The 72,089-nt window shown below is 44.6% G+C and overlaps 1 protein-coding gene and 1 long non-coding RNA gene across 2 annotated transcripts; one reads left to right on the top strand and one right to left on the bottom strand.

The window, feature by feature from the left end:
- Positions 1 to 38,303: 38,303 nt before the first annotated feature.
- LOC311224394 lies at positions 38,304 to 40,246 on the bottom strand. Its single transcript, XR_014619440.1, has 2 exons — positions 40,118 to 40,246; positions 38,304 to 39,585 (listed from the first exon to the last, which is right to left on the bottom strand). It is a non-coding gene; the product is annotated as an uncharacterized lncRNA (long non-coding RNA).
- Positions 40,247 to 65,530: 25,284 nt separating this feature from the next.
- LOC311224256 (tubulin beta-1 chain-like) lies at positions 65,531 to 71,957 on the top strand (the record flags this gene model as incomplete). Its single annotated transcript, XM_084309169.1, has 4 exons — positions 65,531 to 65,587; positions 67,640 to 67,748; positions 67,858 to 67,968; positions 70,894 to 71,957. 4 exons carry the CDS (start codon positions 65,531 to 65,533, stop codon positions 71,955 to 71,957), a joined length of 1,341 nt encoding a protein of 446 aa, XP_084165295.1.
- Positions 71,958 to 72,089: the final 132 nt, after the last annotated feature.

The raw sequence follows: 72,089 nt of genomic DNA, 5'->3' as shown, positions 1-72,089 counted from the left end.
AAACCCATAGCCTTCAGTTTAGATAAAAGTATGTTGTGGTTAACAGTGTCGAAGGCTTTTTGTAAGTCTATTAAAACCATCCCACAGAATTGACCTTTGTCCACTCTGTTCTAATTTGGTCTGTCAGATATAATAAACACGTGTCTGTGGAATATGATGTTCTAAATCCAGACTGGAGCTCGTACAACAGGTTGTTTGTAGAGAGGTATTTGTTTATTTGATCATTAATGATCCTTTCTATGACTTTGGATATTGCACTAAGAATCGACACAGGCCTATAGTTCCCTGGGTCTAATTTATTGCCTTTTTTGTAAAGCGGAATGACTCTGGCTTGTTTGAGATCATAGGGAAACTGTCCTTGACCGATAGATAGATTTACAATGTGTGTTAAGCCGGAGGTGATGGACTCTGCTGCATCCCTAAGAAATCTAGCAGGTATCTTGTCCTGTCCTGTTGCCTTGTTAGGATTGAGCGCCCACAGTTTTTTCAAAACTGTGTCCTCAGTCACACTCGCAAAGGAGAAGTTATCTGTCTGGATACCTTTCTGTTTGTAGTACTCCCCTACCTGTTTTTCCCCATACATGTCAGTTGTACTTGGCAGTCTCTTAACTAGGGTATTCGCTATGGTGTTAAAAAACGTATTTAGACAATTAGCTATGTTCTTATTGCCTGTAATCACTGTGCCTCCTATGTCTAGAATCATGTTTTTAGCTTTTGTCCTGAGCTTGTTTCCATACTCTGTTTGCTTTAAGCACTTCCATAATTTTTGTGGATTTGATTTATTCTCGATAATTTTGTCATTAAAATATTCAGCCTTGGCTTTCTTGATCATTCCCGTGACCTCATTTCTTTTCTTCTTGAACTCCTCATAATCCTGTTCAACCCTGTTTTTACTGAATTTCGAAAATGTGTCATGTCTGGACTTTATAGCTGCCAGGATCTCTGGGTTCATCCAGGGCTCTTGTCTGATTTTCGTTCTCATTGTTTTTTCTGGTGCACTTTCATTAATTGCCGTCAGAAACAAAGATTTAAAATGACCCCAGGCTTTATCTACGTTCATACTATGATATACTGGTGTCCAATCCATGGAATTGAGTCTGCTTTTTAGAGCTTCGCTGTTGTAATTTTTCATTGACCTTATCTTGACAGTGTTGTGGTGGCCAATAGCTGCCTTCACCATCTTTCGTGTACAGAATGTAATTGAGTGATCACTGATTCCACAATGTATTACCCCACTGTTGGCTATCTTAGGTTTGTCAGTCACTAATATCAGGTCAATGGTGGAACTGGAAGAGTTTGTTATTCGTGTGGGTCTATCAATTAGTTGTTTAAAATTGTGGTTGGAGCAAAGGTCCTGAAAAGCTTTGTTCAAGGGGTGGCCACGCCTTGATACATCAATAATATATATTGATGTATAATATCCTGCCCCTTGCGCCAATACACAACTCGGTTGTCTCACAGGACAACAAGCAGTATTATTAACACCAGTGTTAATGCCTGATGGCACAGATCCTATCTGAGTGCGAGTTAGCTCGATAGCTACACATCGCACGTCATCCCTCGAAGTGCTGCCAAGACGAGGAAACACCAGGATAGACCCGAAGCGGAGATGCATCGAAATGCATCCATCTGCAGGAACCCATATGAACGCCGTTGGAACATGCCGAAGATTCCAGGGGCTGGCAAATCTCCGGCATTGTTCAATTTCTCTTTACACTTCATACTCGCTATCACTAGTTACACAGGGTGCAAAGCAGCCGCCATGATGGAAAACGAAAAAGAGGAAGGGGGAGTGGTGACCACGCCTGGTGTCTTATACGTAAGTTTTTCTTTGTACACAGTTTACCAAAATCACTCCTAATCACTCATTTCTGAACGGATCTTTATGACATTTGGATATATACTACATAAGGCTTCAGGCTATGGCTTGTAAGCCATACCACCTTCTGGGGAAATACTACCTCTGGACTACTAACTACTACAGAAAAACTTGAGTAACAAGTTTTTTTACAACTCAAGTTCAGACCTATGTTACTCGAGTCTATTACATTAGCACTAAGGTGAATTTTCCTTCTGGAATCAGAAACTTCAGAATGTCATCTTTCAAAAGAGACCAGGCTCATGCATGTGATATAAGTATAAAGTATGTTGTTTTGGTTTGCAAAAAAAGTATGCAGTCCTCAAAAACGAAAACGAAAATGCCCAGGAGACTCATTGCAGGTTAAATACCTAATATTTTGAATCACCTAAAAGCTGGAAGACTATTCAATTTAAAAAATGAGCCCCTAAAATCGAGTAATGTAAAATGTTGCAATAGACTTCAGAGTTGTGCATACAAATTACCGCTACGTTTCCCAGGCATAATTAAGTAATGTCATTTGTTGCTGTTAAAGGTCACCAATGGAGTTTATATTCCATTTTCTGTTGTTGTTGTTGTTCTATAGTCTACAAGATGACATGTCATCACCTACCTCATATGATAGCACAGAGATAGCAGGAGATGGCATGATGGTGGCTGCGCCTGCACTTGTTAGCTTGTTAACACCAATGCTACTACTAGTTCCCAAATCTACACAACTGCTGTTAGCAGTAGCTGTGGCAGGTGCACCTGCTGGGACCATCCTCATTATTTGTTACGGTTTGGTAAGTGTGTTTGACCCAGGTGCAGTGCAGAACGGATAGACGAGAGGCAGGTGTTGATTCTCAAACAAAGGTTACTACTTTATTGTAGATCAGATAAGGTGTACACGGCGACAACGGCGTACAAACAAAAGGGAAGAATACTTATCTCCAAAAAAAGAGGGAAAGCAAAGGGGAGAAAGCAAGTCTCCAAAAACACGATACAGCTAATATATGTCGACGACGATTCGACATATACACACAGTGATATAATACATTACATAACGGATTGGCACGACAATCAAAGCAACATTATAACAAGAACAGAAGCGAACATACGTATCCTCCTATGGCAAGGAGCGATAAGACTTACTCAAGGTGTACTCACGGATAGTCTGGCGATCGACTCACAGTGTCAGTAGTGACACGGAAGAGCATATAAAGCCACCCTAACTAGACACACCAGGTGCCAATGAATGCAATCAGGGCAGACAGCCAGGTCAATTACCACCAGGTGACGCTAGGGCTTTGCTCCCTGAGGAGAGCAGAACATACGGTTATCTATATAACCATAGTTATGTGAGTAATAGCGACGCTCTGCGTCTACTGGAATATATCCCTATATCAGCCTATATACTGAATAAATTCTCCACATGCACCTATACACACCCATCCGCCTGGCCACACCCCCATCCGCTCCTCTACATAAGCATACTAACAGCTCCTTCCCAAGTCTTTCACCACCAAGGCGAAGACCAAGGGGTCCTCAGTGAGTCCGGCGCAGAGCGTCGCTATTACTCACATAACTATGGTTATATAGATAACCGTATGTTATGTTATTGTCATAGCTTCCGCTTTGCGCCTACTGGAATACAGGAGCTGAGCAGAGCGGACCGCTGAGGCCCCCCACAACCATCAGAACCGTGGAGGACCCGAGCCCCCGGACCCCCCTAGTGGAGGACGGGAGGGAATCGGATCTGACTGTGCGAAGAGGGGTTTAGCAACTTAAACGCACAGGGTGAGCAGACCGTGGGACTTACCTTCCCACAGAAGAACCCACGACTACACAAACGCGCAACCCACATGCCACTAGGGAACGAACGGGAAGAAATAAAAACCCTGTTACAATCTCTAATATCATGGGGTCAAGGGCAAAAACCCAACCCCGTGGCAAGGCCGTAGCAGCGGAGCGCGAAGGAGGACCCAGCCCCAGGAAGGGACAGGACCCCCCGGAAAAGGGGGCCTGGTGAGGCCAACGACGCAGCATCGAGACCCCACCAGGCGGTCACTAGTGACACCACCCCCCACATCGCCAGCGTATTCGGACAGGGTCCATCCAAGAGCAGGCCCTTCCCCCCTACAGCACGCCGCCCTGAAGCACTCAAGAGGCTACACCCACAGCGGGACCAGGCAGCGCACCGGGGAGACAACCCCCAAAAGAGGTCGATCCCTCAATCCAGGCAACAGGTCACTCGACCTGAGCCTGGAGCACTGCGGACTAGACAGGCACCAAAGGGGTCTGCTGAAAACAGCACCCCGGCAGAAGGGGCGTACGGTATGCTGTGCACCATGTCGCAGCCTCCACAAAAAACCCTGTCCCTCTAGAGGGGCCGAGGCAGAGAAGGCAGACACGATTGGCAGACGTCATGAAAGGTGCAGGGGCACAATCGCAGGCAGACGGGGTCAAGGCCGGCCTAACCCGAGAGTGGACTCCGCTACCAACACACCTGGAAACCAACCACCACCTTGGTTCTAACAGGAGGCGGTTGTTCCTATAACCCCCCCAAGAAAAAAACTCCAAAACACAACTGCGGGTATACACTGGCTATACAGCAGTACGAGTGTTTCAGTTCTCAAGAAGAGGTTAACCCAGGCCAACAGGTCGACGAGAACGAGTCCGGACCTGGGCCCGGCGGACCGGGACGTACACAGGGATGCCAGAGGGGTACAAGAACCACCTCGACAGCCCCCTCCCAGCCCCGCCAAGCAGGAGAAGAGAGGGGCGAAAAAAGAATGGAGAAGGACCAGGCTCCTTCAGCACAGCGCAAGGTACAACAATATGGACCAAGCAACAGTGAAGGATAACACGCAGTGACATAATCACGAACACCTCCATAACATCAAACCCTGCAACGCCCAGGCCGATCCGGCATTTCCCCCCCGAAAAAGCACAAGTCCCTCAGGGTACCAGAACAGCAGATCTGCGCCCGGGCGGACAACGGGTTAACTGACCTGGTCCGGCGCGACAAGAACCAGTCTTGTGTCCTAATCACGCCGCCATCCCCAGTCCCAGGAGGGGGGTAGGTACGCGTGTCGATCTAAAACATCACAGAGGGCGCCACCAAGACGGTCAGAACACAAAGCACCGCGCCCGGTGGCCCACCCCAAGGGCGTGAGACCCCTCTGCCAATGCTTTGATCTATTCCGGTATCATCACCCAGAGATGAACGAGAATTCGTCGAGACAAGCCTAGTACACTGACGCTCGGAAGAGACAAACGCCATCCCAGTTGCCCCATAAAAATGCAGTTTCAATGATGAGCAACCAAGGCGCGCAAGCCCATGCGTGGTTCCACACAGAAGCACCCAGGGCCAGCACTATGTACACGTCGAGACCCAAAACATATCAATGGTAATCCTAACAAGAACCCAGATAACGTTCCCTCCAAGCCGCCTGGGAGAACGGCAGGAAGCTGGCCAAGACACAGATATGGGTCCCATATGACACGCCCGAGGGAAAACACCCCTGTCAACCCTGCCCTATAAAAGAGAGGAGACAGGGAACCCCCAGAGAGAGACTTCCCACGTGAGTAATAATAGAAAAGATATATGCAACATTGAGCTACGTGTCCAAAAAGATTCATGTAACAATTGGACTAAGACTCTCTGAGCAGGAGGCTCTGAAACTCTTGAGGAGGCTCCCTCACTGAGAGGGAGGTTCTCAAACTTACCGAGGAGGCTCTGAAACTCCCTGAGGAGGAGGCTCTGACCCAATATACACTACTAGTAGGGAGCAGAGCAGAAGAACAAATTGTCTCTACTGCATTGCATCACCTACCAAGCTCAAGACACAGAACAGAGCAGAACTTATTTTTAAGTTCTCACGCACCGCATAACTCATCTTGACAATAACAGAGGTCCACAACATGGAGCCTGAAAAAGAACTCACGGAAGTCTCACAACCAATAGAAACACGCCCAGTGACGTACTCTATGGCGGGGGGAATTCCGTGACCCACCGCCGAAACATGGCGTGGGACCAGGAAACTCCCCCCCCCCCCCTCCCTACCCTGCGACGCGCTGACCCAGCAACGTGACAGGAAGCCCGGAGTACAGGAGGTCCAACCCTCTGACCAATCAGAAAAAGGGGAGGGTGGTTTAACAGTTCACCCCCTCATGACCCCTCACCCCTGATACGATGCAATGACAAAGCAGAGCCATGACACCAGTCATAGCGTGCTACATGAAGCGCATGTATACCTGTCAAGGTAACAGCTTCACATAGGCTCATGTGCGAACCTGCCACCTGAATTTTACCTTCTCCTAAAGGAAGAAAAAACACAGACCAAGAGAGGGCCAAGGGCCCTGGTACAAGAGCTTACACATGTAACTTCTGTAGGCCAACACCGAACCCAGTTGTGGATCTCAAACGACACACACAACCCTCCATCACAACAAAAAAGGGGCGAAAGTACACTCTCACTACCGTAAGAGGAACGCCGTTTTTCATGACGAGAGAAGACACAAGTCCTCGATTAAGTACTGGTCACAGGCCTTGCTAAGTCCACATGACAGCGACCAAACAATTTTCAGAAAAATTGCCCCTCTAAGCAAGAGCACAACCCCAGCAGAAGCTAAGGGGTTACACCGTATCCCCAAAAACATAGTGAAACAACACACATATTGTAAACAAAATCATGTTTGAGGGGAGGGGGGGGGGGGGGCCCGGGGAAAACCGGGTGAAAAACCACCCCTCACCACCTTACCCCTGATACGACGCCAATTTTGTTTGAACAGCTACCTGTTCATTTGTGAAAAAACTTGCCACCTGTTATTGTCATTACAAGCTGAGAGAGGGACTCATCCCTCGATCATATGTCATTATGCATAGTATTGTAGGGTAATCCAGCCAGTTGTGGGCTCAGCTACGTTGTCTAACGTTACATGAACACACACAACTTCTCATCATACAACAAAAAACCCAGTAAATTTTACTCACGTAAAAAACAACACTGTTTCTAGGTAGAGAGAAAAGCACAAGCTTTGGCCAGCGGTACCCAAGCTATACAAACGACCAAGACAATTCACACACAGCACATGTTGTATCTCTAAATGTAGTGAAGCAACATACGTTTTTGGAAAAACATCGTTATTAACAAAACATTCGGGAGGGGAAGGAAGGAAGAGTGGGGTAATGTCCAATGGACCTTACCTTACCTGCACCAAGGAACGCAGGATGAAAGGCTGCAACAGGCTGGTCTCCACGTTGACGAAAAGCCTCTCGCTGGCGGGGCAAAAGAAGCTATGGCCGGAGCCTAGCTCCCGAGACGCCCCCTCCTGCAGGCCCGACTACATCTTCTGTCAAAGATGACGTCGTAGTCAGAGTGCTAGGGCCTGCTATTCTCACGGCTAATGTTCAACGGTTGTAGCACAAGCTAACAGCTAACTCTAGGCTAACTGATAGCATCAGGCTAACGTTCCCAGCCGAGCTAACGTACGGAGCTAACGTAGTAGCTAAACAGCTAACTGGCTAACAGGTAGCTCAACCCGGCTAGGAAGCAAGCTAAGCAGCTACCACTGAAACTGTACAACGTGAGAAAACAATATAGGCCAACACTTCAGACAGCCGCTGTCTGTCCCTCTCCTCATCCGAAGAGAGAAGAGAAAAAGAAGGCAACACAGTCTTCAGAACGGTGTTTACCAGACACAGCGGTGTCTGCAACAAGTCCCTTGCGGGCTGCAGCCGACTTGAGCATGGGGATATTCTCATAATGAAACACCAAGCTCACCTCCCTCGCGCCGGGTGATTTTCATCTTGAAAAGCGGGGCCAGTACGGTGACAGAGGGGATCCGTTTGTCCAGAGACCCGGGGAATTGAACCGCAGATTCGGAGCACGGTCCCAGTAAACAAAGCTCTCGATGAGAAGCTCATGTTAACGTGGGCATCAAACCAGAACCCTCTCCACGCCGCTAGAGCAGCGAAAAAAGGACACCAGCCTGGGGTAGGATCTTCGTAAACTGTGTAGTTGTTCCCCTCACAACCAACACACCTGGTGCCCGCGCTGCAAACACATCACCCGCCCCCGAAAGGCCGTCAGCCCTTACACAGCCGACCGCCTCTCAAGCAACGTGTCCAACTGCAGAGCCGGAGGTAATGCAGGCGGGGATTTGCTCAGCGACGCGAGCCCCTACTACGAAGCTCCAATGGTGGTCAGAATGATCATCATCTTCTAGACACTCCGGTGGCGAAGACATTATCGCTGTATTTCCTCGAAAAATTGTGAGAGAGAAAACAAAGATATAATGTCAACGCAGCTCCTTCTCTTCAACGTAGCTCCTTTCCAACTATTTTGGCACTAAACTCAAGTGGTGTATACAGACACTTGACGGTGGTGAAAATAAGGAAGGAGCTGTTAGTATGGCCACACCCCTGCTTATATAGAGGAGCGGATGGGGGTGTGGCCCGGACGAGCCCCCAAAGGGGGGTTGATAGTTTTTTAGTTAATTGATTTAGTAATATTTGATGTCTTTATCTTATGTATCTGTGCACCCATTGTCTCCCCACGCTGTAGGACCGTGGCTCTGTGTCTCCCTCCACACACACACACACACACACACACACACACACACACACACACACACACACACACACACACACACACACACACACACACACACACACACACACACACACACACACACACACACACTCACAGACAAGCACACACACACACACACATACACACGCGCACACATCTCCCCCACTCAGCTGTCGGGGCCCGTGATTTGTTGGGGTGTTGTTCGAGACTAGGGGTCTCTCCCTGCCTACATCTGGAACCCATTAGCCCCCCTTCTGACACACACACACACACACACACACACACACACACACACACACACACACACACACACACGCACCCCTCCCCTTATCTCCTCTGTGCAAGAGGGTATAAAATGTCATGTGATCTGGGTATTCTTTCTACTGGTGCGAGAGGATGAGCCCGTGCGGGCTGCAGGAGGGTGACTGTTCTCTTCTCTGTGAAATAAAGACTCCGTTTGGAAACAATTTGGTCGTTCTGTGAATCTTTGGTCGGCTGGTCCATAACTATATCAATTCAAGAACTTACGAGGGACAGGTTATCCCTTTCAAGTGGAGGTTCCAGTGAGAATTGATGTGGGCCAGCTGCAACCAAGGACGGAAGGAGGATGAATGAAGACACAGAGAAGAAGACGGTACAGGAGATCCAGACATTCACACCAGCTGTCTGCACCGCGTCTGAACCTGGGGTGAGATACCAGCAGCAGCCCTTCAGACGTTCCGTGACGAGACCACCAGACGACCAGGTGACAGGCAGGAGGAGACGAAGGACAGGCCAGGATGAAGAGAGGCAGACTGGAAGAGATGGCAGCTGAGCAGCAGAGGCCGGAGATGAACACCGCAGCCAGGCATCGCAAATCATCGACAGCAGCCAGGCACCGCAGATCATAGACGACAGGCAGATCATCTACGACACGCAGATCATCTGCGACAGGAGGAGGAACAGCGGTAGGAGAGACACTGAGGCTGGAGAGACGGTGGGCCAGCTGAGGAGAGGTGGAGGGGACAGTCCAGAGACACTGAGGAGGCAGCAGACCAGAGGAGACACTTTTGTCTAGGGGACCGCACCCTGGAACGGGGACCAGCTCAGGAAGAGGCCCTTGCCCTCTAGAAGACGGAGCCGACCTAGGATGGGCGGTGCACTGTAACAGAGGGAAGGTAGCGCCCTAATGGACGTTGCGTGTGCCTGAGTAAGGGGGGTCCAGGGGGTTAAGTGTATCGTCTGAAAAAGTTGCAAAATCTGTGTTTCTCTCTTTCTTCTCTCTCTCTCTCCCGCTCCCCCCCCCTCCCTCTATCTCTCTCTCTCCTCTCTTGGGGTTTTTCATCTCGTCTGGTTTAGATGTGATGCGTGTAATGGTTGACAATCGACGGGTACAGATCCATCAATGAACTGTTGTGTTGACGTATTGATTTAACGTCAAAAGGGGGGTTGATAGTTTTTTTGTTCATTGATTTAGTAATATTTTATGTCTTTATCTTATGTATCTGTGCACCCATTGTCTCCCCACGCTGTAGGACCGTGGCTCTGTGTCTCCCTCCACACACACACACACACACACACACACACACACACACACACACACACACACACACACACACACACACACACACACACACACACACACACACAACACACACACACACACACACACACACACACACACACACACAGACAAGCACACAGACAAGCACACACACACACACACATACACACGCGCACACATCTCCCCCACTCAGCTGTCGGGGCCCGTGATTTGTTGGGGTGTTGTTCGAGACTAGGGGTCTCTCCCTGCCTACATCTGGAACCCATTAGCCCCCCTTCTGACACACACACACACACACACACACACACACACACACACACACACACACACACACACATGCACACACGCACCCCTCCCCTTCTCTCCTCTGTGCAAGAGGGTATAAAATGTCATGTGATGTGGGTATTCTTTCTACTGGTGCGAGAGGATGAGCCCGTGCGGGCTGCAGGAGGGTGACTGTTCTTCTTCTCTGTGAAATAAAGACTCCGTTTGGAAACAACTTGGTCGTTCTGTGAATCTTTGGTCGGCTGGTCCATAACTATATCAATTCAAGGACTTACGAGGGACAGGTTATCCCTTTCAATGTGGAGAATTTATTCAGTATATAGACTGATATAGGGATATATTCCTGTAGGCGCAGAGCGGAAGCTATGACGATAACATAATCCCAAACGTCACAATTATTAGGTGAGCTGTTCTTCTTGTTTAACCAGTTTCTTATGTACACAGAGAAATATCATTGCTAATGACTTAAATCAAGCCAGACACTGGCTGAAGTGAACCATCAAAGGGACTTATAAACTCTCGAGATGTGGATGACACTCACGTTGTTACACTCAAAACAAGCCTAATGGATCGCCAGCAGAGCGTGTACTCAGACCAGGCTGCAGAAACAAATTAGTGGGGGGGCATAACATTTTCTCGGGGGGGCACAATGGTTTTTCAACACAGGTTCCCTTTTATACGTTTCAGCTGCCCACAGTGCTAACTAAACAGCAGAGAGGCAATTGAAAAATCTAATTTCTAATCTTAAGAACATTCACTTATACAAAAACAGACTGAACGGATATATACAACAGACCTGCTGGGGCAGCGGACTGAGAGCAGGGGACACAAACAGGCTGGATAAGATGGTCAGGAAGGCCAGTAGCGTGGTTGGGGTGGAGCTGGACTCTAGCGAGGGTAGCGGAGAGGAGGAACCTTGCTAAACTCCAGGCCATCAGGGAAAACCCCTCCCACCCACTATACACAGACTTGGCTGACAGGAGGAGCATGTTATAGGCTCACTCTACCTAAATGCAGCACTGAACGGCACAGGAAGTCCTTCATTCCGACAGCCATCAGACTATACAATGCATCACTGTGCCTCACTGCATTGATTGATTGATTGATTGAAAACTTTATTAACAGATTGCAGAATGGGTACAATACAGTACAGCTCAATACACACAATTGTTAAGGGGATGCAGACCAGAGAAAGACTTTCGTCTTGTTTACATCAGGGTCCCCCATTTTCAATTCATCAGGAATCACTGAGCACAGAGTGACAGTTACCATCTTCCTGGACTCTTACTTTTTAAACAGCACTGTGCAATATTACACCTACTGTAGACTTCAGTATATTTTTACTGTATTTATTTACTGTATCTTTTATTCTATTTTTATTCTATTTCATTTTATTCTATTCTTAGGCCATTTGTTTTGTTATTCTTATTCGTGACTTGTTCTGTCTAAATGTTTAATGTTGAGTGATTTGCAGTGTCAAATTTCCCTCAGGATAATACATTTCTATTCTATTCTATTCTATATCTTTGAAAAGTCTCCATTTATTCAACACTTCTGAATTCACTGACAAACTGAACTGAACTGACAAAAATAAGGTGCATAAAAAAGCAAACAAAATTCCTCCACAGGCTACTCACCATCATTAGTAGAGCGGCAAGGGGCGTTTGGGGACAGAGTGAAATCTTCTTAAAACACTGCCCCTCCACTCATTCCTGAACTTTTTTGTTAAGTCCTTCTCAAATGCCAACTGAATTAAATTGGCCTTGCGTCGATGAAGCATACTAAGGCGATGTTCTGTAAAGACCTTCTTGAGGGTAGAAAACGAATTCTCACAGAGTGCCGTGCTAGCTTCAGTAGTGTTGTTGTTTACATCAGTGCCCACTAGGGCTGTCCCCGACTAAGGATTTGGATAGTCGACTTTGATTAAAAAAAGAAGAAAAAAAAAGATATATTTTTTTTTACCAGGGTGGGCACAGCTGACTCAGTGGGCGGGCCCGGCCCCCTAATGCCCGCCCATGGCGCCGGGTCTGCGTGTACTTGGACCATATTATCAGAAATGGAGATGGTTCTTTCACTTTCATCCAACAATAAAAACCTTTCTCCTGGGGTGCTCAAGTAGCACACCATGTAGGCCTACTGTGCTGCGTCGCAACACGGCCGCCCCGGGATCGACTCCCAGACCCGGCGACCTTTGCCGAATGTCTTCCCCCCGTCTATCTCCCGTTCTTCCTCTCTCTCTCTCTCTCTACCGGACTGCCCGGTAGTAAAAAGCCAATAAAAACCTACAAAAAACATAATTATATATAAAAAAATAAAAAGAATAAAGCTTTCTCCTGGGAGGGCCAAATTCTGGATGGGTGGGTCCGGCCCACCGTGTAACGCCCATAACAGCAGGTCTAGAAATAGGGGAAAATGTGTCTTTCGGAAAAAGAATTATGTTTTCTTATATTTGGGACAATCCGGTATTATTATATTTTATCCCTCCTTTCTTCACCACACTACTCCCGCCAGAGTTTACACACAACACATATGAGTGGTGTCAAATCGAACAGCTTGATCAGGAATGGTGGGTTATTACTTTGTGGAAGGTTTCGTGGCAGTGTGGCCAAATAGCCTGCATTGTGATCCTTAGAGAGGGTAGCACGTTTTGTAGATCGCCACAACTCCAGCAATTCCTGCTCATACTCAGACTTTTTTGACATTCACCCATTTGTCTTCTCACTCCCGAAAGAGTAAACTAGCAAATATCTTGTGTAGTTTTTCCAGAATCTGCACTTGTTCAACACGTGGTTTTCACATTTTGTGCATTCTAGAGCGGGAGAGAGCAGAGTAGCTGCATGTGCTTAGTAACCACAGCAACCCAGGGCGCGAGGACGTCTCATGCACGTCATTAAGACCCAAACACTCTCTTAAAGGTACAGACACACAACTCTGTCTCTGCTCAAGCTACAGACCTTGCTCCAACTAGGGCTGCTATTACTTTGTGGAAGGTTTTCAGCAAGCAGTGTGGCCACAAATCAACTAACTGAGTGACTGGTGTCTACACACACTGTACACATTGTTGAAACACACATACCTAAGTGTCTAGCCTACTTTGTGAGAACATGGTGCAGTACTAAAGTCTTAACAGCGGGAGGCAGCACTGAGCAGTTCAGTCCAGAGTGTGAGTGGAGAGGAGACATAAACTTGTGAAAACAGTATGAATAAAATGCCTACTTTGGTTGAGACTAAATACAGCAAGGTGCCTGTCACGTTAACTAGTTGTCAGGCTCCACAACCCGGGGGCATGGACTGCTGCCAGCAGCTGGAGAACTAACAGCAGCAGAACTTGAGAACCATTCGAAATGTCTGACTCTTAACCACTAAACCTTGCACAGACTATAGCGTATTTTATGACCCATAGGGTATACAGACCCTCATCTGCACCTATGTGTTACTTTTATTCATATTTTCATATTATTCAGATAAAAATAAAATATTTCCTATATTTATCGTTTTCATATTACCCTGCCCACTGTGCTACCCTGCCCGTGATGCTATGACCCCTGACCCTGCCCACTGTGCTACCCTGCCCGTGCTGCTATGGCACCTGAATTTCCCCAAGGGGATCAATAAAGGAATATATTATCTTATCTTAAGTGTAGAAGAAGAAGAAGAAGTCTTTATTTGTCATGCAGATTTAACACACACCCATGCGATGGGCGACCCACACACACATGCACTACGTTGCTGATGAAATGTTCTCTGCACCTCCCATCCCGTCGTCCTTCCCCCCCAAGGGCAGCCGGGAGTAGACAAGGGCTGCAGCGTGCGCCGCGCCCGGGGACCAATCCAAGTGCTCCTGTCTGTCTTAGTCAGGGACGCGACAGCGTTAGCGATCTGTTGTGCATGTTTTTCCATTGGGTTTATCTTATCGGGAGGGGAAACCCTTGTGAGCACAGAGGGGGAGAATATGCAAACTCCACACAGAAAGGCCCGGGAGATACCCCACCTGGGTACCTGGCAAACTGGTCGCCAAGGCTGCCGGAATCGAACCCAGGACTTTCTAGCTGTGAGGCGACAGTGTTAACCACTACACCACCCTGCCGCCTTCGGTTAATCATAATTGACTTCTATAAATAATCCCATAGTCTAACTACAAAAATCTAATCAAATTAAAGTAGATTTGTCACATACTATGTCGTAGTACAATGTGCAGTGAAATGCTTGTTGTCAACTCCATAAGTGCTACTATACAATAAATAAAGTAAACAAATAAAATTAAGCTAGTATAAACGAGGCAAATACAGTATAATCATAGATGGGTTGTACTGTGCAGTTCGATTATATGGATTAGTTGTTCCTGCTGCGGTTAAATTCTTTAATAAACACCGCTAGCTCTGTGTTGAGAGGCTCTTTTCTTCTCTTCTTTTTACTGTGTTATGTAACTTGTACTGTATGTTATTGTTTCTTGTTTGTGTATTTGTATTCGCTCTGGTGGCAAACCATGTTTCCCCTCAGGGATTAAGAATAAACCATACCATACCATACCAAACAGACAGTATGTGCCAAGCAGTGGAGGTTATTGCATGACTACTAGTGAGGCAGTGCTTCACTAGTAATATACAGTAATATACAGAAAGAAGAAAAAAATAAAAATAAAATAATTATTATTAACCCTTTATCTGCCGGAGATTATTCTCATCTTAATCCCTTCTTTGCCAGTACTGTAAATCTATGGAGATGTTCCCCTTCTTTGCAGGGCTATAACTTTTTAAATTGTATTGCTAAATTGACATTACTATGGCCCATTCAACATCAAGTATCTATCGTTTAGGATGTAGCAACGTTCTACCTTTTCATTCACACATTCATACTAAAATACGGTCTAAAGTATAAATATGTTTTTATCGTTTTCTGCAGCATTCCATAGAACGTGAGTTATAGCCATAAATATATATATTAGATAATCAAATGTAGTTTGATACCGATTGACGTCAGATAAAAAATTTCAATTGTACAAGGTCCTAAACGTCATGCCTCATCATCTGCTGGTGACCGGAGGGGGGGGGGGGGTTTATAAGTCCGTGGCCGACGTTAAATCATTTATGTAGTATGGGTGATATATAGATCAGAGCAGTTTGTATGGATAATAATAATCAAACATGCTGAAACTCACCGCAGCTTCCTCGTAGCGATGGGGGATGCTACTGGAGCAAAAAGATCGTTATTATGGGATGTCGATCTAGTTGGTCCAGTTCCAGGTTGTATAATACTAATATACGTCCAATCATGTTGTTTATCGAGTTATGGCAACGGATCCATGTCCAGTGTGTCGAGATGGAGTCCGAAATATGGGTGAGCACCACTTCCGGCCGCTCACTTCCGGTTTTGGCAACTCGCCGATCGGCCACCAGATGGCGGTCTTGAACCGTTGGAGAGTTGAGAGGAGATCTACAGCACCCGTCAAGTCTCCGTGGGTGAAATATGATTGCCATGACAGAAATTTGAAATATTGATCTCAAAGACGCTGTACGACGTCATTGGCAGATTACGCATGGCGGTGAATGACGTCGTAACACGTCATTGGCGATTAAAGGGTTTAATATATTTTTTATTATTATTATTATTATTATTATTATTATTATTATTATTATTATTATTATTATTATTATTATTATTATTATTATTATTATTATTATTATTATTATTATTATTATTATTATTATTATTATTATTATTATTATTATTATTATTATTATTATTATTATTATTATTATTATTATTATTATTTTATTAGAAATGTTTTCCTCTGTGAAAAAAACAATGCCAGTGAATTTTCTTTTTCTTCAAATATGTCCAAGTGACAGCTCTGAGCTCTCTGATCTGGCCTGATCCCATAACTGCAGTAATGGCCAGATGTCAATCACTGAAAATAGGTGCACAGGTTGGGCTTAAGAATATAATTATCCAATCAAAATAGGGTATTTGAGTTTAAAAAAGGCGGGTAGTGAGGTGAAGCGCACTTGATTGATTGGTTCACGCGGTGCCACATTGTGTTGACAACAATCAGAGATTGGCCCCAGCTAAACCTACGGAAGTCCAGCTGTACCCTATTGTTGACTGTGTGCAATGTCAGCCTAGCCCATCCCAATTTCGTATCATCCAATTCAACCCTCCCCTGTCACGAACGCTGTTTCTTGCCTCCCACAAGCCGGCTGCAATGTGGACTAAGTCATACATAGCACAAGTCCCCTCCAGTACTTGAGGTAACAGCAGTCGCATCTTTTCACCTGCGCAGCTCGATCTCTCAGTGGCGAGGAGTAACGCGTGGGAGGCTCACGCTGCCCCCGACACTTCCTGATTCTACTGCGCAGGCGCACCAACCGACCTGTAGGAGTCGCTGTCCACAACGCCCGATCCCCACCCATCAGTTTCCCACCCCCTAATACGGCCAATGTGTATTAGTACGGACGACCAGCTAAACTGAAAGCAAATGTGGAGCGCTGGGCTCGAACAGGCAAGCCCAGCGTCTCCAGATTTCGTGGCGAGCGCCTTGCCCACTACGCCACGTAGCCGCCCTATAATAATTCATATTTTAAGATCTTTATTAACTTCATGAACTTATTGTGCACTGCATCGTTTGATGATATATATATATTTTTTTTTATCTCAGGTGAAGTAGTGTAGTTGTAGTTGACGTGGACGTGCCGTCTTGGACTGTGTAAGCTAACTTGTAGCTGGCTACTAGCTTAGCAAGCTAGTAGTTTAGTAAGCTCCTGTCCTGTCTTTCTAATATTTTTTCCCCAAAGTCATCAAAACGTTCGCCCAGAGGAAGAACCGCTGTGCTGCCTTCCTCTTCATGTGAGCAGCACACAGCTGTGAGTGAGTGCTACTGCTTTCTGCTGACATTTCGAGATCTTAGTTGGCAACTTGGTCCATATATGGGCTTATGCGAGTGCGTGACGTGAGGGATTCCCCTCTGCAGTCTGCAAGCATCCAGTTTACGGAGGAGACCAGCGTGTGTGAGTAACAAGCTATTTGTTTTGGTCCGCTGTGGCCTGTGTGTGTGTGTGCACGCGCGCGTGTGTGTCGTTCATTTCCTATAGTGCTGAGTGATGTGCATGTGAGATTGATCTGGTGATGCGTTCTGTACATCCAGGCGAAATGACAACAAGTCCCAAGCTGTCGTGCGCGGAGGGTCCGTTTCACGAGCCTGGTGTGACGAAAACATGCAAGGGATAAACATGCAAGCTACGGATCAGATCTGCTGTTATCTCCGCTGCTCTGCATGAGAATACGGCTTGGTCCAAATTTGAAAAGGGGAAAACAATCCCAAACGGTTTAGATTTAAAAGGAATAATAACAATAAATAAGATGCGACCATCAGTGTGCCAGTGTGAATCCCTGGACTTGTGGGTTGCTTTGTTGAGTTACTTTAGTTAGTCTGGGTGGTCACTAGTGTGTGTGTGTGTGTGTGTGTGTGTGTGTGTGTGTGTGTGTGTGTGTGTGTGTGTGTGTGTGTGTGTGTGTGTGCGTGTGATAAGACTGGGGGCGACTCTAGACCTATAATCATAAGTGATTATAAGTCAAGCATGCAATTATGACTTTTGAAGAGAAAAGGATTATTATTGCAAGAGGCTTTTATGACAAAGTCATCGCAGAATTCACAAGAATGATCGGAGGATGGACTTCATGTACAAATAAGGTACTGTAGGAAGTGTGCATATTTTGAGCATTATTTTGTATATTTGTGTATTGCATTTTAAATAGATGCTGCGATTTGTTGGCCCGCTGTGGCCGTTGTGTTTGTGTGTGTGTGTGTGTGTGTGTGTGTGTGTGTGTGTTGTTTGTAGGCCTGTTTGAAGTGTGAGATGGAGGTTATTGCTCTGATGTGGAATGGGATCTCGTTCCAGATTTAGCTGTTTGTGTGGAAGAATGATCTTAGTCCATAATTATTTGTGTAAGCCGGTACTGGAATGAGTGCATGTGGGATTGATGTGGTGATACTTCTTGACTTGTAGCCTATTGTGTCTTGGCAGTAAAGCCTTGAGTGTTGGGGAAGTGTTATTTCTGAGCATAAAATAGAAGTGGCTAGATTTTTTGTGTAGTTCTGAAAGGTTGTAGCAGGGAAGTGTGAGTGAAAGTGCAGTACAGTGGTGAGTCCAGGATGGACATTTACCATGCATTTTATAAGCTCCTTTTGCATGAAATTGCAAAACAATTGCATGTAGATGTGTTTGAAACAGTGAGGATGAGAAATGGTCTTGCTGTAAACAAATAGTTTTTAATTTGCCTTCTTGACTAAGCTATTGTTGTGATGTGTGTAAGTGAGGTGTGTGTCAAGAGTTACTCCAAGGTATTTATTACTAGTGCCTGTTGTCTTTAACTGTAGTGTCTGTCTGCTGTCTTCATAACCCTGTACTTCTATATTACATTTTTTTTTAATCTCTCCCGTCCTCCCCAATTTTTGAACTCACCAGCCACTACTGACACACACATTGGGGGATGTTTTATAAATATAATATAATATAATAATTTGTGCTTCACCAAAAAATTTGGTCAGCAGCCGCCACTGGTGCCAAGGATGGGATATTGTTGACAGAGTCACATGGGGAGCAATAACTGGTCATGACGACGAGGTCTTCTTTAGCCTTAACTGGCGTGGTTTATTTCATATGTACACTGAAAAAACGGGAAAGAGCAGGTCTTTGAATTTACATTAATACAGTTAGTGCATGCAACAAATTCATTTATAATCCTTTTGTGATCATGTTTTAATCAAGTAAACTTCCGTTGTTTATGGAGAATGTTGAATTTACTGGTTTCTCTCGCGTTGATTAAAAACTGACAACTCAGTTAAATTGAGTTGAGTCACCAACCGGAAATAGTATTTGACTGCCAGAAAGTGTGATGGACTCGTTGAGAAAGAACTCCCAAATTGAAAGTAAGTTCATCAAATTGATTTATGTTGGTGTTCAAGTGGGCACTGGGCGACATTTCCTCTAACGTTATATTGCTGTTTTCATACAGTATGTAACTTAACCATTTCAAAAGTCTTGGTGTTTCTTGTCAATGCTAACTTGGCTAACGTTGTTTCATTATGCTCTGTCTGTATAAAGGGGCTACTAACGTTAGCTAGTTTGAGGTTCATTATGCCTGGGTCCAGTTACTTGTGCAGGTCCAGTTACGCATGCTTAATGTAGCCAGGGAGCTAGCTAATGTTAGTTAGTGCCTCTAGCTAACGCATGCTTAATGTAGCCAGGCATCTTGCTAACGTTAGTCAGTGCCTCTAGCTAACGTATGCTTAATGTAGCCGGGCAGCTAGCTAACGTTAGTCAGTGCCTCTAGCTAACGTATGCTTAATGTAGCTGGGTAGCTAGCTAACGTTAGTCAGTGCCTCTAGCTAACGTATGCTTAATGTAGCTGGGTAGCTAGCTAACGTTAGTCAGTGCCTCTAGCTAACGCATGCTTAATGTAGCTGGGTAGCTAGCTAACGTTAGTTAGTGCCTCTAGCTAACGTATGCTTAATGTAGCTGGATAGCTAGCTAACGTTAGTTAGTGCCTCTAGCTAACGTATGCTTAATGTAGCTGGGTAGCTAGCCAACATTAGTTAGTGCCTCTAGCTAACGTATGCTTAATGTACCTGTGCAGCTAGCTAACGTTAGTTAGTGCCTCTAGCTAACGTATGCTTAATGTACCTGGGTAGCTAGCTAGCCAACGCTAGTTATGGTTAATTATGGGCCCGGTCACACATGTGCGAAAAATTAATGGGAGGCGCATTTTCTCCCGCGATAATTTTGCGAATGTGTGACTGGGCCCTAACGTTACTTAGCTAGCTAGCTCACTGTGTTATTGTCTAAATACAAGCTAGCTAAATGAAGTCCCATAGGTCACGGTGATGAACAGAAGTAAGCTCAACACTGCAGTGATCAGTGAAATTAATGTTTGTTTCAGGTTCATGGTAGAGGGGTCTACGGTCAAATTGTCTCCTTGTATTTAAAGTTATATCCATTAATTATGAATTAATAGCACTAGTACATTTCCATGTTTTGAATTGTTAGTGCAGTAGACCTTTTTATTATAATTATAGATCAGAGCTTTAATAATGTAACTAATGATGGTCTTGATTTATGTTACAGGGTTAGGTCCTCTTGGCCTACTTCTTCTCAAGTGCCTGAATCTGTGGATCCAGATGTACTGCCATCAATTGAGTTTAGGAGCTCACGGTCCTCTTGGCCTGCTGTTTTTCACGTGCCTAAGTTCCCCTATGATGCTGAAATAATACTTCAGCAGGCAAATTTAGCTTATAGTCAAAATGGCACTGTACTTACCCCTGATCCCAAGTTGAAGTCAGCCATCCTTGATGGTTTAGTGCAGGAAATTGTTCTGTATAAAGTCTATGTCAGTGATAGGGAGATGGAACAAACAGCACAGAGTCTTATCAAGGCACATCCATGTTTAACTGAGAAGGGGTCCAGCACTGGATATGGCGCATGGAAGATGAGTTTAAAATATAAATTGGGTAACTACCGCAGAGAGCTGAGACAACTGGGCTGCCCAGAGGTGACAGTGAACTCTTGAAGAAACAAACCAACAGGAAAGCGTGCAGCCTTTGGTGTCAAAAAAGCCAAGAGAGCAGAGGTTAACTTCTGCCCACCATACCCGTCAGCAGAAACGGAGGAAAGTCTGGAGGCCATGCAGAAAGATCTACTCTTGGATGTGAAGAAGAGGAACAACAGATGTTGTGAAACTGAAGATGGAGAAGACTTTCGCACATAGAAGACTTGAAGTCGTCCGTGATGCACCAATGGTGGAGCCTTTCATGGCAAGGTGGAAGTCTTGGGTCCATTGTCAAACTGCTAATATGATTGTATATTTCGTTGTGCTATATCTCCCCCTTCCTGATCGGCTGTATATATAAAAGTGGCTTTCTACCCTCTAACCATTTTATTCTGATTCCTGTGCTTTTTACCTGTTTTCAGATCAATGCTGAATTCAAGAGAATCACCACCATGCCACTTCAGTCCAAGTTCCTGTCTAAGCTTGATCTCCACTCTGACAACCTGACGAAGCTGTTCCAAAAGAGGAGAGGACAGCTAGGGGAAAATCTCAAAAGACAAATGGCACAAATGGCTGACGTAAGTGCTAACTGGTCCCACTGTCATGAAAAACCTGTAAAGTTATGAATTATGGCTGTTTTGGGGGAATTAAGATTTCTTTTAATTGAGGAAAGGCTATGGAAATTAATTTTATTGTTACCACAAATGATTGGTAAAGAGGGCAATCAAATTGTACAGGAGGCCATGAGTGCTTTTATTTTTCATCTTTTTCCTTTCACTATTTGCATCTTTTTGTCTCAGTTTGAACCTTTCCTCTAAAATGAGGTATAGTACCGCTTTCAAACCTATAGTGCCGCGTTACTTTTTCAATACTGGTATACCATGCAACACTACTCACAGCAAGGCTTGTACCATCGTAGGAATCCTGCTGTTATATTCTCAGAGAAATATGTAGTCATATAACACTTTGAACCAGTAGTTGACTTTAAAATAAAGCACAATGGCTGAATTAAGACACTAATCAAGAAATATTCCTTTCAGTGTGATGACGTGGATGCTGGACGAGAGTGTATCCTGAAGGGACTGTATCTACATGGGTGAAGATCCAGAAAGCCTTGTGCGAGAATAATGTGGTATGTACATAATATGCTTATTTCTTTTCTCATTGGGCCATGCAGAGTAAGGTCTGACCCATGACTAATTGTAACAGAAAGTATATGTAGAAGGGTATATTATCCCTGCTTGTGGGAGTAGTGGTACACAGACACTGGGTAGTAGGATACTATAGTATTGGACCTATAAGTACCCCCGTCTTTGGCCCGGAACGTCGTACTGGAGGGCTTGCAGCTGGAGTGGATGGGGCCCAGGATTTACTAACCTGGGGACTGGTACTCTGGTCTCCCTCGCCTTCCAAGGCGGTCAGCAGTAGCTCCCCACACACCCTCACTCCCTCAGTACCTCCGACAGCCCTCCCACACCCAATGACTGTCAGTTCAATAGTATTATTGGGCTTCCCTTTAAGTACCCTTCCTTGACCACCTGTATAGACCCTTCAAATGCTATTCTGTAAATGGGGTGTAAGGGTTAAATAATCATGCCGTCACAATATTTACCCAGAGAATAAAATAGCAAATGGAACTCAAAGAAAGAGACACACACAATGATCCCAATTAAATCTATGTTTAGTGAAGCCTGGGCAGATTATACATTACAACGTTAATGCTTACTCATATGGCACCGGGTGCTCTTGTTATCAATGTAGGGGAAGCTCTTCCCACCATAGGCACAGAGTGCTCAATACATTAAACCACCCCGCTTGTACTGGGGGAACCCAGGCATAGAACGTAGACACATTGGGAGTCTCAGAATCAAACAGTCAAATAAACCAATAACAAAAATAACCAATAAATGTGGGCCCACGTTATCAAAGAAAACCTAACCTAAGCCGGCTTAAATTGTTTGGGGTACCCCTTAGACACTGGTGATTAGCGTTCACTTCAATGGACGTTGCTGTTGATACACACGTGGTACTGTTAGTACTTAGCCAAGATGGCGGACCCACTCTTGTCACCACTAGTCCGGATGAGAAGATGGCGTCGGCAATCCGCGAGCACAGCCAGCAGGTTGGGAGAACAGCAGGCAGTGGTTAGCGGGCAGAGCTTGCTGTATGGCGTCCTCTGCTGGTGGGAAGAGGCGTCCTCTGTACCGTCTGGGAAACGTCCACCGCTGCTGTTGCTGGCTTGCTTCCGTCGCGCGAGCTAATACTTTGGCTACCTTAAACACAGCTAAGCTTTGGGTCTCGGCGCACCCTCCTGCTATTCGGTTATACTGTTAACGCAACCTGGCTGGCTACACCACCGGTCTCTTCAGCGCCTCGCGCCCGGTAGTCTACTCAAGTCAGACGGAGCCGTTAGCGGCATGCTACTATACCGCACACAGTAACTACTATAACCCAATAACGTTAGACGTTAGTCTCGTTAGCTTAGACGTTAGTCCTTGGGTTCGGTTTCTCTTACTCACACACTATCACGGATACTTCTAGGATAACCCGTCACTAGCAAGTATGTCTCATCACCCGTCGCTCGCTCCGGCGGGGCTCCCCTTCACTGACTTCTTCAACGGGGCTATTCCAAAGCACCTCCCGTTGTGGCTGCGACCGTTCACGGCCAAGTCCAATGTCGAAGAGAACTTCCTGTTCCCCTCACCTCCAGGTGATTCACCTCTTCCTCGTTGCTTGCTTCTCTCCACTGCTCCACCTGCCACCACTGCACTCCGCCCCCTGCTGGCAACCTCCAACGGTCCCACGCAAAGACCGCTCCAGAAAGGGAAACAAAGGCTCAATGTTATTGCTAGTAATCCATACTGCATCTGGAGAGGAGTAGCACCTCACCTCGTCGTTAGACTGGGCGAGCTATCCAACGGAACACTGTCAGTCTATCCAAAGGAACACTGTAAATCACACGTTATACACACACAGGGAAAGTAACAGTTAGTTAGCACTACTGAATACTTTGTAGAATATTCAGGCTGCTACATATATGTTTATATTGATGCCACTGTATGTCTGTTTGTCAGGGCTGAGACATATTTAGCCACTGACTTATCCCCCCCCCCCCCCCGACATACCACAAATCGCTTCGGGCAGTCCTTTGTGCCGGTGGCAATCAGGCTCCACAACCAGGCAGGGCCAGGACGGGCTAACTGCTGTGGACTGGAGGAGCTGGGTTGTGGAATGTAACCAATTAATTTAATTATTTAACATCATGATTGGACTTGTTTATTTTTCTTTTCACCACTTATAGCTCTATTTTAGCCCTATTTTAGCTCTTTTTATCCTTATTTATTTGTCCATCTTGTTTTTAACACATACTAATACGTTAATGTTATGTATTAACTGTTTTTACTGTTTTAAATTGCTGTTATGCTGTAATGGACATCTGAATCTCCCCTCAGGGATAAATAAAGGTTTTCAATCAATCAATATACTAAGGTGTTAGCCCTTGTTTAACCTTTGTCTGTTTTCTACAGGGTATGGATGAAGACGCCATCGAAGACACCACTGTGGGGATTTATGTTCTTAAAGATCATGCTGTTTGGACTGATGTATGCCTTAAACCTCAGCTACCCTTCGCAGCTCCGCTACACCTTTGAGGTAGTCCAAAAGATTTTCATGGAACTGGATGGAGGTAAACTTTCAAACAAGGCACTCGCTCTAAAAAACAATTGTAATTAGCTAAAAACTTGTTGACCGACGGAGACAAACAAACGGAGACAGACAGACAGTGATAGACATTGGGCCCACTTGTTCTATGCGCCGCCGAGGCATCTTAAAGGAAAACTCCAACATTTTGGGAAATTTGCTTATTTAACATATTCCCTGGAGTTGGACAAGAAGATACATACCTTTTTCGTCTCTCTGCATGCATTGGGCTTAGGGAACGCCTGGACCGTTAGCCTAGCTTAGCTTCATCACTGGAAGTGGGGCAGACATAGCCTAGTTCACTACAGTCAGGAAATATACCAAATACAACTCCCAAACGTTCCTGTAAACATGTTGTGACCTGTGTATTTACCACGTCTCCCAGTCACACAAGTCACACAAGTCTCCCAGTCACACAAGTCTCCAAGTCACTTGTGTGACTGGGAGACTTGTGTGACTTAGAGACTCGTGTGACTTGTGTGACTTGGAGACTCGTGTGACTTGTGTGACTTGGAGACTTGTGTGACTGGGAGACTCATGTGACTTGTGTGACTTGGAGACTTGTGTGACTGGGAGACTTGTGTGACTGGGAGACTTGTGTGACTTGGAGACTTGTGTGACTTGGAGACTTGTGTGACTTGTGTGACTTGTGTGACTTGGAGACTTGTGTGACTGGGAGACTCGTGTGACTTGTGCGACTTGGAGACTTGTGTGACTGGGATACTTGTGTGACTTGTGTGACTGGGAGACGTGGTAAATACACAGGTCACAACATGTTTACAGGAACGTTTGGGAGTTGTATTTTGATTGTAAATCCCTGCAAGCACAAAGGCTGCAACTGAATATTACCTTCTCTTTCTGAGTGACCCCAGTGGAATGGGTTTTATTGTGGTGGACAATAAGGGCATTCCACGTCTTAAATGTACATGGGCAGTGCAGGTATATACGTACATGGAAAGGGAGAACTACTTCCAAATAGTGGATGCCTTAACCTGTAGTGATGCAAAAGCTTGAACCTACTTGATACAGTTTCTGTGCACCCCTTACATCTCCACATTCCCAGCACCTAACCCTGTAACATAAATAGAATAGAATAGAAATACTTTAATCATCCAGAGGGAAATTTGGCACTACAAATTGCTCACAGTAAACATTTAGGTAGACAAAACAAATCACAAATAAGAACAAAAAATTGCCTAAGAATAAAATAAAATACGGTCCGGGATTCACATTGTATGTACATGCTAATATAAATACAGTAAAAAATAGAGAGCTACATTAAGTGTATTGTAAGTGTAATATTGACAATGTTGTTTTAAAAGTAAAAGTCCAGGAAGATGGTAACCGTCACTCTGTGCTCAGTGATGCAGTGAGGCACAGTGATGCATATCGTCTGATCACTGTGCATCACTGAGCACAGAGTGAAAAAATCAAGCCCATTAGTTATATTATTAAAGCTCTGATCTATAATTATAATAAAAATATCTACTGCACTAACAATTCAAAACATTATGGAAATGTATAGTGCTATCAATTCATAATTAATGGATATATCTTTAAATACAAGGACAAACACTAACCAGCAAAATGTGTTTTAATGTGTTATGATGCTGTTAAAGAATGCCTTAATCTGTAGTGATGCAAAAGCTTGGACTTACTTGATAGTTTCTGTTACATTCCCAGCAGTATTTATATGCTGTCGACGCAGGGTTTACTTGTTGTATTTTGTATTTCTCTTCATCCATTACTTAATCTTACACCAGATGTGTATCAACAGTAGTTTTCCCACTTATTTTCATTTGTTTGTGGTAACAGTTCACAGTATTTTGTATTTGCCTTTTAAATCTACAGTGAGCATATGCACTTTATAGAGAACCACTGAAACATTATTCTACAGGTCATGTTTTTGTTCCCAAAACTACATTGCAGAGCTTCAAACACACCAAGACACATACACACAACATACACACACATTTGTATAACACCAAGACACATACGCAAAATACACACACATTTCTATCACACTAACGTACCAGGAGTTCTTAAACAACTAAATTAAAAGAGAATTAAAACAAAACATACAACTGCCACCCATTTTAGGTCCTGAACAGTTTTAGAAACATTGACTATCTATTATTATATTGACTACTATCCACTGCTGTTGTTTACCTGTTCAATAAAATGTTTAACATTTTTGGTACAGAACTCTGACCCTTTGCCTTTTTTTGTCAATGCAAAAACATGTAAGATTTTGTGCACTTGAACAAATCAAGTTAGATTTACATTAAGAAATCAAGTTATGTTAACTTGAACAAATCAAGTTAGATTTACATTAAGAAATCAAGTTGTGTTAACTTGAACAAATCAAGTTAGATTTACATTAAGAAATCAAGTTGGAGTTAGTGTTGAAAATCAAGTACCCTGAACATCATTAAAGTATGTTAACATTACACAATTAAATTGTGTTTACTGTAACGACAAATATGTTGAATCAACATGTTTATTTTAAGTAATCTTAATGTGAATGAAATATGTTGGGTTCACAAGCAATAAGTAAGTGAGGAGAATGAGGAAAAGTATGTCAGTTGGACATATTCTGATCATGTGGAACCAATGTACACATTAAAATCAAGTAAATCCAGAGCGGCTAGGTGGCGTAGCGGAGATTGCGTTCGTCACCAACCCCGAATCCAGCTCACAGCTCCGGGGTTGTCACCAGCTTGGCTGGCCGTTCACACTAATACAATTGGCTGTATTAGAGGGTGGGAGAAGCTGGCGGGGTGGGTCCGGGTCGTTGTAAACAGCGACTCCTACAGTTCGGTCGGGGCGCCTGCTAAGCGCGGATAGGACCTGAGTGGGATAGTGTGATCCTTCCACACGCTATGCCCTCTCAGGGAGGATCCGCGCTGCCAGGTGAAAAGAAGCGGTTGATTGGCTGGACATGTGTCGGAGGAAGCACGTGATAGCCTCCACTCTCCCAGATGATCTGACTGTGGGGGGTAAGTGCGCAGCGACCAGGAAGGGATTGGGAATTGGCATACGACTAACATTGGGATGGGAGAAAATCGGAGGAAAATGGAGAAAAATGGAGAAAAAAAAAAAATCAAGTAAATCCAACGAACTTTTTTTTTCAGTGTACATTTCCACCACGAGACCTGCTCTCTGTGAGAGCTAGAGAGAGAGAGACAGTAAGAGATAGAAGGGGAGGGAACATTCCCTTATATGTGATACATGACGTCAGCTACAATAGCTGCGTCTCCTTACACCTATAGCGCCCTCTTGTGGAACAGTTAAAGGGCAGTTACATACAATCATATTAACACTTACACTTAACACTCCCACTTATCAATGACGTGTATACTGTACCATAGACGCCTGCGCAATAGAGCACTCGAAGCATCTGCTCTACCACTATTGAACATGGGGGGGCAAACGTCTGGTTTTGCTCCCCCACTTTTTGATCATATGAAAAATATGATATATCTCCACCCCCCATAATATAAATCTAACCATAACTACGTAATTTCAATCAAATTAATAATACGCAATGACACTTAATAGCACGTTTTTAAGTTTCCAAAGATTGTGTGACCCCCCACATTTAATGGTTTGATCCAGTGCCCACGGGCCGCGGTTCCTCGGCATGACGTATACGACATGTTGGGGGAGGCGGCTTTTTCGAATGCCTCGTCGTTTGTCGTTTAAATGAAAAAAAATTCAGGCTGGATATTGGATAACATTGTGAGGATTATTCTTCGGCGTTTACATCAAAATGGAGCAAATCATCACGTAAGTCGAACACTGTGACTGTATACTAAATGCGCAAACAGATTGAAACTGAATATTTCTCGTATGGTGAGCCTCCGCGCTGCACCGAGTGAATCCACAGTCACTTGCTCCTCAATGGGAAACCAACCTAGATTTACCCTGAAGGACTGGTTCTGGCCGAACCGTTCGTTCTACAAGAATCACAGAGACATCTCAAAGGTGCTCACAGTTGCACGAGGGTTTCGGAAAGAGATACGGGATGGTTTGAAAGCGTTAGGTTATGACTATAACCAAGTTCTGTTAATTAGGGGTGACGCTCGGCATCACTCATGCACTGTCCTCGCACACGTGCACGCGCACTGAATAAAGACCACAATGTACCTTTAATCCCAATATTTGTCTGACCACACCCCTATCAGCTCACCTACATAAGCAGGTGTGTGGTCACCTGCTCTCCTCCTTACCAAGCTTTCACCACAAGGTGAGGTCAAGGGCTGCAGCGGCGTCGGATGCCGAGCGTCACCCCTAATTAACAGAACTTGGTTATAGTCATAACCTAACGTTCTGTATCATTAGGGGATCCGCTCGGCATCACTCATGCACATAGGGAGGCCGAGCGGAGCCACCGGCCGACAAATACACCCCGCTGAAAGCCCCCCACGACCATCAGAACAGGGAGGGCCGAGCCCCCCCGACCCCCCCTAATGGAGGGCACCCCCCCTATTAGAGGTTTCCCGGAAGGGCGACGGACCCGACCGTGCGAAGAGGCACTCAAGCAACTCAACACACAGGGTGAGCAGCCGTGGCCTGACCCCACGACTACACACACGCACAACCCGCATGCCACCCGGGAACGAACGGAGGGAACAACCTCGTTACTGCCCCCAGAATCACGGGGTCAAGGGCAAACCCAACCCCGTGGCAAGGCCGTAGCAGCGGAGCGCGAAGGAAGGCCCAGACCCACCAAAGGGACTGGACCCCATGGAATGGGGGCCCGGAGAAGTCCATGATGCCAGCATCAAGACCCCACCAGGTGGGCACTTAGTGACCCCGCCCCCCACATCGCCAGCGTATTCGGACAAAGGCCCCTCAGCCGAGCGGGCCCTGTCCCCCCAATAGTACACCGCCTGGCACACTGACCCTGCAGAACAGGCAGTCAGCATGGCCGTAAGCACACAAAAAAGGTTAACCAACGGAAGCAGGCAGCGCACCGGGGAAAAACCAGGCAACAGGCTGTTAACCCTAGCCTGGAGACTGCGGACGAGACAGGCGCCAGAGGGGACAGCTGAACACAGCCGCCCCGGCGGAAGGGGCGTATGCTGGCGTTGTTGCATGACCAAGCCTCCATTTAAAAAAAACCCACCCAGAGGGGTCGAGGCAGAGAAGGCTGACACGATTGGCAGACGTCATGAACGTGCAGGGGCACCCTCAACCGGTGAACCCGGGAGTTGACACTGCTCCAACACACCAGGGAATCAACCACCTTGGTGTTACCCAATGCGGTGGTTGTTCCTATAACCCCTCAAGAAAAAACTCCAAAACACACCTGTGGGTATACACCGGCTATACCGCAGTACAAGTGTTTCAGTTTCCAAAAAAGGGTTAACCCAGGCCTACGGGTCGATGAAACATTACTTCGGACCGGGCCCGGCGATACGGGAAGCACAGGGTCACCAGAGGAGGTCAAAGACCACCCCAACAGGCCCCTCTTCGCCATGCGTGAGAGAGGAGCGAAAAGAATGGAGAACCAGCCCCAAGCACACCGTACTTGGTATTCCCAGGCGGTCTCCCAACCAAGTACTAACCAGGACCAACCTGTGTAGCGGCCGAGATCTGACGAGATCGAGCGTGTACAGGTTGGCATGGCCGTAAGCCATTACGACAGTGCTGAGTAAAAAATGTACCCAACCAGGGTCTCCATGAATGAATGAATGAATGAAAACTTTATTTAACAGATTGCAGAATGGGTACAATACAGTACGGCTCAATACATACAATTGTTAAGGGGATGCAGACCTGAGAAAGACGTTAGTCCTGTTTCCATCAGGGTCCCCCATTTTCAATTCATATCCATAGCGCTTAACCCTGTGACACCCGGACCGACCTGGCATTTTTCCCCCTGAAAAAAGCCCAAGTCCCTCAGGGTACCCAAACAGCAGATCTGCATCCCCGGCGGACAACGGGTTCAACTGATCCGGACCAGCGTGACCAGAACCAGTCCCGTGCCCTAACCACGCCGACATGCCTACTCCAGGAGAAGGGGCAGATATGCGTGTTGATCTTAAACATGAAAAGAAGGCGCCACCCAGACGTTCGGGGCGAACCGCGCCCGGTGGCCCACCCCCAGGGCGTGAGACCCCTCTACATATGTTCAGATCCATTCCGTCATCATCCCCCAGATATGAACGAGAATCCGTCGACAACCAAAACAGGTCGTCGGAAGAGGAAAAACCTCCATCCCAGTTGCTTTATAAAAACGCTGTTTTAACCCCAAGCAACCAAGGCGTGCCAGTCAGTCGCCTGATTACAGAACACCCCGAGCTAGCACTATGCGTGCGTCGGGACACAACCACATCAATGAACAGGCTATTTAGACCTGTCATTGAATCCCCAAGGCGCCCAGGGGAACGACAAGAGGGGTGTGATACTTCCTAACTCCAACTCTTTTTAAAAGAAAAGAAGGAAGCACCAACAGTATGTATCCCAGTCTACACGGCCGGGGGTAATTTTTTTTTACATTTTTACATTCCACCACCCTCCCATAGAGAGGAGACGGAAATCCCCAGAGAGACTTCCCACGCGAGCTGTACAGATTGAAAAGAATATATTGCACCTTGAGCCATGTAAAAGTCTGGTTTCAGGACTCCCCGGGGAGGAGGCACTGAACCCATACACACTCAATAATCGAATTGAATCGAATACACACACAATAGAGTAGGACTCCTTCTTGAGGTTCCACTCACCTTATCAATCTGAGGAGGAGGCTCTGTACTCTGAGGAGGCTCCCTCACATGGAAGGAGAGTCCCAACTCACAGAAGGCCCGAATAGGAGCTTCGTGAGGAGGAGCCCTGACCACCCCCCGTTTTAAACAGATCCATCATATGGACCTGAACAGCACACGGAAGTCCTACCAACAGAGACGCGCACAGTGACGTACTCTATGGCGGGGGAATTTCTGCGGTGCACACGCCCAATATTCCAGGGCGCAGGACCAGGAAACTCCCTCCCCCCCCCCCCCCCCCCCTCACCCTGTAACGTGCCGAACCGCAACGTGACAGGAACCTTGAAGGACAGGTGGGTTTACCCCTGACCAACAGAAACAAGGGGGAGGAAAGGTTACCAGTTCACCCCTTTACGACCCCACACCCATGATACGATGTAATGACAAAAAGAGAGTATGACACAGTCATAGTCAGCTCCATGAAGCGTCTAACAGCTTCACACAGCGCATGTGCTAACCTGCTATCTGATTTTTACTAAGGAAAAAACACAGAACAGAGAGGGCTCTCCAAACTTTTAAGTTTGGCCCCGGTACCAAACTTACACATGTGCTTCTGTGGCCAGCCCAACCCAGTTGTAGGTCACATGACACACACAACCCATCATCACCTATAAAAAATGGCAAAAACACTCTACAGAGGAACGCCATTTTTCATAATGAGAGAATACATAATCCTCGATTAGTATCGGCCACAGGCCTTGCTAAGCACACACGAGAAGCGACCAAACAATTTTTCTTTTTTTTTTCTTTTAGGAAAATAAAGTTTCTCAAGCAGTTTTTAGCACAACCTCAGCAATCAAGCTAAGGGTTACATCGTATCCCTACCACACAGTGAAACAATGTAGTGTAACAACATGTCTGAGAGGAGGATGAAGAAGTCCCCAGGGAACCGGGGGGAAAACACAACCCTCCTACTTTACCCTTAATACGGCCAGTTGAACAGGTAAACCTGTTAATATGTGAACACACTGTTCATTGTCATTACAGGCTGAGAAAAGAATCATTCTTTACTCATATGTCACTAAGCATAGCTTTATAGGTTAGTTTAACCCCCTTAGTTGTGAGTACACAGTACATAAACACACATGATGTTTCTCAACACAACAAACCAGATCATTTTCACATCTGTAACAAACAACCCGATTTGCATGGAGAAGCTAAATACCAGTGACAAGACAATTCACACATAACTCGCAGCTAACGTTTCCTAGCCTAGCCTAGGTAGGCCATAACTAGCACGCAAGCTAACGTTTCCTAGCCTAGTGATCACAACAGGCTAGCGCCGCAGCTAACAGCTGACTGGCTAACAGTAGGCCACCACTAGCACGTAAGCTAAGCAGCTATCACCTGAACTTGTACACAATAATATAACAATCACTCAGACAGGCCGCCGTTCTGAAACCCTCCTCACTGTTTAAGAGAGAAGAGAAACAAGATGTTAACACAGTTTTACAACGGTGATTTTACCAACACCCGACGGAGCCAGCACAATACCCAACTGGCCTGTAGCTGACTTGAACACAGATCTTCCGCTAACGAACATCCATGCCCATATTTCCTCGTGAGGGAATACTCTCATTTGTATTATGAAAGAAGGGGCCTCACGGTGACAGAGAAACAACCACTCGTCCAGAAACACAGGGATCACCAGTGTTATTGGTCGTGGCCCACTAGTTAATTATAATGGGCTTCAGACCAAGGTCTTCCGCCGTCGCCTAAGAGGCTGAACAAAAGACCCTAGTCTGGGGCCGGTTTTCATAAACATTGTCAACTAGCCCCCATAGCACTAACAGACAAGTGGAGCTCGCCAGCAAAAACATAACTCACCAAACCTGAAACCCACCGCTTCTCACAACAGCGGCGCGTCCTACAGTCCAGCTGTGCCTTTACCGCAACCAGCACACAGCAAGGACTGCAGTCGGAAAGCATGTAGCGGCGCGAACTCCCAATACGAAAACCGGTGGAGGATTTTTAGAATGATCATCATCTTCCAGACACTCCAGTACGAAGACAATATCGCCGTATTTTCTCGAATATAGTGAGAGAGAAAATAAAGATATGATGTCAACGTATCGCTTGTTTTCCAACTCTTCTCCTACCATCACATCACGTCAAGTGGGGATCTACCGAGGCACTTCCTTGTGGTGAAAGCGAGAAAGGAGGAGAGCAGGTGACCACACACCTGCTTATGTAGGTGAGCTGATAGGGGTGTGGTCAGACAAATATTGGGATTAAAGGTACATTGTGGTCTTTATTCAGTGCGCGTGCACGTGTGCGAGGACAGTGCATGAGTGATGCCGAGCGGATCCCCTAATGATACAGAACTCGGCATTGCTAATAAACATTTAAAATATGTTTTATAAACTGCTCAAAACTGCACCGTTTCCGGCGTTGGGTTGCCTGGTGCGCCTGCGCTGTGATCACCTAACGGCGGAAATAATGCCGTTTTGAGCAGTTTATAAAAAAATATTTAAAATATTTATTAGCAACGCCGAGCTTTCAAACCATCCCGTATCTCTGTCCGAACCCCTCGTGCAACTGTGAGCACCTTTGTAATGTCTCTGTGATACTTGTATAACGAACGGTTCGGGCAGAACCAGTCCTTCAGGGTAAATCTAGGTTGGTTTCCCATGAGGAGCAAGTGACTGTGGATTCACTCGGGGAAAGTTATTATTATTATAGCTATCATGTATATAAACTGAGTTTTATAGTGAAAAGAGCAGCTTTATTTTGGTCAAGATTGAAGGCTCTATATTGCAGGAAATTGCACATACAGGTGTTCATTAAATGTAAAAAAAAATCTACCGTGGAGGGGGTCGTGCCGGACCCCCTCCAAACCACCCCTTGGGGAAAAAAATTTAAAATAAAAGGGTAAAAAAGATTAAAAAAAAAGCTTGCACCCCCACTTTCAACTATAACTAGGCGGCCATGTACTGTACAACTTTTCTAAGAAAAAAATACAGTTCAAAACATCAAAAGAACATGGCAGTCAATATTACATAACAGGCAATATTTTACACACCAAACATGACCCCTGCAAATCTTTTCAATTTCAGTTTGGAGACAGGCTTGGTCATAGCGTCTGCAACCGTGTCGTCTGTAGGACAGTAAACGAGTGTCATCTTTTCTTCTCTGATGACAGATCTAATGATAAACCATGCCTAGGGGTGGTCGTTAGACCCCCCTAGGCATGGTTTATTGTTCACAAATCACGACTGCAAGTGGTGTAAAGCTTTTATACAACTGCCACATTCATCCAACCTTATTGCTATACAATAAACACACATTAATCGAAGATTTATTGAAAAAACCATCCGCCAGAAAAAGTTGTTCCCACAACTACAAAAAAGACAATTTGCCTCCATGTGGAAGCAGCTCGGAAGTGCATCCAACCAACTAACACATCCAACTGTGTATTATTGGAATGATTGAGAGAAGTTGCCTCATGTGGAAGCAGCTCGGAAGTGCATCCAACCAACTAACACATTCAACTGTGTATTATTGGAATGATTGAGAGAAGTTGCCTCATGTGGAAGCAGCTCGGAAGTGCATCCAACCAACTAACACATCCAACTGTGTATTATTGGAATGATTGATTGAACATTTTATTACCAGATGCAGAATGGGTACAATACAGTACGGCTCAATACACACAATTGTTAAGGGGATGCAGACCTACTTTCTATATAACTTCATTCTTAGATGCTTCTATAGCTTGTTTGCAGTCACGTGATTTTGATGACGCGCGAAACTCACCTGGGGGGCAGGAAGTCAAGAACAGTGATTCAAAACAATGGAAAGTCAATACGCTAAAGCGTTGGATGAGCCTACACGCACTAGGTATCATCAGAAAATATCAAAACATATTGGATATGATCCGTACACGCTGAGGAAAATCGATTTTTCTCGCGTCTTGACCGATTTGCCTGGCGTTGAGGCGATTGATATAACCAATTACCTCGTCCTCCAGACCTCCTACTACACGGCTAGCCAGATGAAGGCATACAAGAGTCTGGAGGCTTATAACTATTTGGTGTGTGGTTGGGTAAATGACCTCGGATCAAAGGCAGCATTGAATGACTGTCGTCTTGTTTTTGCGCGGGTGAGTAAATCTACTTGAGAATCACTCTTTTATATTGCTATTTCAACTCTAATGTACATGGATACTGGCGTCAGTCAGGCTATGCGCTAAACGCTAGCTACTATTTTCTACCTTGCCACTAGGTCAACCATTCTCAGAGGTCTGGTGCAACACCGCTAAAAACGTGGATCGTGGCAAAACGAAATGGAGAAGTTGTCACAGCACATTGTGATTGTATGGCTGGGTAAGTCATCATAATAATGCAAGGCATGTTTAACTACATATCGCTGTTGTAAAATGATGCTAACTAGATGCCATGAAGGTGTCACTCTGATGGTGGCCAGACTTTCGTCTTGTTTACATCAGGGTCCCCCATTTTCAATTCATCATGACATACAGGTAGACAGTTACTGTACTGTTGCATCGCTAGACATTTATGACATACCAGATCTACAAATCTACCAACAGATTGTCAGAATCCTGCTCGCATGTTGGAGCAGTTCTGTTCGCCATTGAAGTGGGTGTTAAAATGAGAGAGACTGAGTCCTGCACCATGGAAAAGTGCAAGTGGTTAATGCCATCACATGTCAAAAAGGTAATCAAATGCACGTAATTTACTTTTGTTTCAGTGTGAGCTGTATGTAGGGGTACATTTAAAACGTTTATATTCTCTATGCCTCTCGCGCTTTCAGATTCCTGCCGCTCCAGTTGCGATGATAGACTTTTCATCTGCAAAATCTAAGAAGCAAAAACTAGATCATGCCATTGCAGGGACAGGTGAGCAGAGGTGTACAGTACTGAATGCAAAATACCTGTGCAATAATATGTTCCAAGTTTCACTTTAAAGCTGTGCAATATCTGTCTTATAGAGAAACAAACACCTGAGAGTTCCACAGTCCAGTGTCCAAGAGTGAAGCAAGGATCAGAAACTTATAGTCAGTTTTTCAAGGCTTTACACCTAAACTCCCCAAAAAGTGCTGCACTGATGTCCAGGTCACCATATTGCAGAGAATTTGTCCCAAAGTCTGTGAGCAAGCTACCTAAACTACTAACTGCATATAGGACACCAGAGACACTGCAGCTACCTCCAACAGAGTTGCAGAAAGCATGCCAGGATTTCAGACTGGAAGAGCTAACACAGTCACAGGTACAGGCAGTAGAGGAGGAGACCAGAAACCAGAGCTCATCAACAATCTGGTTCCGCCAAAGAGCAGGAAGGGTAACAGCCTCTAAACTGAAGCAGGTTCTACACACAAGTATTTCACAGCCGTCAAAGTCCTTGGTCAAGTCCATATGCTACCCAGAGGCACACAAGCTCTCTACAGCTGCAACGAGGTATTTATTAGGGGAAAGTAATTGCAAGACAAGGACATCTGCAATTGACCTATTATGACACATAGGTTAGGGCTGGCTAGAAGTATGTTTAATCTTTGAGGTCTGGAGTAGGATGATGTAAACCAGTGCACTACAATTGTCCCTATAAATGCTGACCTACATCACATTTAGTAAATCAGTTACTAATTATGGTTGTACAACTCTCTCTTCCTATTGCTACTTGTATGCATTACAGGTATGGATGTAAAAATGAGGCAACAGCCAGAAGACAGTATGAACAACTGCAAAGTGTGGACCATGAGGGTTTCTCCTGCATGGACAGTGGACTTTGGCTGAATCAGAAGTGGCCATACATGGGAGCCTCACCAGATGGAATTGTCACATGCGCCTGTCATGGAACTGGGGTTTGTGAGATAAAGGTACCAGCTATTTCTTCAGTATGGATTTGGATATGCATTTACCATTCATGTTTTGACGTCCTCAATAACACAGTAGAGCAGGTGTATTGGCATTGTGACTAATGGAACTGGGATTTGTGAGAAGAGTAACCTAGTACTTTGTAATTCAATGCACAGTTTATGTTCCTACATGTTGTAAAGACATAGAAACATCACGTGGTGCATGAGAGAAATTAACAGATCTTGAAGCTGAACATTTGAAAAGGAGATACTATGCAGAAGAAGTGACTATTTTCATTGTGAACTTTTAGTGCCCACACAGCAAACAGGAGGAGGCCAATCTACGCCTGTGTGCTGGAGACCAGGGCTTCTGTCTCATCTTCGATGGGGACGATGTGAAACTGGACAGGAAGCACGCGTACTACTACCAAGTACAGGCTCAGCTCCACATTGTGGGTGCTGACTATTGTGACTTTGTAGTGTGGAACACAAATGACATCTTTGTAGAGAGGATTTTGCCTGATGCGGAACTCTGGGTCAATGTCATTCCCAAAGTTCAAGAGTTCTTCAGACACTGTGTTCTTCCTGAAGTGTTGGGACAGCACTTCACAAAGTGAACCAAATCATGTTTGAAATGTTTCTTTAATCTGTGCATATTCCTGTAATAAATTGTAAATAAATGGTAGTTTATAGAACATGAATATCACAACAGGTCAAAATCTTATAGCTTTAGTTATATAGGCACAAATAAAACAAATTGATATCTGAAATATATAGGTAGTTTAGGTTAATTAATTGTTTCTTTTGTTTGTGTAATTATTCCTAGGTTGTTATATTTTTGTTGTTAACCACCCTGATCAAAATAAACCTTCTAAAGGGCTTCACATCACTTGTTGCTGGTGGTTCTTGGGAGCTGGGAAGAGGGGTTACATTTCCATGTTGTGCCTCGGTTTCCCCTAGGCCGTTTCCTCTGAAAACTACTACATGAAATGGTCACATGTTGTGAAGAAAGAAAGCGACCAAGTTGGACAATTTTTTCCAGGTGTAAGCTACATCCTACTACAAGCACCCAGTATTTTCATTGTGACTACATAGACAATGAATATGATTTTCTCAAGACAAAGATAATTTAATAACGGATTCAAACAGTTTAACTACAAACAACCATTCAAATCTAATTAGAACTGATTTAAAAATGACAAAGATTAATTGAATGAAATTAATACATTTTTATTTCAATAAAATAATAATGACAGACAGGTAGAGGGAGACATATACATATATTTGAAATATTATTATTCAATATTATCATTAAACTATTTGTAGTCCGGGCTAGAACTATGCACCCGTTAGTGGAGGTCTGAGAAAACATCGACCCATTATTTATAATCAAATCTACCTCAAATCATTCAATGCAAAACTATGCAGGACATGCATCTTATTTTCCTATTTGACCTTTAGATGAATAGAATATTGCTTACTCCAGTGGGACAACAGAGTCCGAAAGATTGGATAATGCACAGCAAATGACTCCAATCTTATCAATCAGCGCCAGTGACTCGCCTGTTTTTACAGCCATGTGTTCAACGGGGAGGGTACTCTGCAGAATTTGGTACTTTCTTCTCACTAATCCTATGACCCTTTCCACGTGAATACGCACATTAGCGAGTTTTCTTGTTTGCTCAACTTCATATGCAGATAGCTGGCTCTTCCCTTTTGTGAAAGCAGGCATCTTCAATGAAGCACAGTAAAACCCCACACTATCCCCGATAGTAAACCCACGGTCTGCCAGAACAATGTCTCCGGGTAACAAATTATTTAGAAGGCTACTCTCTTCAGTTATCTGCTTGTCACTCACTCTCCCTCCCCAAGCACGAGAGATGTATGTGACATATCCTTGAGGAGCAATGCCAATGAGAAATTTAACTGTGTTATGGTGTTTATAATTGGACCAAGTTTGTGCTCTTGCCAGCAAATTAGATGGCCGTTCAAGGAAAACTTCAAAACAGTCCACTATTACGGCAACCTTACACCCAAATGCTTGCCTGAATGACATTGGCATTGTAGCTTGCAGCACCTCTCGCTCTGGCCACTCTATTATAAACTCTAATCTTTCATGAAGTATGCCAATTATCTTGTGCCAAATTCGAGAAACAGTGGAACAGGAAACATTGAACCTGAAGGCCAAATCTTGGAGTGGAAGGTTTAGTCTCAACCGAATTAAGACCAACATGAACTGTTTAAATTTGGAGAGCGCCGACAAAGAGCTATAGTTGATGTGTGGCTCACATAGCTGAAACACTTGCATCAAAACTAAGAAATTGGGCAATCCTGTGTAAAATTTAGTCTTCTCTTCGTTGTTCTGAAAAGCATCTGGACTAAATTCCCTGTCCAGTACTTTTTTCCTGAGGTCACTCAGCTCCACTACGGAGTGATTCAGAACATCCTCCATCTTCTCAAGATCCTCCATAGTCAGGTCTGTCTGGCAGCCTGCATCTACATAGAATATATTTGGCAAAGGGGATAAGAGGGGAAAAGATAGTTTAGTTATATAATTTACAAATTGTATAAAGGTGGTGGTAATTATTTGTTAAATTATGATGTAAACAAGTGACATACATAGTTGTCAAAATACATTTAATTTACTCTTGTCTGTCTCTCTCCCACACACACTCTGTCACACACTCTGTCTCTCCCCCTTTCTGTCTGTCTCTCTCACACACACTCTGTCTCTCTCTCTCCCACACACACTGTCTCTCTGTCTGTTTGTCTCTCTCCCACACACACTCTCTCTGTCTGTCTCTCTCCCACACACACTGTCTGTCTGTCTCTCTCCCACACTCTGCCCCTTCTGTCTGTCTCTCTCCCACACACACTCTCTCTCTGTCTGTCTCTCTCCCACCCTCTCCCCCTTCTGTCTGTCTCTCTCCCACACATATGATGTAAACAAGTGACATACATAGTTGTCAAAATACTTAATGTAACATTGGCTACATGAAAGCTCCTCCATGCATTATATTTAATTTACCTTTGTGGTATTCCGATGCTGGGCTCTGTGAGCCCTCACCGAGGTCCAGCAATGCCTCTGCTGCATCGGTGCAGGTCTCATCTGCTTTTCTGGACCTCAACCTTTCCTCACGTTGACATGATGCCTCTGTCGTTGGTTTACCTTGCTGGTAACCAAGGTTAACTGTAGGAGCCCAGTCTGGAGAGTCTACATCGTTGGCAGCACTCGGGCAGCCTGAATAAAATAAATAGCAAAGTGATAAACACCCAACAATGACAGCAAAGAGGGATAACAGTAGTTTCGGTCCTAAGAGATCGTTGAAAACCATTGGCCGTGATAGCTAGCTAATGTTAGCATTGCTTAAAAACAAAGACACCGGAAGATAGCGTCAGCTATCTAGCTGCGAAACACAAACACACAGGGTGATATCACAGATGTAACGTTAGCTATATGTTTCCAGCAATATTGCCTCCTGGTCTGTATTTTTGTCAGTTTTATCCAGCTATGTAAGTAGCTAAATTACTGCCTTACCTTACACAAAGTGGTCACTGCATATACGCGCGTTGTCTGATTCGGCTCCTCCAGACCTCAACCGGAGATTTCTGATCCACGCCTGCCGCCGTTTTTCTGTGACTTTTTTAAACTTCTCCCCTTTATGTATAACCACTTTCGGGACTCGAAAGTACCCCTTGTTTTTTTCCCGATTCGATCGGTTGGTACAGCCGTAAACCGCGCAAAACTTTGGCATTTTAATCAGAGAGTCTCACTGACTATGAGTATCTTCGTTATATGCAAATCACTTCCTGCCCCCCAACAACATTCCACTAGAGCGAATGACGTCACCTGCAAACAACCTATAGAAAGTAGGTAAACCAAATTAAAGAGTTTTCTTTGCCCTATAGGAAAAAAAAGTTTTCTTTGCCCTATTTTTTTATTTATTTTTTTAGCCTAAACTTAACCAGTTGGAAACCAGGCGTACAGTAATAAAATTAGCAATCAACCAATCAATCAATTCAATAGACCATGCTCACTTAAAACAGCGCAGCACTCAGCTGCTCCTCTCTCAGTCTGACTTTCCCCCGCTGTTGCAGACAGGAGTGTGTGTGTGTGTGTGTGTGTGTATGTGTGTGTGTGTGTGTGTGTGTGTGAATGTGAATGTGTACGTGTGTGTGTGTGTGTATGTGTGTGTGTGTGTGTGTGTGTGTGTGTGGGGGGGGGGGGGGGGTGTGGGTGGGTGGAGACTAGAGCCAGCGCTGCAGTCAGAGGGAAGGAAAAATAAATTGAAAAAGAAATAGCAATAATCAATCAATCAATCCGCGATTTTTCTTTTGTTACACAATGATTCATGACCCATAGATTACACAATCCAACATTGTGTAAGAGACTAAGACATTCGCCGTGACAGAATCGCTTGATATTTAGTCTTTTAGTCGTTATCAACATATCCATTTGTTAATGATTATTGTCCGCCATCTTGTGATCCGGCGGAGTGATGTGATGTGATTCGGTTGTGGGCGGGTCCTGGGCCAGCAGCGTGGAATTGTGAAGAATAAACACGTGTAAAATGACTGTTTCAGCCAATCAGAATCGAGAAATTTGCATGCCGTTGTATAACCACATGTTTACACCTCTGTCGGCACACAGGGTTTCTGGGAAGTGCAATGGTTCCCTGGTTGTCTTCATAAACAACAGTTTTCTTATAGACATAGGTATCCATTCCTTCGAGCAGTTGTTCTAGATAAATACATTCATGTATTGTCAAAGGTAGAGCCATATATTCGGCTTCACAAGTTGATAGTGCCACTGTGGGCTGTTTCTTTGTTTTCCATGAAACCAGTGAGCTGTCTGTACCCATGCTCACACAATACGCTGTGGTACTTCTCCTGTCTGTGGCGTCTGCCGCCCAATCTGCATCACTATATGCTTGAAGCCCTAAGCCCTCGCTGCTCTTTCTGAAACAAAGCTGTTTATCTGCTGTACCTTTTAGATAACGAAAACATGTTTTGCTGTAATCCAGTGCTCTTCTGTGGGATTAGCAAAATGCTGTGATAATTTACTCACTACAAAACATAGGTCAGGGCGAGTACATGTTGTCAAATAAATGAGGCTGCCTACAGCTTCTCTGTAAATTTTTACATCTGTAAATTTTTGATCATCCTCATTGTAGTCTAGCTTTTGATCACATGGTGTTTCCCTAGTTCTACATTCTTGCATGTCAAAATGATTCAGGATCTTTTCCACATATCTCTTCTGGGATATTTTTACACAACTGGCAGACTGTTCGAAGTCCATGCCTAGAAATATTTTTAACCTACCTAGGTCTTTCATTTTGAATCTGGTGGAGAGCATACCTTTCACCTGCTCTAGGTTTCTAGTGTTGTCTGCTGCGATGATTAAATCATCCACCCAAATCACAATTATCACTTTTCCTGACTCTTTTGACTCCTTTGTGTAAACACAGGGGTCTACTGGGTTCTGTTTGAAGTGATCTTCAATTAGACATGTATGAAGCATCTCGTTCCAATTTCGCCCAGACTGTTTCAGGCCGTAAATGGATTTTTCTAGCTTACACGCTAGCTTCTCTCCTTTCTTCTCGTAACCTTCAGGTTGTTCCATATATATTTCTCTATCAATGGGTGCGTGCAGGTAGGCTGTCTTCACATCCATCTGGTGTAAAATCAAGTCGTCTTCAGCTGCCTTCTGCATCACTACCCGTACACTGGTCAGATTGGCTGTAGGGGAGAATGTCTCACCATAATCTATTCCTTCCCTCTGACTGTAACCTTTAGCTACAAACCTGGCCTTATCCACGTGGTTGTAATCAATCAGTTTGTCAATGTGCCAACGTTATTTCGTTTCCACACGTCCAGAGTGACATTAATTGCAATGGTTCCAAATATTACGGCATCCAATACGTTCCATAATCCACAGCAGTGGCGGTTCTAGACCCTTTTTAGGGGGGCTACATGTATTAACTCTAGAATTGCCACAGTTATCTACAATAGCAATGATAAAGAAGTGCCAACCACATATTATTATTGTTTTCTTTTAAGGCGAGACACCTGCAGGTGAATAGGCAAATATCATTTATTTTAATTTTTTTTTTAGATTTTGTTATATTTTGCTTCCTAAACATGTCTTCTATGAAACTAGTGACAATAAAACGTCAATAACACACATTTAGTTGTTTATTTTATTTGTTTGCATCCATAATGTGCACATATTTAATGGGGAAGTGCCTCATTTGCATATATAAACATAACATTCAGAAAACTTGCAATACATTTTTTCTTAGTTTATATGTACATAACAAACTGGGAAAGTTTCATAGTGATATCTATTCAAATATTTGTTTGCCTATTAGGGGGTACTACACTGTACTACACTGTTACTACACTGTTTGTAGCCTGTGTGTAGTCCTGTTCAGTTCAATAACATCATTATTATTATTATTATTATTCAGTTATCAGGCATGGGTTTAGGTTGTCAATTACTAATGGTTTGATTAGGTATTGTGTTTGTAAATAGCTGTTTAAAAAAAATGTATGGCATTTTACAATACAGAACTTTGAAGGCGTTTTCCCAAAAATTTGTTTTTATGCGTTTTTCTTACACACTTGGGTATACATCTACCATTCCATAGCACCTACACTTTCCACATTTCTTCCTATATATACCCTGCATCTTTTTACAGAGGGGTTTGTTGATATATCATTCATAGCCTGATTCAGGGCTCTACGCTAACCTTTTTCCCAAGGAGCACATGTGCTCCTAAATGAAAAAAATTAGGAGCACACAAAGAAATTTAGGGGCACCCAAAAATATTTAGGAGCACAGTGAAAATATTTCAAGTAACAGATTTTTTTTAATTTTTTTTTATATAAATGTATATTTGTACTGTGCATGCATGTGCAAACGGGAACGGGACACACATCTGTGCAATAGCACATACCACCAAAGTCACTGGCCCACTGTGTACGTGTGTGTGTATCTGCGTGTGCAAACGGGAATGGGACACAGACATTTTAACTATTAATTAAGTGATTAATGCCTACTGTGGCAAAGTTGTAGCCAACAACTAGGCCTAATAAGAAAGGCAGTGACATTGAACAAAAAGGAGACACTGGCATTACTACCAGGGCCATCAGTAGAGGGGGGAGCTAGTGTTGCTCTTCTAGAAAAATAATCCTTTCAGGGTTGCCTATTGAAATACTGTACACCTCCAGTACAGAAACATTGTTTATGAGTTTGCGTGTCAGGTAGACCATTGATTGACAGTCAATTCTGCCAATTACGTCACACCGCTTGCACTCTGGCCGTCCGGCGCTGCAGCTGGACCCTATTGAAACCAGTCACGTCACTCTACTGTGATTGGACCGTTGGCTTGAGTGCAATGTGGGACTTGTAGTTTTTGAACGATTATAGCGGAGAAAAAAGCACGATTGAGGCTGTAATCTTGAGTCGCACACCGTGCGAGTAATTGATTTTTCCGTTTCGGACACACATATTTCTAGGGGCATATGCGAGCAATATGGTCGCACTGTAGAGCCCTGTGATTTATAGTACATTTAGACCAAAAAACATGGCCAAATAGATTTTTTATGACTGTAGTCAGCATTTCCTGATTCATGGGATGATAAAAAGACATATCCACAATCCCTTCTGTAAAAAGTGCACTGTGTTATGTGTCAACATAATGAAACCATTTTTAAAAATCTGGCATCATCCAATGTTGGTATTTATACCCAAATGTCATATGCAAATTAGTGCATATTTAATGAGGTAATGCCTATTTTGCATATATAAACATAAGATCTCAGAAAACTTGCAATAAATTTTTTCTAAGTTGTTATGTACATAACAAACTGGGAAAGTTTCATAGTGATATCTATTAAAAAAAATCTTTGCCTATTCACCTGGGGTGTCTCACCTTAAGTGTTTTGGTTAATCAGAGTGTATACCAATTGTATAATATATATTATATAATATTATTATCGTTTTTTTTTTTGTTCCAAGTGCTATTTTAGAATACATCACTAACAAAATAATAAAAGAAAAAAGACTCATTTAATCAGATTAATCACTTTATTCAAATTGAGGATTTAGTTTCAGGATAAAAATGTTTAATGTTTTTTATTTAAATTTTTTAATAAAAAACGAGGGTTCGAACGTCCGTTCGAAAAACACTGACGAAGTTTGAATCACTTTATTCAAATTGAGGATTTAGTTTAAAAAAAAAGTAAAAAAAAAGAATAAAATTATTTCTTTCTTTTTTTGAATTTTTGAATTAAAAACGAAGGTTCGAATGTTCGTTCGAAAAACCCTAACGAAGTTTGAATCACTTTATTAAACTTTGAGGATATATTAGGGTGACCAGATCCCAATAAACCAAATGTGGGACAAAGGGTATGTTTGTGAGGGACAATGTGGGACCCCCCCCCCCCCCCCCCAGTGCAGCCCCCTCCCCTTTTTTTGGTGGACTGTCCCTGTCGCGTCTATGCTTTTACCAACACGTTCGTGTTTCCGGGTTCCCGTTTTTTTTGCGCTCTGATTGGCCACTGACCTACGCTAGTACGCCCCCCTCCTAGCTGCTAGGGTGAAGGGACTTGGCTTGGCTGGGAGGCTGGTGGTGGAGGGAGAGGGAGGAGGCGTGGGGTGGGCTGTCATCTTTCAAATATATTTGTAGCTAAACAATTATATTTTATTTATTAGCTTATTCTTAATAATTCTAACTCCATATTATCTTGGCTTACCTGCTGTGGACGTGCATGGAGATGGTAACTGCGAGCAAAGCAGTCGAAAACGGCGCATTTCTGGAGACTAATGTTATGTTTTGACAACAGATGTTTTGACAAATTGCTTGTATTGCCACCCATACTTGCAAATGTTTTATTGCACTTGTGGCAACGTGCGTTGTCGGCATCGACTTTCGTAAAGTGTACCCAGATTTTCGTTGTGTTCTCTCCGCCATGATAATAATAATAATAATGAGCACAGAGCTCGGTCTGTGTCCTCAGCGCTTGAAGCGCTGAGGACACAGACCGAGCTCTGCGCTCATTGTTCTCTCCGCCATGATAATAATAATAATAATGAGCGCAGAGCTCGGTCTGTGTCCTCAGCGCTTGAAGCGCTGAGGACACAGACCGAGCTCTGCGCTCATTGTTCTCTCCGCCATGATAATAATAATAATAATAATAATAATAATAATAATAATAATAATAATAATAATAATAATAATAATAATAATAATAATAATAATGAGCGCAGAACTCGATCTGTGTCCTCAGCGCTTGAAGCGCTTCAAGCGCTAAGGACACAGACCGAGCTCTGCGCTCATTATTATTATTATTATTATCATGGCGGAGAGAACAATGAGCGCAGAGCTCGGTCTGAGCTCGGTCTGTGTCCTCAGCGCTTGAAGCTCTGCGCTCATTATTATTATTATTATTATTATTATTATTATTATTATTATTATTATTATTATTATTATTATTATTATTATTATTATTATTATTATTATTATTATTATTATTATTATTATTATTATTATTATTATTATTATTATTATTATTATTATTATTATTATTATTATTATTATTATTATTGTTGTTGTTGTTGTTGTTGTTGTTGTTGTTGTTGTTGTTGTTGTTGTTGTTGTTGTTGTTGTTGTTGTTGTTGTTGTTATTATTATTATCATGGAGGAGAGCACAAAACGAAGACAACGCACGTTGCCACAAGTGCAATAAAACATTTGCAAGTATGGGTGGCAAATTATACAAGCAATTTGTCAAAACATCTGTTGTCAAAACATAACATTAGTCTCCAGAAATGCGCCGTTGGGACTTGTTTTGTCATGTAGCCTGGATGCCCAGGATGCGGTGTCACCCGCGGTCAGATACTAGTAACGTTACGCGACGCATAGAGGTTCTTTCACATTGGTTGGGGGGGGGGGGGGGGGGGGGGCGTTAGCGCGGATGACAACCAATCATGCGGGACATGGTCTCAATATGCGTGACGCGTGAAAGGAGACAGGAATGCTGTACAATCACGCGCAATGCGTGACGTCTGGTCACCCTAGGATATATATATAAAAACAATTTTTTTTTTAATATTTTTAAATTTTAAATTTTACTTTTTTAATTAAAAACTAAGGTTCGAACGTACGCTCGAAGAACCCTGACGAAGTTTGAATCCCAAAAAAAGGCTTCAGGGACGCCTCTATACTTTCCACAAGCAACTTGTCCTTTTGCGCGATCTGATTGGCCACTGACGTTTCTGGTGTGACGGCAAGTTCTTTGGACGGTTAAGCTTAGGCGCTCTTTCGAAGTTGGTTAAGGTTAGAGTTTGTCTTAGAGCAGGGGTTGCGACCCAAAGGAGGGTCGCGAGCCGCCACGGGGGGGTCGCCAGACGATAAAAAAAAAAAAGGCCACTGAACTTAGAAGCAGGCCAGGACAGTGTTTCTAGTTGCAGAAGCACAATAGTTAGATAACCTAGGTGGGGAACAACCAGGAGATCACTGCAACTCACACAAGTTGGAGAACTCTCTCTCTCTCTCTCTCTCTCTCTCTCTCTCTCTCTCTCTCTCTCTCTCTCTCTCTCTCTCTCTCTCTCTCTCTCTCTCTCTCTCTCTCTCTCTCTCTCTCTCTCTCTCTTGCTCTCACACACACACACACACACAAAAGGAGCCGCATGTGATTGGTGGAGGCGGGACCCTTACAAAAAACTGTTGTTGCTAATCATTGACACATGCTAGCCTGTAATAATCCCCCCCAGAAAAATCTACTTTGCATTTGATATATTGCAAATATATGCCATCACACACACTGGCATTTAAAGGGTTAGAATTATAAAATTAATATGTGGTGTTATGATCAGGGCTGAAGTTGAATAAAAGATTGTATTATTATTATTAGTGTGTGTGCGTTTGAACGTGTGCATGTTTCAACCATACATTTCCATTTATTAAAACAAATTTAAATAAAAAATTAACCCCCCCCCCCCCCCCCTCCTATAATAGTGGGGGTCGCGGCTCTCTGACCCCGTTATTTTTGGGTCACGGCCTGAAAAGTTTGGGAACCCCTGTCTTAGAGCATGGCGATAGAACGCCAGCCCTGATTCCAAACTCTAACCATAACCAACTGCGAAAGAGTCGCCTAAGCTTAACCAGTGATAAACTAGGCGTTAGGTCATTTGCAGGCTGTTTGACGTGGAAATGGGCTAAGACACTGCTCGTCATGCGATTGGGCGCACATGTCACATGACCAGAACTGGGTTTGTTTAATAATGTGTGGCTAGAAGGCTGCTTGCCAAAGGAGTGGAAGCATGCCGTCATCATTCCTATTTTGAAGCCAGGTAAAGTAGCGGCTGACCCAGGGTCTTACCGACCCATAGCCTTGACGTCTGTATTGTGTAAAATTATGGAAAGGATGATTACTAATAGATTAGTTTACTTTTTAGAAAGTAAGGATCTTTATGTTGGGTATCAGAATGGGTTTAGAAATGGCAGGTCTACAATGGAATCAGTAGCTGTTCTAGACCAGGACATTAGACAGGCTTTTGACAATAAGGAAGTAGTGATAAGTGTATTTTTGGATATTGAGAAGGCGTATGACTCTTTGTGGAAAGAGGGGCTGCTTTTGAAATTGTATGACCTAGGAGTTAGAGGGAGATTGTTTAATTGGATAAAGGATTTTCTATTAGACAGGACGATCCAAGTACGTGTGGGGGGGCAAACCTCAAAAACTGTAAAAATAGAAAATGGCACCCCGCAAGGAAGCGTGATTAGCCCGGTCCTCTTCGATGTGATGATTAATGAAATTTTTGGGCAAATTGGAAAAGGATATGGGTTGTCTTTATTTGCGGACGATGGGGCCATATGGAAAAGAGGGAAGAATGTTGAGTATTGTTTAAAGCAGGTACAAAGAGCTCTGGGGGATGTAGAGGAATGGGGAGACAAGTGGGGTTTTAAAATATCCGCCTCTAAGTCTAATTATATGATTTTTGGTTTTAGAAAGAGGGTGCCTAGGGGAAGGCTGGTTATGTATGGATCTCCCTTAGAGAGAGTAAAGGTGTTTAAATTTTTGGGAGTTTGGTTTGACGAAAGATTGAATTGGGCTGTTCATATAGAGAAAATCCTGGCAAAGTGTGAAAGAATAGTGAATGTGCTGAGAAGTTTGGCTGGGAGTGGGTGGGGAGCGGATAGAGAGACCACGTGCATGATATACCAGGCGATGATCAGGTCAACAATTGATTATGGTTGTTATGTGTACGGCTCTGCGGCCAAGTTTAATTTGCGAAAGCTGGATGTGCTTCAGTGCAAGGCTTTGAGAATCTGCTGTGGAGCTTTTAAGACCACCCCTGCTTCAGCACTATTGGTGGAAATGGGGGAGTTGCCCCTAAACCTGAGGAGAGTAAAGTTAGGGCTACAGTACTGGGCAAAATTGAGTGGGACAAGTCTGTCCTTCCCAGCTAGGTGTTTACTTTCAGGAGATGGGGATAAGTATAAACCTTTTTTGGCCAGTATTGATCAGTGGGCCAGGAAGTTGAGACTGCATCAGGGGGGAGTGGCGGAGCACACTCGGTGGCTATCAGTGCCATTTTGGCTATTGCCTGATCGAGTCATTGAACTTAGGTTCTTGAAGGAGGAGGATAAGGGCGAGATTGTGGAGGAAATAGAGAGGTTCCTTCTGGAATCAGGGGCTCTGGAGGTGTACACTGATGGCTCTGTGGATCCTGAAAGTGGGAGGGCAGGATTTGGGTGGTGGGTGCCTTGGTTAGGGATCGGTAAGGGACAAAGAATATCCGATGGCAGCTCAGTATTTGTGACAGAGTTGCTTGCCATCCTCTGGGCATTGTGGTGGGTGGAGGAAGTGGGACCAAGCCAGGTGATTATATGCTCTGACTCGGCTGCTGCACTGATGGCTCTGAGTGCAGGTGGGTCTAAAGCTCGCCCTGATCTCATTCAGGAAATAATGTTGGTTTTATATAGGATTGCGAAGGCAGGCTGGTCAGTGGAGTTTTGTTGGGTCCCGGGACACGCTGGGATTGCGGGGAATGAGATGGCTGACTCCCTTGCCAAACAGAGCCTGGGAAGGGAGGAAGAGATAGGTATTTCAATGGGAAGAGTAGAACTCAGAGATAAGATAAAGAAAGGAGTTGAGGCTGAGTGGCAGGATGAGTGGGAAAGGGGGACCAAGGGAAGGCACTATTTCTCTCTGCAGCCTCGGGTCAAGATCAAGGTGGAGGGATATGGGTCAAGGAGTGATAGGGTGAAGATGTGTAGACTGAGGCTGGGGCACTGTGGGTTGAACAGTAGCTTGTTCATTGTGGGCAAACATCCAGATGGGGTGTGTGAATGTGGAGAGACTGAAACTGTCGGGCATGTCTTCCTAAAATGTGAAAGGTATAGGAAAGAGAGGGAAATCTTTTATAAAAGTCTGGTAGAGCTGGGAGTATCTTCCTTCTCTCTTAAATCATTCTTTGGCATGGATAATGAGAACCACCAGTTGATCACAGAGGCAGTGCTGACATTTCTGCATGCTTCAGAGTTGTACCAGAGGATATAGCGTTAGTGTATGTAGTGGTATTGGACAGGCAGGAGGAGCAGAGAAGAAGGAGAAAGTGTGAGTTGAAGAGGCCTAAAGATGGAACACCACTAGTGTAGTATAAGAAATCCCGCGGAGGGGGGCTCAGACAGGAAGTAGCAGCAGTAGCTGCACTCCAATGGACAATGTAGGTGATGACGGGGTCCAGTAGAAGAAGAAAAAGAAGGAGAAGAAGGAGAAGAAGAAGAGCCCATAAAAAGAATTGCGGAGGGCAGTAATACGCCTCGATGCGTCTACTCTGCCGGAAATTCAAATAAGAAGAAGAAGAAGAAGATCTCATTGTGCATCTTTGAACAGTACTGAACAGTACTGAACAGATAGACTAAACAATATAGATTGAAGCCTGCATTTCTCAACCAAGGTGCCTTGCCTACCGTTTTGCTGTGGAAAGGTGAGTGTCCACAACGGCTAGCTAGCTGTTCTACTTGAATACTGAATGTTAATATTCAATCAGACAATATTGAATACGCTAAATAATTGACAGAGACTGCGCCGAGGTGTTCTAAACGCAGTTAAGGTCAATTATTTTGCGACAATGACCGAGTATAGCTATACATTATCCCGCTTATTACAGGGCTAACTTACTAACAATATACGTAATTCATTTTACACCATCGACAAGACGAGATCAAATGCAGACACAGTTGTTCTGTTGCTCCTCTGTCATCGGCAGGTGTGTGGACTTGATTGCACCTGATGTAGTGCAGCTGTGCATATGGTAAAGCTTAGCTTTCGTGACTGCGATCAAAATGCTTGATTGTGATTGGTCAATAGCGCTTTGTTGCCCCTAGCAGCGGTCATTATTCCGCGTTGCCCCTAGCAGCGGTGAATTATCGAGAAATAATTGACCGCTGCTAGGGGCAACAGAGCGCTATTCACCAATCACAATCAAGCATTTTGGCGAATGTTAAAACGCCATGTAATAATGAATGTTAATTCAGGTTGACAGTTGAGATCATTTGACAGTTGACAGGGGGCTGGAAAGTTGATTTAATAAAAGAAAAAATACTAATTTAATCAGATTAATCACTTTATTCAAATTGAGGATTAAGTTTGAGGATATATAAAAAAAAATTATTTTATAAAAAACAATGAGAATAATTATTTTTATTTAAATTTTTTTAAAACCCTGACGAAGTTTGAATCCCAAAAACAGGTTTCAGGGACAGCCTTACCACACATTATTTATATTATTCAAATGGACTCAAACATGTTCCATTGTGATGTCACAGTATGATGTCATAATAGCACATTCTAGAACATTTGTGATGTCACAGTATGATGCCATAATCAAACATTCTAGAACATTTGTGATGTCACAGTATGATGCCATAATCAAACATTCTAGAACATTTGTGTTCTATATATATTCAAAATTCTCTCAGATGGGGGGTGTGAATGTGGAGAGACTGAAACTGTCGGGCATGTCTTCCTAAAATGTGAAAGGTATAGGAAAGAGAGGGAAATCTTTTATAAAAGTCTGGTAGAGTTGGGAGTCTCTTCCTTCTCTCTTAAATCTTTCTTTGGCATGGATAATGAGAACCACCAGCTGATCACAGAGGCAGTGCTGACATTTCTGCATGCTTCAGAGTTGTACCAGAGGATATAGCGTTATTGTATTTATTAGTATTGGACAGGCAAGAGGAGATAGTGTGTGTTGAAGATGAGAAGAAGAAGAGGGTAAACAATCAAAAGTTGGTTTACCAGAGGCCTAACTATGGCACATCACTAGCGTAGTATAAGAACTGAGGAGGGCAGTAATACGCCTGCGGGAAATTCAAAAGAAGAAAGAAGAAGAAGAAGAAGAAGAAGAAGAAGAAGAGCTCATCAAAAGAATGGCGGAGGGCAGTAATATGCCACGATGCGTCTACACTGCCGGAAATTCTAAAGAAGAAGAAGAAGAAGAAGATATATTTAACAATGGCGACGGTGACATGAAGGGGAGTGACATCAAGTGGGAATTGTTGAGCCTTGACGAGTATAACTTGATCATGGCGAGAGCTCAAAAGGAGGCGCAAGCACTCAGGGAGGGGAGGAGCGACAGCGATAGGGGTGAGAATAGCCAGGGCAAAGGGAAGGAGTCGGGTGGTGACAGAATGGAGTATAGTGGGGAGGAGAGTGAGAGAGAAGGGTGGGAAAAGGTGGGGAAGAGTAGGGAAAGTGAGGGAAAGGGGAGTAAGAGGAAGAAAGCGAGGGGCGATAGCTTGAGTGGTTCAGAGGATGAGGGTAGAGGGAAGGAAGTTGCAGAAGGGTTGAATGTAGTGGTGCGCTTTGAGGGAGAAGAAGGAGTTAGGAATATAGAGCCAGGTCAGCTGTCAAAACTCATTAGAGCACAGTTAGGAGAGGAGGTACGGAAAGGTGTTGGGGGATGGGAACTTGTTTATAGGGTGTGTAAGTGCAGTGCAGGTAGAGAAGGCAAGGGAAATGAAGAGCATTGACAAAGTGAATGTCTGTAGAGTAGTGGTAGTAGGGGAGAAAAGGGATGGTGGTTGCAAGGGGTTAATCACTGGGATTCCAATCAAGGTTAGTGAAGAGCAGCTGTTAAGAGAGTTGAGGAGTAACGCACATAATGGGAAAGTTAAGAGGGTAGAAAGGATGAAGAGAGGTGCAGAGAAGGAGGCGACAGGGACGATAGTTATTCAGTTTGAGGGTGAGGTTGTTCCTAAAGAGGTGTTTGTAGGGTATATGGCATATAGGGTTAGGGAGTTTGTTCAGAATCCGCTGCGATGCTATAGGTGCCAGGAGTTTGGCCATATAGCCTTCGCGTGTAGGAGGAAGCTGAGGTGTGTGAGGTGTGGTGGGGAACATGAACATGAATATGGGAAGTGTGGAGAGGGAGTGAGGCCGAAGTGTTGTAGCTGTGGTGGGGGGCATAGTGTAGCGTTTAGGGGTTGTGAGGTGATGAATAGGGAGGTAGAGGTTCAGAGCGTGAGAAGGGAAGGAAAGATGTCGTATGCGGAGGCAGCTAGGGTGGTAGGTCAGGGAGATCAAGATAAGGGACAGGGGGGTGGGGAAGGGCATTCGGCGGAGAGGGTGGAGCAGGAGGTTAAAAAGAGGGTGTGGGAGGAGAAATTTAATATTGTGGCCTTTGTGGCAGGAGTGGTTAACGCGACAGCTTTGGTTACGAGTAGAACGGAAAGGATCACGTTGGTAGTAAAAGAGGCAATTCTGCACTTGGGTATGGAGGGTCTGAAGTGGGAGGAAGTGAATGGTGAGTTAAATAAGGGGATTGTAGGGGACCAAGAAGGCCAGAGTCAGATCTCAGGGGGCAGTGAGTGCATCACTGAGGGGGGCGGTAGCTGCACTTCAGGATGGTGAAGGGAAAGGGGGCAGAGACCATACTATGGCAACCATACTAGCGTAGTATAAGAACTGAGGAAGGCGGGAAAGTCAAAAGAAGAAGAAGAGCTCATCAAAAGAACTGTGGAGGGCAGTAATACGCCACGATGCGTCTACACTGCCGGAAATCTAAAGAAGAAGAAGAAGAAGAAGAAGAAGAAGAAGATCTCATTGTGCATCTTTGAACAGTACTGAACAGTACTGAACAGATAGACAACAACATAGATCGAAGCCTGCATTTCTCAACCAAGGTGCCTTGCCTACCGGTTTGCTGTGGAAAGGTGAGTGTCCACAACGGCTAGCTAGCTGTTCTACTTGAATACTGAATGTTAATATTGAATCAGACAATATTGAATACTGAATGTTAATTCACCCTTTATCTGCCAGGGATTATTCTGATCTTAATCCACTGTCTGCCAGTACTGTAAGTCTATGGAGATGTTCCCCTTCTTTGCAGGGCTATAACTTTTTAAATTGTATTGCTAAATTGACATTACTATGGCCCATTCAACGTCAAGTATCTATCGTTTAGGATGTAGCAACTTTCTACTTCATTCACATATTCATACTAAAATACGGTCTAAAGTATAAATATGTTTTTATCGTTTTCTGCAGCATTCTGCAGAACGTGATTTATAGCCATAAATACATATATTACATCATCAAATGTAGTTTGATACTGATTGACGTCAGATAAAAAATGTCAATTGTACAAGGTCCTTAACGTCATGCCTCATCATCTGCTGGTGACCGGAGGGGGGGGGGGGGGGGGTTATAAGTCCGTGGCCGACGTTAAATCATTTATGTAGTATGGGCGATACATAGATCACATCAGTTTATATGGATCATAATAAGCAAACACGCTGAAACTTACCGCAGCTTCCTCTGACCGTTGGGTGGTCAGCGTGGAGCAGAAACTTCGCGATTATGGGATGTTGATATATGCGATCCATTTCCAGGTTGTATAATAATATATATGTCCAAATCATGTTGTCTATCGAGTTATTGGCAACGGATCGCTATCCAGTGTGTGCGAGTGGCCGGACCGAATATGGATGAGCACCACTTCCTGCCGCTCATTTCCGGTTTGGGCGATCCGCCGATCGGCCACCAGATGGCGCTTTTGAACCGTTGGAGTGTTGAGAGGAGATCAACAGGAGATCTCAAGTCTCCGTGGGTGAAATATGATTGACATGACAGATTTTTGAAATATTGATCTCAAAGACGCCTTACGGCGTCATTGGCAGATTACGCATGGCGGAGAATGATGTGGTAACACGTCATTGGCGAATAAAGGGTTAATTCAGGTTGACAGTTGACATCATTTGACAGTTGACAGGGGGCTGGAAAGTTGATTTAATAAAAGAAAAAATACAAATTTTTATCAGATTAATCACTTTCACAATCAAATTTAGGATTTAGTTTGAGGAAAAAAATAATAATAATAAAAAGGAAAATGAGAATACTTTTTTTTTTTTTTTTTTTTTTTTAAACGAAGGTTCGAACGGCCATTCGAAAAACCCTAATGAAGTTTGAATCACTTTATTCAAATTGGGGATTTAGTTTGAGGATATATATATAAAAAAAATATATATAATTATAAAATTATTCTATTTAAATTTTTTTTTATTTATTAAAAACGAGGGTTCGAATGTCCGTTCGAAGAACCCTGACGAAGTTTGAATCCCAAAAACAGGCTTCGGGACAGCCTTACCATACATATTATTTATATTATTCAAATATTTACATTTACATTTACATTTAGTCATTTAGCTGACGCTTTTATCCAAAGCGACTTACAAGTTCTGTACGACAAGCCATCAGGAAGAGCACAACTCTATCAGCTGAGTAACAATGTTCATCAAAGTGTTGAGTGCTACAGTGTAGGTTAGTTTATTAGGACAAGTGCATGACAGTATGGTTAGTTAGGGTTAGATTTTTTTTTTTTTTTTTTTTTTTTAATTCAGATAATGGTTGAAGAAGTGAGTCTTTAGTCGACGGCGAAAGATTGGACGTGTTTCGGCTGTCCTAACTGGGGTGGGTAGTTCATTCCACCATTGTGGGGCAAGGACTGAGAATAGGCGACTTCTCTTTGATGACCCTCCCGGAGCTTGGATAGGAGTAGGTCTGAGGCGGCCAGAAGATGCAGAGCGTAGGGGTCTTGAGGGTGTGTAGTTAGAGACCATTGACCGGAGGTAGGCGGGAGCAGTTCCCTTTGCCGCACGGTATGCTAGGTCAAGGGCCTTGAAGCGGATTCGTGCAGCAATGGGGAGCCAGTGCAGGTCCCTAAGAAGTGGGGTGACATGGGCCGACTTCGGTAGGTTTGAGATCAGGCGGGCCGCTGCGTTCTGAATGAGTTGAAGAGGCTTAGTGGCAGTGGCCGGGAGGCCAACGAGCAGTGCGTTGCAGTAGTCGAGGCGGGAGATGACTGTTGATTGGACGAGGAGTTGGGTGGCTTCTTTTGTCAGGAAGGGGCGTATCCTTCTGACGTTGCTCAGGAGGAATCGGCAGGTTCTGGTTGTCGCTGCGATGTGAGCAGAGAAGTTCAACTGGTCGTCGAGGACAACACCAAGGTTCTTGGCGGTCGGGGACGCGGTCACAGCTGCATTCTCGACTGTGATGGAAAGGTCGGTCAGGGGGGAGGATTTGGCCGGCAGGTGGAGCAATTCTGTTTTGCTTAGGTTCAGTTTGAGGTGGTTGGTCGTTGGTAGACTCAAACATGTTCCGTTGTGATGTCACAGTATGAGGTCATAATAGCACATTCTAGAACATTTGTGATGTCACAGTATGATGTCATAATATAACATTCTAGAACATTTGTGATGTCACAGTATGATGCCATAATCAAACATTCTAGAACTTTGTGTTCTATATATATTTAACAATTCTCTCAGAAGATCTCATTGTGCATCTCCTGTGAACAGTACTGAACAGATAGACTAAACAACATAGATTCTGCAATTCTCAACCAAGGTGCCTTGCCTACCGTTTTGCTGTGGAAAGGTGAGTGTCCACAACGGCTAGCTAGCTGTTCTACTTCATCATCATCATCAAACCTTTATTTGAATAGGCAGGTTAATTAAGAACAAGTTCTTATTTTCAATAACGGCCTATTTGGGGGTAAAAAGCCCCCTAGGGGAAAGGGGATGGGGGATAAAATAAAATAAATAAAAATAAAACACAAAGGAACATTATTAAAAAGGCAGGACATACATACAGAGCAACAACTGAACTGAACAACAACTGGCGGACAACAGAACAATAGTGGCAGCATGGTGTTAGCACATGGAGAAACATCTACATGAGTGCCCTAGGGAGTTTGTTAAAGTTTCCTTAAACAATCGAATTGAAATAAACGTTTCCATATTTAAGGTTTTTTGTAGTGTGTTCCAGCTATCAGCTGCTGCATACTGAAAGGAGGAACGGCCTTGTGAGGAGTTGGCATGGGGGGCGTTTACCAGGATATGTGTGGCTGACCGGGTGTGGTAATTTGGGAGTGGACGAGGGTGGACTAGGCGAGTAAGGTAAGGGGGATTACGGCCTAGACAAAGGCCAGCCAGTGGATGTTGCGTCTAATCTCCAGGGAGGGCCAGTTTACTAGGGAGTATAGCTTGCAGTGGTGGGTCCTGTAGGGGGCATTGGTAGCGAAGCGAATGGCGGAGTGATATAGGATATCTAAGCGCTCTAGATCACCTTTACGGGCCAAGCGGTAGATTACATCGCTAAAATCAAATAGCGGCAGGACAGTCATCTGGACCAGGGTGAGTTTAGCAGATCTAGTGAAGGAGGAACGGTTCCTATACAGAAAGCTAAGCCTTGCTTTGACTTTGGCCTGCAGTTTAGTTAGGTGTTCAGAGAAGGAGAGTTTGGTGTCGATCCACACTCCCAGGTATTTATAAGAGGTGACCAGCTCAAGCTTTTTGCCATCGGCGGCTACAATGGTGCCAGTCTGGGAGGTACCCTTGTGGCCGAACCACATAACTTTGGTCTTGCTGGTGTTTAGGACCAGGCAAAGGGCGGAGAAACCAGCTTGGATTTTTAGAAAGCTCTCCTGGAGAGTTTTCAGGACAGCATCCGGGGAGGGACCAGAGGTGTACAGGACTGTGTCATCAGCATAGAGGTGAATTAGGGAGTTTCCAGCGAACTGGCCTATGTTGTTTATATAGATGGAGAAGAGGATTGGAGCTAGTAAGGAGCCTTGGGGGACCCCCTTAGAGATGGATAGGGACTGGGTTAATAGGTTGTCGGTTTGTATTGACTGAGTGCGATCAGAGAGGTAGTTCTCGAACCATGCTACACTGTGATTAGTGACACCAATGTCTCTCAGCCGCTCCAAAAGCTGTTCATGATCCACAGTGTCAAAGGCCTTGGCCAGATCTATAAAGGCAGCAGCACAGTAGAGTTTGGAGTCAAGGGCATTGAGGACATCATTGAGGACTTTCATCATAGCAGTCTCACATCCATGCCCTGAGCGGAAGCCAGATTGGTTTTCCGAAAGCATGTTGTAGGTTTCTAGAAAGCTTGTGAGTTGTTTGCAAACTAGTCTCTCTAGCACTTTTGCTATACAGGGTAAAATTGAAATTGGGCGGTAGCAGTTGGGGTCAGTATTGTTTCCTCCTTTGAACAGGGGCCGTACCAAGGCTGCTTTCCAAGCAGAGGGCAGTTCTGCTGTATGCAGGGATAGGTTACATAGATGGGAAATAGGTTCAGCAATGATGGGGGCTGCAGTTCTGTAGAAAAAGGGGTCTAACCCGTCAAGGCCCGGAGGTTTCTTGGGGTCGAGTTTGCTGAGTACTTCTAAAACCTCCTTCTCAGTAAATTCCTGCAGTGCAAAACTGTGATGCGTGGCTGGATTAGGGGCACGAAGGTTGTATGGTGAGGCAGGTGGCGCTGTAGGGCTGAGGGGCAAGGGGTTGGATGGTGGGGCAGGGGGTGCCATGGACTCAAACAGGCTCCCAGCTTTAATAAAGTTGATTATTAAAGGCCTCTGCCACACGCTCATTTCCAGTAATTACCATATCCCCAGTTACTAGGGAGGTGGGCAGCTGGGAGGATGAGGGTTTGTTCTCCATCTCTTTAACTGTTTTCCAAAACCTGCTTGGGTTTGAGCTACTGAGTCTAAACTGCTCTTGAAAGTAACCAGTCTTGGTTTTGCGGATAGCCTGGGTGCATTTATTTCTTATTTGTCGAAAGGATAACCAGTCTTCATGAGATTTTGACTGACAAGCTTTACGCCAGATGGTGTTTTTGAGGTGAAGTTGTTCTGCTACGTTGTGGTCGAACCATGGGCTGCATCTGTTTTTGATCCTCATTCTCTTCATAGGGGCATGTTTGTTGACTATTTTACTGAATGAGTCATTAAAGAGGGACCATGCATTGTCAATATCAGGGATTAGTGTAACGCCCCCCCCGGTTGCTGCGCCAGCCGGTGGACTAATTCAGGTGGCGCAGCTCTTGTGTTTATTTATTAATGTGTTTCATGTGGTCCTTATCAATCTGTTGTCTGTACATTTGATGTCTGTCTTATCTGTGATGTTACACTCCCTGGTCTAAATGTCTTCCCTATCTGTGTTGGTTTTGTGATCTGGTCAGTGTTGTGTTTGTGTGTATTTATATTTCAACTTGGTAATGTTGTGTGTCACTCTGTTTCCCCAGCTGAGTCTAATCACCTAATTACCCCCCTGTGTCAATCAGTGTCTGTATATATGCCTGTTACTTCCTGTCTTCCCTGTCGCGTCATTACTCTGTGTTCCCTGGTTCCAGTCGTGTTTTGCTCGTGTTTGTCAGCTGTTCGCTGAACACTTTTGTAAGTAGCATAACTTGTTTTGTGGAAGTCTTTATCGCTCCTTGTCACAGAGGATATTATTATTTATTGTGTTTATGATTTGTAGGGCATTTAGCACGTTTGGAGACTTGCCCTCTCTCTCTTTGTTTTTGAGCTACTCGTACCTACATTAAAGGAGCAGTGCTCATATTTCAAGATTCAACACCTGCCTCCTGTCTATCCTCTGCTTGTCTGCGCTTGGGTTTTACTCTGTCCACCACCGTCATGTCTAGTCGTAACAGAATGACGCGACCAAACCACAACCCAGCAGATAAGAGGAGAGACGGAGCTGCCAACCCAGCTGCGCTGATGGTTCTGGGTGCCTCGACCATGGGTGCCATTCCCGCTGCCACTTCGGCTCCAAACCCTTGGGAGGGAAGTCGCCTGGTCCGCAGGGGAACGTCCGGGAAGGGACGCGGATCCCGACGCCACAGCCCCAGAGGGAGAAGGGGTTCCAGAGACTACAGGTCCCCTTCACCGCCCTGGTCAGGGTCTCTTCCTCCCGAGGAGGTTCCTGAAAGTTATCCCTCGCTCTGGGACTACCTCAGGTCCCACATCACCGGCGCGTCGTCTGCCCGGAGAGCGACGCCAGATCACACGGCCGGAAGGACCCCAGTCGGGGGTCCTACATCAGGTCCTACGACGGGTCTCGCCGCCGAGGAGCCTCCGGACCACAGTCATCCGCCGGGTCCTGCCGCTGTGGAGCCTCCAGTTCGGGGTCCTATGCAGGATCCCACTGCAGAGAAGATCCCAGTCCCAGGTCCTACCCCTGGGTTATCTTCTCCACCCCTCCCCCTCCCCTGTTCCAATCGCTCTGCCGCCCCGGAGCCTCCTGTTCGGGGTCCGGTGCAGGGTCCTGCTGCTGAGGGGATTCCAGTCCCAGGTCCTACTCCTGGGTTATCTTCTTCACCCCCGCCCCCCCCCCCCCCCTGCTCCAATCCTCCTCGCTCCTTTCGTCAACCCCCTCCCCCCGGCCCTATTCCCACAGTTTTTTCTTTTTCTCGACCCCCCTTCTCCCAGCCCTTCTTCATCGATGCTGCATCCCACCCTCCTACCCTGCCTGTTCCTGGGTGGCCTGGTTGTCCGCCTGGTAGTCGTCCATTGAGGGGGGGGGGTACTGTAACGCCCCCCCCGGTTGCTGCGCCAGCCGGTGGACTAATTCAGGTGGCGCAGCTCTTGTGTTTATTTATTAATGTGTTTCATGTGGTCCTTATCAATCTGTTGTCTGTACATTTGATGTCTGTCTTATCTGTGATGTTACACTCCCTGGTCTAAATGTCTTCCCTATCTGTGTTGGTTTTGTGATCTGGTCAGTGTTGTGTTTGTGTGTATTTATATTTCAACTTGGTAATGTTATGTGTCACTCTGTTTCCCCAGCTGAGTCTAATCACCTAATTACCCCCCTGTGTCAATCAGTGTCTGTATATATGCCTGTTACTTCCTGTCTTCCCTGTCGCGTCATTACTCTGTGTTCCCTGGTTCCAGTCGTGTTTTGCTCATGTGTTTGTCAGCTGTTCGCTGAACACTTTTGTAAGTAGCATAACTTGTTTTGTGGAAGTCTTTATCGCTCCTTGTCACAGAGGATATTATAATTTATTGTGTTTATGATTTGTAGGGCATTTAGCACGTTTGGAGACTTGCCCTCTCTCTCTTTGTTTTTGAGCTACTCGTACCTACATTAAAGGAGCAGTGCTGATATTTCAAGATTCAACACCTGCCTCCTGTCTATCCTCTGCTGGTCTGCGCTTGGGTTTTACTCTGTCCACCACCGTCATGTCTAGTCGTAACAGATTAGACTTATTCTGTCCCATTTAACATTAGCTAGGTCATGGAGGAAAGCTTGCTCATCAAACTTGAATACTTGAAAACTTGAATACTGAATGTTAATATTGAATCAGACCTTATTGAATACTGAATGTTAATTCAGGTTGACAGTTGACATCATTTGACAGTTGACAGGGGGCTGGAAAGTTGATTTAATAAAAGAAAAAATACTAATTTAATCAGATTAATCACTTTATTCAAATTGAGGATTTAGTTTGACGATATAGAATATTTTTTTATTACATTTTTTTAATTAAAAACGAAGGTTTGAACGTCCGTTCGAAAAACCCTGACGTTTGAATCATTTTATTCAAATTGAGGATTTAGTTTGAGGATATATACAACAAATTAAAAACAAAATTTATAAAAAAGAAATTCAAATGGAACTCAAACATGTTCCTTTGTGATGTCAAAGTATGATGTCATAATAGTACATTCTAGAACATTTGTGATGTCACAGTATGATGTCATAATAGAACATTATGGTCTAGAATTGTTTAATATATATAGAACACAAACGGCTAGCTGTTCAACTTGAATACTAAATGTTAGTATTGAATCAGACAATATTGAATACTGAATGTTAATATCAGACCATATTGAATACTGAATGTTAATTCAGGTTGACAGTTGACATCATTTGACAGTTGACAGGGGGCTGGAAAGTTGATTTAAAGGGGACATGCATTATAAATGCCTTTTTTCTGTGTTTAGCATGGTTTTATAGTAATACAGGTTAGTATCAATGGGTCTGTGTCTCTAATTACCATATTGACTCATCAGTCTAGTCTCGAGTTCACGAGATCTTCCCTCACTCAACTAAACTGTTCTGATTTGACGGTTTCTGTGACGTCGACATATCATTGATCTGCAGTAACGCCCCCTCTATGGTTGTAGTGCAGTGTAACCCGACATTTCCTCAAACGGGTTTTCACAGGCAGAGAACAAGCGAGAGGGAGAGAGAGAGAGAGAGAGATAGAGAGGGATGGCGGGAGGGACTGCAGAAATGTGTGTAATGTGTGTGCGCGCCATCTCTCCCTCGTCGGGGACACACACATACACAAACTTGACTGCATGTGTGTCGGGGACGTAGGCATAGTCTAACCCGACACTTCCTCAAACGAGGTTTGACAGGCAGCGAACTAGTCAAGTCAAGTCAAGAGTTTTATTTGTCACGGCATACAAGTATACAATGAAATGCGGGTGGTCTTGCCCGCAACGATGTGCAATACAGTAGTAACAACATATAATAGAATCCAATCCAATAAAACAATATTGTGCAATAAACAGTAACATAGTAGGGCATATCGGTATTTGTACATAAGTTATTTACAGAGCATGGAGCACATGCTAGGTCCCGTGGTAGTGCAATACACTGTTAGCTACGGATGAGGCACTGGGTCTTTCTGTACATTGCTATTTCATACAATCTCAGGTTATACTATACTATTTTTAAAGTGACCTTTCCTTGGTGGCCATAAGTGTGGGCGTGTGCAGCATGAGTGTGTGGTTGCTCATGTTAAAGTGGCTGCTAGTGTGTGAGCGTGTACAGTGTGTGTGTGTCGTGTGTGTGCTCATGTGTGCTTGTGTGTGGAGAGTTCAGTGTTCAAGGCTCTGATGGCCTGGGGGAAGAAGCTGAGCCGAAGCCTCTCTGTCCTAGTAGCTGGGGTTCGCAGGCGTCTGCCTGACCTCAGCAGCATGAACAGGCTGTTGTTGGGGTGGTGTGGGTCTTTCATTATTCTGCAGGCTCTGGATTTGCACCTCTTGTTGTATAGGACCTGCAGGGGTGGTAGTGCAATACCCGTGGTACGCTCGGCTGAGCGCACCACTCTCTGTAGGGCCTTCTTGTCCTGTGCCGTGCTGTTTCCATACCAGGCAGTGATTTTTCCAGTCAAGATGCTCTCTACAGCTCCGGAGCAGAAGGACTGGAGTATCTTCCCAGATACTCTGAACTTCCTTAACTGTCTCAGGTGGTAGAGGCGCTGCTTCGCCTTTTTTACGACTGAGTCTATGTGTGTTGACCATGTCAGATCCTTTGAGATGTGGACCCCCAGGTACTTAAAGCTGCTCACCCTGTCCACGGTAGCCCCGTTTATCCTCAGTGGTGTGTGTGTCTCCTGCTGTCCTCTCCTATAATCCACGATCAGCTCCTTGGTTTTACCAATGTTCAGGAGCAGGCTGTTGTCCTGGCACCAGCGTTCCAGTACCTCAACCTCCTCCCGGTAGGCCTTCTCGTCGTTGTCCGAGATCAGCCCCACCACCACTGTGTCGTCCGCAAACTTCACTATGGAGTTGGAGCTGAACTTGGCCACACAGTCGTGTGTGTATAGTGAGTACAGCAGGGGGCTCAGAACACAGCCCTGGGGGGACCCGATGCTCAGGGTGATGGTGTTGGAGGTCTGACCCCCCACCCTGACCACCTGGGGCCTTTCGCTCAGAAAGTCCAGTATCCAGGTGCTCAGAGCGGAGCTCAGACCCAGCTCGATCAGCTTGTCCACCAGTCTGGTGGGGACTATGGTGTTGAACACTGAGCTGTAGTCAATGAACAACAGTCTCACATAGCCCCCCTTCTGGCGGTCAAGGTGAGAGAGGGTGCTGTGCAGTACTTGGGAGACCGCATCGTCAGTGGACCTGTTTGGCCTGTATGCAAATTGCATGGGGTCCATATCACTGGGGAGGGAGGCACAAATGTGATCCTTGACCAGCCTCTCGAAACATTTCATGGCCACAGAGGTGAGTGCCACCGGTCTGTAGTCATTGAAACATGTTGGGGAGGGTTTCTTTGGTACAGGGATGATGGTAGACATCTTGAAGCAGGCAGGGACCACTGACTCCGCCAGGGATTGATTAAATATGGCGGTGAACACAGGGGCTAGCTGCTTGGCACAGGACTTAAGTATGCGTCCTGTTATACCATCTGGGCCAGCAGCTTTTCTGGTGTTCACCTGCATAAATGCTCTTCTCACACTGTGTTCCGACAACGAGAGAGCGTCCCCGCCCCCCCGCGGTTGCCCCCCCCCCTCCACAACAGCCGGTGTGCCACTGACGTCACTAGCTGTTGAGCTAGCGGGGAGAGCAGAAGTGTGTCTATGTCTCTCTCTCTCCCTCTCCCTCTCTTTCTCTCCCTCTCTCTCTCTCGAATGCAGTGAGCGCTCCGTATTATGATCATGATCATTATGATCGACTGGAATAAAAAATAATAATAATAGGTTTACTACTTACATACTGTAGTTGTCTCCTTAATACTGTAGTTGTTCTTTAATGTTACCTAAATGTCATAAGTGAATTATATAGAAACAACTCACCAAAATTGACTATTGCACTTTGATTTGACAAAAAAAATCCACCAAAAAAAAATCCCCCCCCCCGCCCCCGCACCCTCCCTTGCCTGACCATGGCATTTAGTGAAATTTATGCTACTGCTCTAGGGGCTGAGCCCCCCTAAAGGTCTGATGCTAGAACAGCCCCTGGGCAGAGATCTTGTAATCCACTAATAACTGTATAATATCTAATCTCTGTTTCGCCTTTGGGGAAGTAGGACATGATGATGTTGGGTGGTGGGTAGGATGGATTAGTCGGCGAAGTCACACGTGTTAGATATCAATCTGATTGACAGTACAAGAAAGCCAATGGTAATTATCCATTAGAAGAATATATTGGTCTACAATTGTGTCCATCAATGAGTTTCGTGACCATCAGCCAATGGCCATGCAGTATCGTGTGGCCCGGCCTTCAGAGGGCGGGTTCAGTTGTCACATATAAACGGGGAGTTCCTCTGTTTCGCGCACTCTCAACTCGTCTTCCCTTGTTGTGATAAGACTTGTTCTTCTACCTCCAGACAAAATGAGGGAAATTGTCCATCTCCAAGCCGGTCAGTGTGGAAACCAGATTGGAGCAAAGGTTAGTAAATATTCTGTGTTTAATATCCAAGATAAAGCAGAATCCTCGGTCGACGGTTAGTTCAGAGCCCGGTGCTTTGTGTGCGTGTCTGTAACCACAGTAGCACACCCTGCCGTTACCAATGTCACTGGCCTTCTTCATGTCAAATAATTGTCATCACGTACTTTACATGTCCTGGAAATGTCCATATAAAGCTTTTTTCTTGATTTTACCTCATGAAGTCCCAAAGGGACACCAGTGGAACATCCTGGTGGGGTCATGTGACAGATAATTTGATGTTGTGCTCCCATAAACCACCTTTCCACAATGATGACTGATGGTGGTGACTAAATTACAGAAGTAGCTAGCATTCGGGTTCGAGCCCAGCTCTCGGCATTGCTACCAGCTTGGCTGGTCGTTCATACTAACACAATTGGCAGTGTTAGGGGTGGGAAAGCTGGTGGGTGGGTCCTGGTCGTTGTAAACAGCGACTCCAACAGTTCGGTCGGGGCGCCTGCTCAGCGAGGAAAGGATCTAAGGGGGGTAGTGTGATCCTTCCACACGTTACACCCTCTCAGTGAGAGTCTGCGCTGCCAGGTGAAAAGAAGCGGTTGATTGGCTACACATGTGTCGGAGGAAGCATGTGATAGCCTCCACTCTCCCAGACCGACCGTAGGGGGTAGGTGCGCAGCGACCAAGAAGGGGATTGGGAATTGGCATAACGACTAACATTGGGATGGGAGAAAAACTGAGGAAAAAGGAGGGGGGAAAAGATAAAAAAAAGATAAAAAGAAGTAGCTAGCATTCAAAAGCTAGATTTTTGTTGCTAAAAGGTAAGATTTGCCCATTTAAGAATTATAATGCTTACATAACATGGTCTTTATGATATATAACCTGTTGTGAACACATTTCTTGAATAAAATGATAAAGAAAACAATTGATAAAAATCGCTGTGACACATACGTCACACCGGGCATATCACCTTAAAATGTTCATGAAAATTTGCTGTGACACATATGTCACAATGCGAACAATTATTATGATCTGCTCAGGTAATTTGTCTGATTCAATGATATTTAGTTAATATATTTTATATTGTTCAAATGTTCAATTGTTCAAAGCATATTAAAACAAATATCAGTCATATTTCAATGTAGTACCCTGTAGTGCCATGTAGTAGTACCCTGTAGTGCCATGTAGTACCCTGTAGTGCCATGTAGTACCATGTAGTACCCTGTAGTGCCATGTAGTACCATGTAGTACCCTGTAGTACCCTGTAGTACCCTGTAGTGCCATGTAGTACCATGTAGTACCATGTAGTACCCTGTAGTGCCATGTAGTGCCATGTAGTACCCTGTAGTGCCATGTAGTACCATGCAGTACCCTGTAGTGCCATGTAGTACCATGTAGTACCCTGTAGTACCCTGTAGTGCCATGTAGTACCATGTAGTACCCTGTAGTACCCATGTAGTACCCTGTAGTACTGTGTAGTATCCTGTAGTACCCTGTAGTACCATGTAGTACCATGTAGTGCACTACATGGGAATTAGGAATAAGTTTAATGATTAACGCCCAATGTGACATATATGTAACATTTCAGATATTTGCCATTAGGGGGCGCTATTTTGAAAATAAATTCAGAAATGTGTTCTTTGTAGTCTATTTAGTCAGTCTTATGCCCCTCATAATTTTCCTTGAAGTAGAAATGGGTGTGGGTTCTAATGGGTTAATGCTCAACAGCCTGCTCTTTATGGAATTCATTGAGCGCGCGCCGCACTCCGGATGTGGGCGGTTAGTCAATGACGTCAGCACGAACATTTCAAAATGGTAGTTTATGGATTTCAGCCAGCGGTTCCCGCGCGTGCGCCCAGTGCTGCATGGAGGGAGATTTTCAAATGTCTGCGCCAGTGACACTAATGATGACGACATGTGTTCTAAATTGTGAAAATCTTTACATATTACGTAAACATGGAAGTAGTTGATCCCCTGGGCTTGGAAGAATAATAGGGTTTTTGCCATTGCTCGTATATTATTGCTTAATGCTTACCTAATTCAATGACTTATCTCTTTCAGTTCTGGGAGGTGATTAGTGATGAACACGGCATTGACCCAACGGGCACATACTGCGGAGACAGTGACCTGCAGTTGGACAGGATCAATGTCTACTACAATGAAGCATCGGGTAACTTTTAATTTTGGGAATTCCTAATTGGATGATGATGACATTCCATTTAGCCAAGTTCAATTGCTGTTGTGTTTTTCTGACTTGCTCTCCCCTCTCTTTCCCCTAGGTGGTAAATACGTGCCCCGTGCTGTGCTTGTCGACCTAGAGCCAGGGACTATGGACTCAGTGAGATCCGGACCCTTCGGCCAGATCTTCAGACCAGACAACTTTGTGTTCGGTAGGTAATGAAATTGTCATAGATTGTGTGACAGACACAATGTGATTGTATTTGTGTTATTTAGTTGCAGTGCCATGTTTGGCCACTAAGTGGCGCTCCATTGTTTGTGCCTGATGTAGCTACAGGTTTAATTTGATTTACCCTGAGCCAGTGACTTCTTCACTTCCTGTTCCAACTGACGTCAGACGGCAGCATCAAGGGTCAACTTGTTATAGTAGTTTCCCTAGTAACGATGTGGCTAGTAGTTTTAATATAGTTGTGTATATTGAATAATGCTGTATGGCCATAGTCCTTATTGTATAATTTGTAAATAATAAATGAGTTTGTGCCAAATCCCAAAAGCAATGTCTAAGCTATTGTGCTAAGCTATCCTGGTACTGTTCATGCTGACAAGTTGACGTCACACAGCCAGACATGTTACATTTAATGTTGCCACATGTCCTGTGCAATGGTGTAAAGTATTTTTACTCAAAAGCACTGTACCAAGGTACATTTTTGAGGGAACTTTGTACTTCTACCGTACTACATTTCAATAGAAATATTTATCAATTACTTTGAAGAAATATAATTTGTCATGCGAGACGTGTCATGGGTAGATGAAGCTGATTCACATTTGAAGTCTTGTCAAACTTCCAGAGGACATTGACGGGAGCAACCACAACTGGACCACACATAAAAACTAGAATATATACACATTACATTTTTATACTTAATAAAGAAATACTTTATATTCAGTGGCTAGTTCTAGCTGAAGCCGAACTAGAATGGAGAATTAAGACAACTCCTTCCCTCCACTAGTCTGAGGGTCCACCTTGGGCAAGTGTTGGTACCCTCTCTAGCCTCCCTACCTAGGGATACAGGGGCCGCACTGCCTTGTGTGTGTGCATAGGGATACGCAAAAACTAAGGGGAGAACCCTGAAAGAAAATCGCACAGCCTTGTGTGTAGGAATACGTAACGTATATTTCTATAATGTAACGTATCTCTGATAGATCGTTCTGAACTTGTATAGTGGAATTTCCCTTCTCTCTGCGTTGTTGACTCTGTGTTCATTCATTCAATTGGTTCATTTGAAGGAATTAGGCACGGACGAGAGCGCTCGGTTCCAACCAGACGATCTGTTTTTATTCATCAATAAAAGCCTCAGATCTTATTCTAAAAGTGGTTTCCAGCTGCTCCCATATTGACAAGATACGAGCTGGATTCCATAAAGGTTCACAAAGAGATTGTTCTCCTCTGCTATGCTGCTGCGAGATCAGAAAAGCCGTCTTCTCCTCTTTGTTGATTCGGGTCGGACTGGCAACACGCGGCTGGCTCTTTGTTGTGCTGGTTGCCCCTGGCAACACTGGTCTCATCGATCGTCTGGGGTAGCGCTGGGTGCGCTTGTTTTTCCTTCTGCTTCTCTCCTCTCTCCGCCAGTTCCTGTATTTAAAGACAAACAGCCCGCCCCCTTGCCGCGTCGCCCTAGTGACGATCGCTAGGGGCGTCACTTCTTTCTAATTGGCTAAGCTTGACGTCGGCCATTTTGGGGATAGTACCCGTCGCCATTTTTTCACCAGTTTGGCTCCTTATATGGATGATTCCAGTTTTAACGGGCCGTCTCTCCTGAACAGAAATAACACATGAGTTGCTTCCTAATTTAACAGCTAAAAGTACTTTGTCATGCTTTTATTGTCTTTAAACTTAGAGATTATTCTTTATTTTGACTAGACAGTTTCTAACAGTCTTTTCTTGAGTTCTTGGGCCTTCTAAATATATCTTTAACCCTATTATTGATCTTTAACCATGGTTATTATATTTATATATTTTCTAAAGTAATACCTTTGACTTAGTTTTAACCTTTTCAAACACTCAGCCTATTAATCTAATTTCTAATCTTAGTTAATAATATAGTTTGTAGCTTAATTTAACTTTTAAAAGATCAATCCGTATCTTGTTTAGTCTCAAACTGATCCATACAATAATCTAAACCGGTCTAGTCTAATTTCAATACATAATACTTTATAGTTTAGTTTACTGTTGTCCAAATTTAGGCAATTAATTACAAAGGAGTTCCTGTGGCTAGAAGACGACCAGGTGCCCTGTTCTTGGAAGTTGGACTCATAAAGATTGCTATTTCTAACAGTGGGTCCCTGAGTGACCTTTTTGTTAGGTTCTGGCTTGTATAAACAGATGAACTGTTGAACTGCTAACTTTATCTTGTCTTCAGGACCCATATATGGCCTAGAGTATTTACAGTTGGCCTAATCAATCACAATGCATCCATTGTGGGGGAAGGTTTGGTCAACAGCCATCTGGTTAACTGTTACACTTACTGGCAGCCAGAACCTGGTGGTATCTAAATTACATTGTGGTTTCCTGTAGAAAGGTTCCATTTATAGTTGCAGCGAGAGAGACATATTTGCTTTTAACTGAAGTCTATCGAATATTTACCATTGTATAGTCGGTTTGCACTTTTTTAACCTATTGACTTGACCAGATATAAAAGTACAGCTTCTGTTTTCCTATACCTCTTACCACTCGGATTCGTCCCCTGCAAGTGTACATTCCTTCGGAGAAGACATATTTCATTTTGATAATATACGACATACGCAATGGCTAGGTCCTTGCCGACAATGGGGTTACCTGTAAGGAAGGGCATCCGAGGTATAAAACTAGCTACAAACAAAAAATAATGACTCCAGTGGCGGGGAGTCATCGTCCATCCAACTTCACTGTAGTGGGAAAATAGGGACATAAAACGAAGATGATGATGATTCAATATCACTTTCTTTCTCTTACCAAGGTAGAATTGTGAATTTTAAGACCTGAGGTTTTCATCTGGGTATTTCGACTTTTTTTACTTGGTAAATAAATAAAAATAAATAAACTATGTTCCACCACTGGTCCTGTGAGATTAGTGCTGATGTGTTGTTGTTGTTTGCAGGCCAGAGCGGTGCAGGTAACAACTGGGCGAAGGGCCACTACACGGAAGGAGCGGAGCTGGTGGACTCTGTGATGGACGTGGTGAGGAAGGAGGCCGAGAACTGCGACTGCCTGCAGGGCTTCCAGCTCGCGCACTCCCTGGGCGGCGGCACGGGCTCCGGCATGGGCACCCTGCTCATCAGCAAGATCCGTGAAGAATATCCAGACCGCATCATGAACACGTTTAGCGTGGTGCCGTCGCCCAAAGTTTCGGACGTAGTCGTTGAGCCTTACAATGCTACGCTGTCGGTCCACCAGCTCGTAGAAAACACAGACGAGACCTTCTGCATTGACAACGAGGCCTTGTACGACATTTGCTTCCGCACCCTCAAACTTACAACCCCCTCATACGGCGACCTCAACCACCTGGTGTCGGCCACCATGAGCGGCGTCACCACCTGCCTCAGGTTCCCCGGACAGCTCAACGCCGACCTGCGCAAGCTGGCCGTCAACATGGTCCCATTCCCCCGGCTGCACTTCTTCATGCCCGGGTTCGCCCCGCTCACCGCCAGGGGCAGCCAGCAGTACAGATCCCTGACGGTCCCAGAGCTCACCCAGCAGATGTTCGACGCCAAGAACATGATGGCCGCCTGCGACCCCCGTCACGGACGCTACCTCACCGTGGCGGCCATTTTCCGCGGCCGCATGTCCATGAAGGAGGTCGACGAGCAGATGCTGAATATACAGAATAAGAACAGCAGCTACTTCGTTGAGTGGATCCCCAACAACGTGAAGACCGCCGTCTGCGACATCCCTCCCCGCGGCCTCAAGATGGCGGCCACCTTCATCGGCAACAGCACGGCCATCCAGGAGCTGTTCAAGCGCATCTCCGAGCAGTTCACCGCCATGTTCCGGCGCAAGGCCTTCCTCCATTGGTATACCGGAGAGGGCATGGATGAGATGGAGTTCACAGAGGCGGAGAGCAACATGAACGACCTGGTGTCGGAGTACCAGCAGTACCAGGACGCCACCGCCGACGAGGAGGGCGAGTTCGACGAGGAGGTAGAGGAGGAGGATTTAGCTTAAATTGGGTGTAATGGTGCCTCTACCAAGCTGTGTAATTCACTGACCTGTCAGATGACCTTTCCAGTGTGTTTCCATCATCTGTCCTTATGTTTTGTCACCTTTTTGCTGGCTCTTCTCTTGTCTGTTGATGAG

The sequence above is a fragment of the Notolepis coatsorum genome (genome assembly GCF_963971535.1).
Source record: "Notolepis coatsorum genome assembly, chromosome: 2".
In the NCBI taxonomy this organism is placed as follows: domain Eukaryota; kingdom Metazoa; phylum Chordata; class Actinopteri; order Aulopiformes; family Paralepididae; genus Notolepis; species Notolepis coatsorum.
This window is presented reverse-complemented; position numbering and strand designations above follow the sequence as displayed.